Here is a 72,089-nt window from a genome sequence, read left to right as displayed (position 1 = left end):
GAAAAGAAATGGAAGTATCAATTGCTATAAATGTTCCTAATACGAAAACAGGTCTTGGAGCATTCTTTTTTTAAAAAAAAGAAACAATGATTCTCAACAATTATAGTATTGAGAATGCAATTTGTTGTTGTGACTTGTTCCATTGTTAAATGGGTAAGTTATGGCATAACTCTTTGCATATCTTTGCAAGCTTTTCCACTACTTCTCCTTACTTTGGTGTAGGGGGAAAGCATTGATAAGAAAATGGCATGAAATGTGAAAAGTCTGCATGAAAAATACCTTTAAAATGCATTAGCAGGTTTTTAAAATGTATCTTTAAAGGTACCTAGAAAATGTTACCCATTACAACAATACACTGTTATTCACACTCATTACATTCCTTTTACATTATAATGTCTTTGTGCCCTCGTTACCAAGAAGTGTAACTTACTACAGTTACATTTCTTACAACTTCTTGCCTGTCCCAGGCCGTGAAAACAATTTCCTTTGCAAAACCTTTAAACACAAGCAAGATATCACACTCACAAATGGCTGTTGAGCAATTGCCTATTTCAGATATAAAATTTGGAGCCATAAGAATAGATTACTGAAAAATAACCTCAGGATGTTCAATAGTACATCTGTGAGTGGTTATGAAGCTGCTGCAATTAGACTAGTGGCTACAGGTCACAACTGAAGTCCAATGTCTAGTTTAATATTAGGAGAATGCCTAAACCTTTTGAGATTCTTCCTGTTATTTTCACTACAAAACCTTTGATACAAAATTAATTCTATTTGGAAAAGGAACAATATCATTAGCAAAATTATCCTCAGAAGAGACACTTTTGTAAATGTGCTGTAGCTTAAAAACCATATTGCTGCTGGTTCTTGAAAAGGACCCTTATCAGATCAGAGGCCTATTAAAAGACAGAAATGTTCGACATCTGTTGTTGCATTGCATGAATGCAAGACAGAAATATATTAATACCATATGTGAAGGAATATGATTCAAAATTATAGCTTTGCTGGTATTTCCCAAAATAGGTTGCCAAGCTTCTTGCATAAACAAAATCAAAGATAAATATCTATTTTTAAAATACAGTTATTAAAATATTAAGGGTTTTTTTCCTTTTTAAAATGTGTTATAAAAATGATTGTAGCATGCACAGAAAGGAAGAGATGAAGGCAAAACATAAAAAGAGCCAAAACAGAACATGTGTTGAAGGATCAATTAGAGTGAAAATAACTCTAAATTATAGAAATAAAGGTAAGCAAATTTTAAAATAAATTGCTTTTACATTTGCAAATTCTAATTTCAGCTTTGCTTTTCCATTGAGCCCCGAATGCAAGAAACACACCCAAATTATAGACATACTTTCAGTATACCAAAGGTCACAAAGATAAAGTGAAAGCTTTTGAGTTTTCCAGATCTCTTTATGAGGCTAGCCAGTAAACTAAGGTAGGGGATCTTCCTGGCATTGAAGGCATGGAGTGTGTGTGTGTGTGTGTGTGTGTGTGTGTATTGCCGTCTAAAGACAGAAAATGGGATGAGGTTTGAAACACATAAATTTTAATCTGTATGTAATTGAATGGTTTCAAGTTACACCTAGTTCTATAGGCATGAATAAATACAGTGGCTGATCCTGCATTAAAAAAAAATTACCTGGATCTGTCTCCATGCTTATGCAATGCACAGATGTTCTTTGGTACTTGGGAAACAGAAAGTGAAAGAAACTCAGAGAGGATGTTCTAAATCGAACTGCTGAATAAATAAATACTTGCATCAATCAAGATAATAAAGTGCCATCTCCAGGCGATGTAAAACCCTATTCCTTTAGAGTAGGATTCCACAGTGTACGTGTGTCTAGCATGGCTATCCCATGCTCCTTTTGTGCTACTTTTTTATTTGCTTCTCCATGTGATAATGCTGTGATATACATGTCAGTGAGCATGGCATAGTGCTTGGAGTGTTGGACTATGACTCTGGAGACCGGGGTTCAACTCCTGCTCAGCTATGAAATCAACTGGGTGACCCTCGGCAAGTTACATGCTCTCAGACTCAGGGAAAGACAATGACAAACCTCTTCTGAACAAATCTTGCTAAGAAAACCCTATAATAGAAATGACTTGAGGGCACACAACAGCAATAACAATACAAGTGAGTTTTTTTAAAATGTTTTTTAAAAAATATTTCGCACCAGATATCTTCTTTTTTGCCACCTGAGTTTTGTTAATGGACCAGGCAGTAATTAAGCCAGGACCAAATATTTTACAATGGGTGAGTTGTGAGCTGAATTCCCTCAGAAATCATCCAGTGAATGCTAGCATTGGCAGCATCAAAGCCATCAATGGCAGGATCTGAGCCAAAGGTCAATGGGGATGCATCTTCTCACTCTCTCTTTTTGACATCTCTTCACTCTCTTTCTCCCTTTTCTGATTCTTCATCATCACCCTCCCCAATATCAAGCAGGCTAAAAGTCTGAACTAATTGCCAGCAGAGGGTTTTATGTGACATTAGGGCTACAGATTGCCCACATCTGTGATACATGCAATCACAGACCATTGCCCTCTTTAACTTGCAGAGAAAGGCTCCTTGCATTCAGTGAAATGCTTATAGAGGAAAGGCAGCAAGTACCAACTCCACCAAGGGTACATGGCAATGCACAAGGGAAACCTTCTTATGTGCAGAAGTTGTGGAAATGTGATAGAAAGTATGTATTGTTGTGCTTGTAGGGTCCACTTCTGGTAGAATGTTGTACACTACATTCTACCACAAATGGACCCTACAAGCACAATAATCTCTGAAGAGGCTTCAAGTCATGTGGTACCTGAAAGCTTTGTTGGGTTGGTCAACAAATGCATTTTGGATGAAAAAGCTGGCAACAGAGATAGCATGAAAATAGAAATGCAGTTCAGTTTTGTCCCACATTTTAGATTTCTGAAAGAAAAACAGTAGTATTCAGCCCGCCTTTTATATCTGTGGGGGGTCCATTCCAAACCACCCCCACCCTCTGAAGATTTAAAAAAAGTGGGACCTCAAGTCCCATTGTGCTTAATGGCAGGTGCAACACATGTGCACCCACTGAATTCAATGGGTTTGCCATCTGCAGAGGTTTAAATCCATGGATGGCGAGTCTATGGGTATAAAAAACCCACTGTATATTTTGAACGACTCTTTAGGAAAGTTATAGAAGAAAGTCCAAGACCAAGGTTCCAGTTGCACATTAAGGCAATAAAATAATGGCCCTCAAATTATTTACGTAACTTTAAAGTAACATTGAAATAGTGAAAGATTTCCTATAATTTGGTTTAGTCTTTAAGCAAAATGGAGAGTGTAGTCAAGAAACTGGAAGCAGGCTAAGACTAGGGGGAACAGCTATGAAACAACTAGACATATTTCTCAAGAGTAAAGGTAATCAGATAACAAAGTCAGAATGAGCTATGCCACGGGATTTCCAATTTATGGTTGTGAAAGCTGAATAGTGAACAAGGTGACAGGAAAATAACTCATCTGCAATCTAGGGCTCATAGGACTTGTAGGTCAAACACATTTGGAAGCCCCCAATTGTCAACTGTTAAGGTAGAACTGTGCATACCTCAGCCATTGACTAATCAAAGCCAGGGTGGGACTTTGTGAATCTTCCAGACTTTAACTACTACACCCAGTATCCACAACCATCATAGCCATTGCTGATGATAGCTGGAATCTGAAATGGAACAATATCAGGTGGGGGTCATAGCTAGTTCTTGGTGTGAAAGAGGCCTGTGGCTGAGATATTTACAGTGCATCTATAAAGCATTGTACAAAGCAGATTATTCCTTTTACTGAGTAAATGGTATTGCACTTAAATAAGCAGCATTAAAAAAAACTTGCAAAGAGATAGCACCTTTATGTGATGATCTGGCTCCTCATGAGAACTGTTTGAGCAGGGTATCCGGTAACTTCTGTTTTCATTCAATCAAAGGATGGGCAGTCAGAGCTGAAAATCTTTAGAAAATGTTGTTCTCAAACAAAACTCATCAAGAATTTCCTTCTGCAAATGAAAAAGATGGATTGTAATGGGGATAGTTGGCGATGGCATATGTGAAGTGGAGTAGAGAAGGAGAATGAATAGTGGCTTGCTATCAATTTCATATTGGTACATTTTAAAAATAGTCATTGACAAGCAGAAAAATAGTCCCGATAGCCCCAGCTTTTATAGAACAGTCAGCTTTAACTCTCAGGCTCTGAGTAACCAGACTGTAAATTTGTTTTCAGAAGAGAGTCGTAACTAAAGTGTTGGGTAATTAAGAGCTTAGACTAGGAAGTTTTAATTATTCTAATTGATTTTGCAATTTGATTTCTTTCTCGCAAAGGAGAATGGATTAGAAGGCTTTCTGTACCATTACTTCACTAATGCTGTTGCAATCCTTCACTAGTGCTGCAATCCTAGACTCAGATTTTTTTTTTTAAATGTAGCCCCTTTGAAAGTAAAAGGTTTCTACTCTTCACTGGGACCATGAGTGGGAAATCTTCAACCAGCTGGATGAAAACATTGGTTAGCAGCTTGAAAAACATAGTAAAAGTTAAGTAAAATATAACTTTCTGGACAACGTCCCAGAATCCCATACTACCTATATTGGCTAGGAGATTCTAGGAGATGTAATCAAAAATACCTTTTCCAGGTTCTGAGATTGTGACATCCTTACTAGATCTGTCCAAAGGAATTCCATTGACAATGCCTTAATGTAAAAAGACTGTTTCTGCTCTTACTTGCATTTAATGTTTTATTATATGCTCCTTTTTATTCTGATAATTTAAGAAATGAGCAATTTTGTTATCTGAAGATAAGAAATAGTATCATATATTCATGTGGATTTTCAACATTCCTAAATTCTAAAATAAAAATATGTTCAAAAAAGTGTGGTTTTCCATGTTGTTGACAAACATCAGAAGGACATATGTTCACCTACACTGCAGATTTTAATTGAGAAAGTTATACAAAAGCACTCTGATTTCTAGCAGAGATTTCCAGAATTCAGTAAAAAGCTATATAATGCTAGTAATATGAGTTCAGTGAATATTACTTGAAGATTAAGGATATTGTCAAGCCTCAACGCTTGTCTCTGCCATAGCTAACAAAAATGTAAAACCTAAACCCTTGAAATTTGGGGAACATACTAAAGAAATCCTGCGTTTTTGTTTTTTAAGCATGACGTAGTATAGACCGCCATTGAGTGGCATATTGATGCCAATTCTAGGATTACGGAGCTTGCAGCAACCACACGCTCCCTAACCCTAGTTTGTGTGGATGGCGCAGTCGTTATGCGGCACCGTCCATATGGGGCGTGTGACAACATCACACACGCACTGTATCCAAACTTTGAGGCACATGCATGACATCTCCACGCCTCTCCAGACCTCTTACAGCTGCCTAGCGGCAGTGTGGGAGGGAGTTCCAAAATGGAGCTCCTTTTTGCCACACGTATCATTCCTGTGGCAACCAAATGGCCATGGGAACAATGCCAAGGAGAAAGGGGCTGGGTGGCTCATTATTATTATTATTATTATTATTAATATTATTATTTTTCCCATGGCTGTGGCTGTTGGGGTGTCTGGGGGCATGAAGCTCCAAGGACACTCCATGGCCTGGAAAAACTCCAGATTGGGCGCACAGGGCTGCCAGTGAGGCTGCTCTGGCCCTAATCCAGTAAGAAAAGGGGCAGGTCCAGGCTGCCCCAAAGGGGCGGTCAGTACCATGCCTAGATTAATTTTAATTTAAAAACAATTTGTAGTTTAGAATACCAAATGGATCCACTAGATGTCATTAATTTATGTGGCCATGAGGCAGGTGACAGGCTTATCAGGAGTGAAAGGTCTACTCAAGAATAAAGGGTCTACTTCATTAGGCCTTAAGGTTTGGTTAAAATGCATACAGATGATTTGGGGTGAGATTATGAAAGTATATTATACCCAGGCAACCAGAGCCCAGAATTCTTACAAGAGATCTTCTTCCCATGAGACTTGAGGCGGATTTCATATTTGTCTGCCTGATGGATGACCAGCTAGTCTTACATTAATTTCTGTGCAGAAAATGCTGTTTTGTGGACAAAACGTGTTAATTTTGCACAGGATAAGTCCTTAACTGAAAACAGTCTTCAGAAACTGTGCAGTTTCCCCAGACTTTCTCAGAGCAGGAGGAAAATTGCTACAATTACTCAGTGCTTCCTTTGAGAACAAAATTAGAAAAGAATTGCACCCTTACTTTAGGGCATATGGGAATGCATGTATTCCTGGAAACTGTTGGAAATATTTGGAGGCTGAGTAAGAGGCATATCTCTGTACATATAGTAGCAGAGCCTTGAGGCTTCAAGACATCAGAACTTTCCCCTGCAGTGCTTGAGGAACAGGAAATGGAGGAGAATTTTATTTGGTTTACACATTCATTCCACTAATTAAATAATTTCCCTTTTCAATTTACACATTAATATGCTGGTGATTATAGCAGAATGCAGTTGTCCCATCCAAAAATGCATAAAAATGTGCACAAAAATGTGTCTCTGGAAATCATATGGGGAAATGGATTATTAAGGGAGAGGAGGTGTCTACAAAAATATATACATTAGAGAAAATCCATATATTCTTGAGAAATGCAGATTATTTTTCCTGTGGAGTTCATAATACATTTCTATGGGAAAATGAGATGAGTTTAACTTGAGGAAGGAAAGCAACATGAAATTTAATGATGCCAAAACTGAGGATTTCATCTGTCCTTTTCCTAAAGAGAACACAGTTCAAAGCTGAGCATGGATGACTTTGGTTATAAGGTGCTTTCTTTATAGAACTCACATATTTGCCTGACTTTCATTCACTTCTATGTTCATTCCCCCAGCAGAAGCCTAGTACTCATTCCATGGTGTTGGATGCTAATAATTGACTTCTGTGAATGATCTATAGATGGTTTTGAGTTCCTGCCAAAGATAATACATCTACTGAAGATGGGGTGGGGGGAGAGAATGAGCATTATGGGAAGAGTATCCTCGTTTCCCATAAATGACGAATCAATCCATTATATTTGTGATAATCAATGCCATGGATCCTCTTCACGTCAAGGTGGTGGTGGGGGAGGTGGGAAGCTTGGTGAAGAAGCAAATCATTATTAATTCATTCTTTGCAATAACATTAATCACGATGAGCTAATGTGATATTAATGTGGCTGTAATATGTTCTTCCATTGGAATTTCACTGTAATATCAGAATTAACTAATGTACCATTGTTTTAAAGAGCGACTAAATTGATAAATAACACTGAAAGCTTTTTAAATGGGGCTAGACATGAATCTACCTACTTGTAGCAGGATGGCAAGACAAAAAGAGCCCATTTGCCTCCCTCCCCTACATTTGTGGGTATGCTAAACTGCAGCTTTGCAATGTTCATGAATTATTGCCCCACTGACTCAGCCAATCAGCTCATCCTACAGCACGGTACTGTTCCAGGAAATATTGATATGGTATATTAGCACTTCTGGGAATGGCATAATAAGCCATGATGATGAGTTCTATTGTCTGCTGCAGTCTAGAGATCCTAGTGTACACACAGACCACTCAGCATCCTCAGCCTTGCTGTCCAGTGGGATAGGCCAAAAATGACTTCTAAAAGTAGAAGTGAAGCTAAAAGCACCTTCAAAAGAGGCGGTGCCTCTTTTCATGCAATGGGATCCTTCCATAATATGTCTTTTCTGGTCGTGGAATTTAAATTGTGAGGGGGCTGTGATAGAGCAGGGATACACACCTAAGTGGATAGTTTTGCATGTTATTAAGAGACAGGAAACTTTTTAAAGAACATTTCATTTTTGTAACAAAATTGCTAGCCAGATCCAAATATTTTGTATGTTATGCTTTAAGTCTTAACCTAACTGTGAAATGTATTGTTCCAGGTTATTAAGATCAAGAGGATATCCGCTTACATGTCACCACGAAGAGGAAATTCTTAAACAGTAAAGGGGACAAAAGTTTGCATAATTTAGGGCACACCCAGACTGACTGAAAAGTCCCAGATTTTGTTCCCGCTCTTTCTGGTTTTATACCAGGGTAATATAAACCAACGTGGGTATACACGTCTCTGGTCATACTAGCAGAAAATATTTTAAGATAAGCAAAATATGTATCGATCTGCAAAATAAAATTGGAAAGAACAGGAAGAAAGTTGGGATTTTCTGATCTTTTTAGTCTGGATGCATCTTTGCATAAATGAGCATTTGAAGATTTAAATGCACATTTGGGATAAATTACTATCCTTTAAATAGAAATGTGAAGTATCTCACAGTAGAGGGGAAGACTCTAAGCTCTTCCACACTGCAGAAATAAAGTAGTTTGACACTACTTTAACTATCATGGTGCCATCCAGTGGAATCCTGGGATTTGTAGTTTGATGGTCAGTTCAGCCTATTCCGTCAGAGCCTTACCAAACTACAAATTTCAGGATTCTGTAGAATATGTCATGGCAATTAAACTGGTGTCAAACTGCTTTATTTCTGCAGTCTCCATCTTATTGTACTTTTTAACACAAACACACACACACACACACACACACACACACACTAGCTGGCCTTGTACCAGATGAGTCTTCAACCAAAAAAACTGTTTTCTGATCACCATTTACATCCCAACTTGCAAGCAACTAGTTACAAGTAATTAGTTGCAATTCCTTTTTCCACCATGAAAACCCTAAGTACATTGCAATTATAATTGTGATGTGAGTGATAACTTCACCTCATTGGGTATTTAGCTGTAGCTTTATTGCTATGGATGTGTGGCCTCAGTAAATGTTAGAGGAGGAATATCACCAGGTTGCAGCTTGTGTTGCTGCTTCATATTCTGTTGAGGGTGTAATAGCAATAACAAAGTGAATGGGAACAGAGTAGTGGTTTGCAACAGTTGGATATATATATATATATATATATATATATATATATATATATATATATGTAACTATTTTAATTGTTTCTGAAAAATGAAAAAGCAAAGTTTTACTTTTAAATTTTAACTATGATGGCACCTAACCCCCCCCCCCCCCCATTGGGAAGGCTACTTTTAAAAAGTAACTTTCCAAGCTCCACTTCAGTGTCTTGTCTCTGTGAAGTATGAGACATGAGACTAATGAGCAGAAAAAAAATTACAAATCTTAACAGAGTGATCCAAAATGATTGTGTCAGAGCTTTTGATGTGATATACCAGTAGCAATTCCAATAGCACTACCATCAAATATTCCTTTGGTTGTCTTTGACAGAATTTAGGTGCAAATGTCTTGTGGTCTAAATATTATTCTTGAGGTGTGTGACATATATTTAATAATGAAGATCTGGTCAATTGCTAGATAAATACCTGGCTTTTGTATCCAGTGTTCTATGTTTTATAGCAAGTTAGAGTATTCAGTGTATTCCACATGCATTATCTTGTAATTTTTAAAGCAAGGGTAGGGAATATATGGCACTATTGTTATTCTTTTATTACAGTTTCCATCAGTCTCAGCCAACATAAGGAATGGTGAAAGATAATGGGATTTGCAATTCTATAACAACTGGAGGGTCACACACTCCCCAACCATATTGTAGAGCTACCCTATTTGGACATAGGGTTGACCAAAGTCATATAATATGATAGATGACATATTCAAATCCTGGACTTCATTATTCCCAGCTCAGTTTCTTCTTGTTGTTCAGTTTTATGAGCTCTGAATTGTTCACAAATATTAACATTACAGCAGATACAGCACTAAAACTCTGCTTCAGAGTATCATATATACTCTGATACAGACAGAAAGTTAGGTTGCATGTGTGATCCACCCCAAGCTATACTAGATATAACAACCTTGCTGAAGCAGTCTGGCAAGGTTAAGGTGCAAGATGTCTATGATTTACTTTAGCAAATTATATGCAGATTTTGACTGCAGATTATCAGGCTAACATCTAGGGGTTGTATCAAATGATTGAATAAGCAGAAAGCAGCTTGTGCAACTCATCTTTCCCTTCACCTCTTAACCCATTGTACCTCCAGGATCCTTCAGCATGGACTGTTTTACACAGAACTATAGTGGTGTGTGGTGTGTGTGTGTGTGTATAAGAGCAGTTTACACAATTGTAATTTTTTTAAGGACGCTGGAAAAATATAAAATCTACTCTTTTGGATAACTGGAGACAATTTTCGGTTTATTAGAACCATATTAAATAATATGAAAGTTTTCAGATCAACACTAAATTTTAGAAAGCAGAGTACTTTTGTCTGTTCTCAGATCCGATTATGTATGGGATATGATCTATTGGATCATCTGTTTTCATTGCATTTTAAAAGAGTTTCTGTTTATAGGAGGACAGCCTCTGTCCATTCCATTAATGTGTTCTTTCTACCACAGCAATAAGAAGTTACAGCCACACACACATACTGTAAATTATACAGCTGTTGAAACATGGAGCTGGGTCAATTTTCTCCATTTTCCACACCTGGTGTTGGCATATCAAAGACAGCTTCTGGTTTTGGAATCCTTATGGACACCTGACGCTAGTGATTTGGTGGGAGGTTGCCTGACCTTGCAATTTTAATTTGAGCTAGCTACCATGGGCTATCCTTATATAATGTATCAGGTGCACACCCCACTTCCTGTACTCAGCCCATTCAGATTGGGCTATAAGTGTGGCTAATATTGTTAAATCAACTATAATTGTGTATTTTGGGAAGTCAAGTGGGGATCAGATTTAGTCTCCCCCATGATTTTCTATCATAAGATCTCCATTTCAAAGAGCACAGAAAGAAAGTACTATAATTTTACTGATGGATCTTCTTCCCTTAGTGTAAAAGGTAGTGATTTATCACACACACACACACACAATCAAATTATGCTCTGAATGGTCGCTAAATATATGGAGCATCTTGTGACATGAAGGCTGTAGGAAAGGAAGGGGAAAAGAGAATAGAGGGGAGAAGTCCCTACACTCTAGCAGATGTCCACTAGCAAAACGTTGGATTTAAGCCATAATAGTTATCCAGATATTTGTTGCAAGTAAAAGTCTGACAAGAATGAAATACATTCCTCATTGCCTTTGCCTCCAATAAATTCAGGATTTGTTGAAAATTTCTATGTCCCAGAAAGTGGAAGAGGACACAAGGGAACCATCTGTTCTGGACTTTATCTCTACCAGCATGAGAGAACTGGTTGGAGAGAAGAAAGTGATGGGATCATTGAGTGGATGTCATCTTGTGAGTCAGTGAAGAAAGGAAATCTGAGTGGTCAGTTATACTGAAGGCACAATTGCAAACGATCTCAATGAACAAGAAACATTTGTGACAGTTAAAGAAACTGCAGTGTCGTCATAATAATCAGCCTTCTTCAGAGATATCTAGGAAATGGAGGGAGAGGCAAACCATGACGGGTGAATGCAAATAAATAAATAAATATTGTCAGAGCATCCAGGAGAGGGATGTATAGTTATACAATAATCAAATAAAGTTTTTGTCTCTCTTTCACTCTCTGTCTGTCTCTCTGTGTGCATGTGCATGCCTGACTTTTGTGGCAATTACACTCATTAGGACATCATGCTAGATACCTCAAAATTTCATGGTGTTTTAAGCTGTTATCCAAATTGCAGCACAGGAATTCCAAAATCTGAAATATTTCAAAATCCAAAATTGTCCACATGGGTAGCTGAGATATGGTATCTTTACTTTCTGATGGTTAGGTGTACACAAATTTGTTTTATGTGCAAAATTATTTAAAATATTGTGTGTAAAATTCCCTTCAGGCTATGTGCATAAATATGACACAAGTCATATTTAGACTTGTGTCTCATCTCCAAGATATCTCATTGTGTATATGCAGATATTCCAAAATCTCAAAAAACAAAACAAAACAAAACAAAAAACCTGAAATCCAAAACATTTCTTGTCCCAAGCATTTCAGATAAGGAAGACCCAACTTATATCAAATTTAATGTAAAAATTCAAAAGTAGAGAGGCTTCTGGAAGGAAAAAAGAAGGAAAAGTGAGGCCCGCAGGCTGCTTATAGTCCATGGATTCCACTCTTCTAGCCTCTGAAGCACCCTGCCAGTCCCCTAAATTCCCCACAAGAATTTTAAAAGTGGTTTGTTTTCAGGCATTATTCAGCCAAAAGCTTTGACCAAACCCCTCAAATAGTTCTATTTTCATTGGCATCCTTCTCTGAGTGATGACTAGAATTGATGCTGTTTCACCTTTGGTCCCCATCTTGGGAAGGACTCTGACAAAGACAGGTATTTAGGACACTGTTGGGAGTGTGGACCATGGGAAAGTTGGAGGACAAAAATTAGTCCTTGGCCCCACAACCCCTGCCCTAGGGAATCTATGAACTAGGTGTGTGTGTGTGTGTGTGTGTGTGTGTGTGTGTGTGTATACTTCTAATAGAAAATTGTAAGAGAAAGGGACCAAAACAGCACCCATGGAGAGTCTCAAGGGTTGTCTGCATGGGCCAAATGGCCCAGCTTCCCTCTCGCCTCACATTGACTAGTTTAGATGATGCAGGCCTAGATATCTAGGGCAGGGATGGGCACAATCATGCCTGTTTAGACATGTATTCAGAGGATCTGGCCAGTTCCTGGGGTAAATAGACTTTATCCCAGGATAAAAAAGACCTAGTTTTGGTGGAGTTTTCTTGAGTCTCCAGCAAAACCAGTCTGTGCTTGTTACCATAACAACCAGCAATCCATTTGGTGCTCCTTACCATAAAATCCAACAATCCATGTGAGAAGCCCCTCAGTTGACATGTCTAGTGGTGGCAGGTTTTGCAGCAGATTGTGATGATATGAGCATGGACAATTGTACCTTAAGTTGCCATTTTGGACCTACCCAGTCAATCAAGAAGCTGAGAGACTCAAGCTTTCTAATATGTGCTGCCATGCAACTTTCAATGACTGGCTCTCTGGCTGGCTTTAATGTATAAGAACCTGTGGTGGGGGCTGTTTGTTTGTTTGTTTGACTGATTGTTTGTTTGTTTTAGGTTCCCCTGCCCCATGTCATGTGGAATCTGGAAACTATGGGCCCAAACAGACAGGCCAAAATAAAGCTGCTTTGGGTCACTTTGGAGGTATGCTGTTTAAATGACACATACATCTTAAGAGGCCAGAAGCTGTGCCACAGTTGCGCTCCAGTCCTTAGGGCTGGAGCATGGCTTTGGCGCACCTTCCAAGTTCTTAGAATGCATGCAGCATTTAAACAGCATACCTCCAAAGTGACCTGAAGCAACTTTATTTTGGCCTGTCTGTTTGGGCCCTAGGTTTTATCAGGAAAAACCAAAGAAACTGGATATATTTAACAAGGGAAGGAGATGATTACAATGTGATATGATAAGTAGGGCTGCCAGTGCTCTTGCTTTGAAAGGTGTGTGTGTGTGTGTGTGTGTGTGTGTGTGTTTTCCTCATTTTTTAGACTTGTTTGTTAAAAATAAATAAATAGCATACTTCATGCAATGGTGGTTGATACTTAATATATCTTACTTAATGTCATCATAGAGAGCTGCCCCTTGTAATATCTCCAAGACCTCCATCTTGTGACATGACAATAGGTTGTCCATAGGTCTCAGGTTTGGCCCTAAAATCTCAGGGCCTGTCTTGGCTACCCTATAAGCGAGTCAGTTTCAACTTTCTGAAGGTGTGCCACATGGCTGATGGAGAAAATTGTTTGCTGTTGTTCTAGAAACTAGGCCTGAATCACTAGGTTCAACTAACAAGAAAATAATTTAAAATGAAATAATTACAAAGTCCCTAATAGTACAAGTTGGTTAACTTTTGTGGAAAAGACTGTGGGGAAGTGAAAGGACTTTGCTCGACTGCTTTGTTAAAGATTTTTAAGCACAGGCCTGATGGTCACTCATCCCAAATGCTAGAATAATGGATTCCTATCTGTCATGGAGTTGGACTAGAAAGTTTTAGTGCTCAGGAGAATGCACTATTACTATTCAGCCACAAATTCAGCAGTACTTCACAAAACTACAAATCCCACAATTTCCTAAGCTCAAACATGACAGTTAAAGTGTTGATATGAAATATGATTCTATGGTGCAATCTGCAACTTCCTTTGTAGGATTACTTTCATGCTGTTCCACCTGTTGTTCAGAGAGAGAGAGAGAGAGAGAGAGATTGGGGCCAAATTCTTTTCCAAGCCGCACTGATGCAGGAAATATGAGACAATGAAACAATACAAAAAGCAAATATTTGATGTCCTATGTGCTGTTAAAATTAAAAGCTTCAGTCATTTCACATTTTCATAGATAATTCCATTCTTTTCTTCTGTGGCCAGAGCATGTGAAAGATAAGAATAAATAATATACAACAATATTTATAATATAAACAATTTGTTTAACTATACAAGCAGGCTATTTACTAAAAATATATATAAAGAGATTTTGGCTTGTGGCATAGCAGTCAGGTCTACAACTGTTTTGCTGTCATAAATACAGGCATCTTGTATTTTCACCATGACTTGAATTTTCTTAGCAAATGGATTGGGAGTTTGCTCTACAGTATATGATATTTTACATTCTCTTTAAGAAATCATGCAAGGATGTAACATTCCTGAAAAGCACTTGGTAAACTTCCAGATCTCTTGGTGATACCCAGAACCATTGGAGTTTTGTTTGGCCTTGTCTTTTTTTTTTAAAGATATGGAAAAATAATTATAAAACATATTGTGCTAATAAATCAAAAAAGGCGCTTGAAATAATCTCATAAAATGTTATGGTTTAAATAATGCCCTTCATCAGTATTCTTTGTTTAACATTTTATGTTTATTGATAAATGAAGATGCATTTAAATAATTCAAACAAAACATTAGCTGCAAGCAAGGAATTAATAATTGATAGGACTGGAAGGGGTTGTTTCACTTGGGAAATAGATAATATTAGCTTAATGTGGGGTTGCAGGAACAGAGGAAATGTAATGGATCTGCCTTTTTAAAAGTGATGATGGTTACTGTGGTTTAAAAGTTGCTACAAAGGCAAAAGCGGGACAGCTCTGTAGCTACAATAGATTTCACTCATAGGAGCTGACAGTGCAAATTGTGGTTTGATGGACCAGAATTATACATGGAAGGAGATCTAATGAACTTGACATATTCTAAAGGGGAAAAATAAACACCATTAAACTGAAATCTGATTATTTTAAAGCACAAAGGCCTGCAGACAACCCCAGTAGTGTTATTAAAGTCTTCAAAACATTGCAGATTTTTTTAAAATTAAAAAAGTTTTCATTTATTTAATGCATTACATCATCTATTAAAACTTTTGAATGAAATATTTTAAAAGGAAGAAGACAGTGAGAGAGAAGCTAGATTTTTTTAACAACTTGCTTTAAAATGCATATAGTGATCCTACCTTTATGTGATACAGTCAGCTCTCTGTATCCATGGATTCAACCATCTATGCTTTCATGATGTTGGTATATAAACATTCCAAAAAGCAAATCTTTTTTGCTGTTTCTATAAAGGATCCCATTTTACCATGCCATTGTATTTGATTGAGGATCCACAGATTTTGATATCCTTGGGGGGGGGGGGGGGCTGCAATCAAACCCCTTCAGATATCAAGGGTCAAATGTACTAGCTGCCAGAATAAGATTGTTCCTAATCTAATTTTGTAGCACTTTACAAAGTCACACATTTTATCTATCTTAAGCTTTTGTGGATTAATTGGTTAATGGGGAACAAGTGGTGGGATCCTTAGGTAGACATGATTATATTCCCCTGGAGTTTCTTATACAGTGGAAAGAAGAAGCCAAGTGTAGGAGCTTATCGCTTGGGTGAATAAGTCAGTTTACCTCTTCTGGCTTCAATTCTGCCCCCGGATGTTATCATACCTAAATTGCCACTGATCTAGGTGGGATGCTGCCGCCCGGATGCCTCCTCAGCTGAAGCCTTGCTCAGCCAGACAATTTTTGAAGCCAGAAACTCCCCGACTTTGAAAGAGTGGTGGCTGAGCAAGGCTTCAACCTGGGATGCATCCAGGCAGTGGCATCCCATTTAGATCAGTGGTGATTTAGGTATAACATCCAGGGGCATCCTGGATCCAGAACTGAAGCTGGAAGAGGTAAGCCGGTTTATTTGCCCAAGCGATAAGCTCCATAGTTAGACACACATTCTAGATTTTAGGAAAGCTGATTTCAGTAAACTTAGGAAAATACTGAGTGTAATCCCATGGTCAGGAATAGTGAAACATAAGGTAGTTCAAGATGGATGGGAGTTTCTCAAAAGGGAGATATTAAAGAAACAATTTCAAACACTTCCAATGTGAAGGAAAAATGGGAAGTGTCTCAACAAGCCAGGATGAATGACTAATAAACTTTCATTGAGCTAAGTTTTAAAAGAGACATGTACAAAAGTGGAAAAGGAGGGAAATCATTGAAGAGGAATTCAAACAAATAGCTAGTATGTGTAAGGGGAAAGTCAGAAAAGCTAAAGTGCAGAATGAGATGAGGCTTGCCAGAGAAGTTAAGAATGATAAATAGAGCTTTTTTGATTATGTCCATAGCTAAAAGGAAGAGGAACGAAATGGTAGGGCCATTGAATGGAGAAGATGGAGAAATGCTAACAAGAGACAGAGAACTTTATCGCGCAGGCCCTGGAATGGGCCTGTACCATTCTGAAAGGGAACGTGATGGGGACGGTAGGCGGCAAAGAACACTGTTTACTGCATGGTGAGAACGCTGCTGTCACCGTCACTCATCCCCATCCCGTTCCGGATGTGTTCCCCAGAGGCCGATTTTCAGCAATGCTTCTCAAGCATTCCTGAAAATCACCCCCTCTGGGATGCATCCGGAACAGAAAGGGGACGATTGGTGGCGGCAGCATTCTCGTTGTGCGGTAAACAGCGTTCTCTGCCGCCTTTCGTCCTCATTATGATACCTTTCAGAATGCAACGTATTCATTCCAGGGCCTGCGCAATAAAGTTCAGAGAAAAGGCACAACTACTCAACACCTATTTTGCCTCAATCTTCTCACAAAAGGAAAAGAGTGCTCAACCTGAGGAAAATGGAGCAGAGGACACATCAGGAGAAATGCAGCTCATTAAGTAAAGAGTTAGTACTAGAATAAATATCCTGTGGGCCTCCCTCCTCTTTCGTGGCCAAGAGGTTGGGCTATGGGGCTTTTTACTGTTGGTTTGTTTTAATGGGTATTTTATTTTATGTGTACTGTTGATTGTATTTTAACTTGTTGTGAGCCGACCTGATCGAAGGAAGGGCGGCATATAAATAAAATTTTTATTATTATTATTATTTATTACTGTACCTGGTTAATCTAAATGAATTTAAATCTCCAGGACCAGATGAACTACGTCCAAGGGTATTTAAAAAAAACTGAAGAAGAAGAGAAGAAATGGGGAATCACTGCAATGAGAGGTTTCCTATTCCATATGTGTATGAACAGCTCATACAGATGAGAGGTTCTTGGCTACCTTCTCTTTGAACTGCTCTTAGATGGGCAACATCTATGAAGTGTGTGACCCTGAGCAGTTTGAAATACTCAGTATGGACAGATTGTGAGTTGGAATGAGTATTATTAGCAGGAGAAAGCAGTTTTGTTTTCCAGCCGCTGCAGCACTCGACATGACATTTAGAGAGGTTTGCCCGCCTTGACAGTAGGCACATATGCCTGCTATTTTGTTTTAAAATACTTGTAGTGCTTTTAATAACACCATTACAGCTGTTCACTAAATGACGCCTCAAGACAGAAACACTACAATGGAAAAAGAGGCTCCGTAAGGGAGAGACTCTGCCTGTAACTCTCCTAGTTGCCAAGAAGCAGAGATGGAACATATGGTCACTTTGTAAAGGTGAGTTGAGGGGGGGAAAGCAATAATTGTGGCCAATATTTGTCAGCTTGGATTCTCCTTTTTGAAGCATGATTTAGTTTAATGCGACCCTTGTTAATCTGAGTTATCGTTTTATTTAGAACACCAAACAGCCCCGCTCTGTGACGGGGGAACCAATTTCTTTTTTTAAAGAATAAATGGCTAGAATGATTGCTGCGAAGTTCCTGCTCTGCTATCATACCTCCACCCTCTGATTTGTCTGGAGTGATCATTTAAAAATTAATGTTTAATTCTGCAGCAGAAGAAGAATCGAACACTATTAACAGCTAGTTTGTGAGGACAGGAGAAGTTATAAGTTAGGCTAAAAATCCCTCTGTTGATGTGTCTATGCATGTCTTTGCTTGATTTATCTGTTTATTGATCTGTCTTAGAAGAGCCTTTCCCCCAAAGGAATACACAGGGAATCAGCAGAAGTGGGCGGTGGGCAGTAGGGAGGGGGTGCAGGAATCTCTGCTGTTAGCTTTTCTGGAACTCACCTAGGAAGCATAAGGGGTGGGTGAGAAAGGATAAGGAAGTTTGCAAGTAAGAAGAGGAAGGCTGGTTTACAATTGATTTAAAACTTAGGAAAGTTATTTCCAAATAACATTTCCCAATTATGAAAAGTATTCACCAAATTTCCCACAAGACTGGGGTTTCTATTGATACAGACAGTTTTATATCTAATATTTTTATGTAGCTGTATAGCCTAAGTTGGTCCCCTTCTTGTGCTCATTCTGCCTTTAGGCAAAATTCATCTGCTGCCATACTGCAGAATTAATGCAGTTTGAAACTGCTTTAACTGTCATGGCTCCATCCTAATGATTCCTGTAATTTGTAGCTTGTTGTGGTAGCAGAGCTCTTTGACAGAGAAAGCTAAATAGTTCACAAAACTACAAATCCCAGAACTCCCTAACATTAAGCTGCAATTGTTAAAACAGTGTGGAAACCAGGTTATTTCATTGGCATTCATGCTTCCCGCAACTGCACTCGGTGCACTTTGGGGGTGGGCTACCCAAAAACCCACTTAACTCAGTATATTTGATACTGGGTTTTTTTTCTCATGTCTTTTTGAAATATCTGCATCATCGCAAATGTGAATGCACTATCAAATCCATTTGGAGCACTCAGCAATGCTCGTTCACAAATAGGAAGGGAGGGGTCTAGTAAGCAGGGGCAGAATATACACATCCTAGTCAACTGTTGCCCTCCTACCTGGGGACCCTCTTCTCCTGGTAAGGGGTTTGCCATCCTCTGAGGCTGAGATAGTGTGACTCCACCCAAAGTGAACCTATCACAGGGTTTTCTTGGCAAGGATTCTCCAGAAGGGTTTGCCATGGCCATCCTCTGAAGCTGTTCATAGGACAGAAGATACAATAGTATCGAAAGAAGATGGGAATCAGAGTAACATCACTAACAGTGAAAGCGGAAGCAGAGTGATGAAGATGCACATCATTTGATTGATATTTTTTTAAAAAAACTCTGAGAATGGTCAAACACATTAGAAATGGAGGCTGCGTTTTAAATAGACACAAAAGCAGTGTGAATGGTAATGGGGTAAAAATGCCATGGAGAGATTTGATCAGGGTAAATGTAGTGGGAACTTTGATTCGGTTTCACATTCCAGAGGAGATCCAAATCTCCTTGGTAAAAAAACGTTAGTGTGAATAAGCCCGGTGTGCTATATTTTAAATTGTTCTAAATTAATGCTTTTATTATAACAGCTTATTTAATATTTTGTATTATTCCATGTTTTAATGATCTTCTGTTTTAACTTATATGGTAAACTGCTTTGGGTCCAGTAGTGGGAAAATTAAGATTATTAAATTTAAAAAGAAAGTGTAGAATTCTGAAATTTGTTAAGAATAATACAGCAGCATGTTTAATGCTAAAGAGAAATTTAGGGGTAAATTTATTTTGCACTACAGAAAATGACTCCATTTTGAGACTAATCCAGCGTTCTCTCCAGCTGTTGCTTTATTTTGCATATGGCTACAAAGATTTCTTCCCAGATAAAATATATTAAAGGCACTTTAGATTAATCTGTGTCAAACGTTTTACCATAGAAGGCTGGGGACAGTGTAGAAAGGCAACATTTGTCTCAGGGGAACCATGTTGTCTTTCTTACCTAGAAAAATAAGGAAGTCCTACCTCCTTCTCTACTACTTCTATAGAGAGATTGAAATGGGAGACTTGAAGCAGCCAGTCCCAATTTGAATCAGGATTTAAAAAAAAACTGCATGGAGATGTTGCTGTGTGCCTTCAAGTCATTTCTAACTTACGTTGACCCTAAGGTGAACCTTATGAGGAAGGATCAAACGGAAATTTGTCAGTTTTCAAATTTGGACTTCATGACCTCTTGAGAAACTTAGCCAGGAAGAAAAATAGCATGTCAAAAATTCTTGCAAATTTCTGGAACTTTATTTTCTGTTCTTATGACCACCTAAACTGCACATTTTCTGAGAAGTGTGCAAGAATTTGAGAAACTGTGCAGCTTTACAGTCAAAACCTACACTCATTTTTTTTTTACTATGCAGAAAAAAACTCACATCTTCCCATGGAGGTGGAGGAACCCTCACTTACTTCCACTATTTTTCACTATATTCTTGGAGAAAGTGGAGAAACTGGAAAACTAATTTATACAGTATACCCCCTAGACAAATAATGTGGTGAAGTGTCCCATGTCATGGCTGTAGCCTTGGTCCCATAGCTAGAGAGACACCTGGAACAGGGCATCAATGGGATGTGTGGGGATGCAGACAGAACCAGGTGATACCTTAAGGGTGTTTGATGACACTGCTCTCCCCAAACATCTGCCTTTTGTCTGTGGCATTCATCTGCATCCATTTAAAACAAGAGGTGGTGTGAGTGGCGTGAGATTCAGTGGGAAGAGATGGGAGAGACCGTATATTTTAAAAATTAAATTTTTATTTTTATTTTTTTAAAATATATATATAATTTTTTAAAAAATTAAACATGTTTTAAAAATTATTTTTTTTATTTTTTTCAATTCTTTAAAAATTTTCTTTGAAAGCATCATATCTTACCAAATTTTAAGTTTAACCACATGAAACTATGTGCATGTAAATAAATTTACATTGTTTGTATGATATAATTTAGAGGCATAATTTCAGTTTTGCTAGTTGTTTATGTCACAACTATTGCCATTACATTCAGTGATGTGTAGGAATTATGATTTTTGAGTAACAGAAGTACAAAAACCATTACTAAGAATTCTGTATGGTGTGCTATGGGAGGAGGTCAATGGGGATGGTGACAACGTAAGTTACCTCACTGGGTGATGCCAATTGTAATGATATCACTGACCTGGAGCAATTGCACCAGTTGAACCATTGATAATCCAACCCCTCAAGGTAACAATGGGGAAATCTGTCTCTTTCTCTTTTTCTTGGATTCAGTTTTGTTTTACAGTGAGACCATTTCAATCTTAAACATTTAGTGTTTGTGAATGTAGGTAAGCTCTTTAAAAATGAACTAAAGCAAAGTGGCTCCTATTTGCACTGGTCAAATTCAGTAGGAACACCTGTTTCCAGCATGGAAATACCTATGTTGAACTTCTTCACTCTATAGGTGTTATTGATGAACAATTTTATAGGAAAAAAATGAGAGGGCTACCATAATCCAGCACCAATGTAATTGGATGCATAGGGATCCAGACCAATGGGTAAAACCCAGGGATTGTTGTTGTGTGCCTTCAAATCGTGACACTAAGGTATCACAGAGTTTTCTGGGGTGAGAGTATGTCACTCACGCAAGACTATCCAGTTGGTTTCCATGACTGAAGGTGGAGTAAAACCCTGATCTTCAGAGTCATAGTCCAAAGCTCAAACCAATATATCATGCTGGATCTCACGGATTTGTTATTTGTTGTTAAGTGCCCTTGAGTTGACCCAGGCTCTTTGTGACCCTGTAGATGAGACACCTCCAAGACTACCTGTCCTTCACTGCTCTGCTAAAGCCCTGTAAATTCAGACCCATGAGCCCCTTAAGTGAGTCTATCCCCACCTAGTGTTCACACTTCTTTTTCTACTGCCCTCTACCTTAGCATTACTTCCTGGGAGATTTCAGGATTGATCTGTTCAAGGGCCCATTTGTTTCTCTTTTTGCCTGCCCACAGTATCCCCCTTCCTCAGAGACTAGACCTGTTCTTTGTATGATATTTTTGCACACAAATTGAACCTGACCGCTAGCTGATTGGGAAACATTCTGTTTCTCCATATTTTGTTCTAACAGTAGCCTAAGTCTTAAGTGCAGATTTCCTATCAGGATTATCAAAAGTAGTGACACTCCCATGACTTTAAAAGCCATTTATAGCTTTTCATAGTCTATTCAGGCAAATGCTTTGCTGTATTCTATAAAGCACATGCTCATCCCCCCCCCCGAATTCCTTGGTATGCTCCATTAACCATCATAGGTTGCAATATGGTTCCTCATGCCTTTTCCTTTCCAGAACCCCACTTGTAACCTCTGCATTTCTCCTCTCTCTCTCTCTCTCTATATATATATATATATATATATATGATTGGAATCTATATTGCAGAATTTTGAGCAAAATTATTCTTGCAAGAGAAAATAATGCTATGTTCCTATAGTTGCTGCAGCCTTTTGTGTCTCCTTTTTGTCAATGGGTATGCATATTGATCATTTCCAGTCTGTTGGCCATCATTTTGTTTTCCATATTTGTCGGCATATTTTAGTTATCACTAGAGTTTATTCTAATTTCCAAGAGTTAATCACTCAAAGGTCTGTATTCAAATGGGAAAATGTGTCTGTTTTTGTTCCTCCAAAATCTGAGTTTTAAAAATCTCAAATACTTTGTAATTCACACATTTGTGAATTTGGAGAAATTCCCAGCGAAATTTGTTGTGCCTATGGGATCAATGCTTGTGTCTATGAAACTGGGAGCAAGGGGTGTACTCTTCCTCAAAGCTGCATCGATTAGCTCAGTGTGATTGTGAAGAGGTCATTTCCTACCTCCTCCCACTCTACTGAAGGTTAAGAGTTTTAATAATAATAATAATAATAATAATAATAATACATTTTATTTGTGTTTCCCCGCCTCTCCCATAGGATCGAAGTGGGGTTACAGACTAATTAAAAACCATTACACAATCTCATAAAAACAGGATAAATAAACTCCAATATAAAATTCTACAAACTCTATGGACAACATACAGCAGGGTAAGGCAGGAAATCAATTGCATCGAAAATACTATTCATTCTACAGAGGAGAAGGTTTGGCAAAAGAGAAAGGTTTTAAGTCTCTTTTTAAATGATTCCAGGGGATCATAAGACAGAGCTCCTTGGGAAGACTATTCAAGATCCGCGGGGCTACTACAGTAAAAGCCCTCTGGGATGTGGAGACATATCTGGAACATGGTATTTCCAACAGGTTCTTCCCGGATGTTCTAAATTTGCGGTCCCTCAAGTAACTCGGGCCCAAGCCATGTAGGGCTTTATAGGTGATAACCAGCAACTTGTATTGCGCTCGGAATTCACTACTCTTTGTTCCAAGTTCTTCTTCTTCCTACCATCATCCAAGATGGATGGAGACATAAGGCTGTTCCTCTGAGGATGTTTTTTCCTTCTTGTCAACATATATGGGGATCAGCTCTAGGGATCCTTGTACAGTGTTCTCTACTGATTACCTTTTTCCTAGAACCTAGATGAATACTTTATAATAATAAAATAATTCTTATTTTTACCTTATTTATGTATCCTGTTTATTATTAAGCTGAGATATATACTGTTGGAGTACATTCTACTGCTGCTGCACTTAATATATAAATGCCAAATTTTCTTGTATAACCATAAAGCAAAATTAATTGAAATGAAATTCTCATCCATCTATACCTTGCAGTTACTTCACCAAAGAATAAATTTGGATATTAAACTTTGTTTTTTTATCTTGAAAAAGTAATTGTATTTTTTCATCTATTTTTTTCATGTCAGTAATACAAATATAGATAGAAAGCCAATCCAATTAAAGAACAACAAAAACCAAGTTACAATATGTCAGTTCAAAATCATGTTTCAATGGTAGTTCATAGGCAAAGTTTGTTTTTGAAGTAACCATAATAATGGTGCTTTATAACCTCTCCTCTTGCCTTCCAGGTTTTATAAACCAGTTTTACCATCTGGGCTCACGTTAAAATTCTAACTATCTAAAAAATGAAAGGCCTGGCAGATTCTTCGGTGCTTTTGCCATTTCAGTTATTGCTGCACAAAGGAATATCAAAAGTATCTTTATATGTTATGTTTTCATTTATACTTTCAAAAACTGACAGTGTCATTAAGGGTCCTTTGGGGATGCTAAACTTTTGAGGCTAGATAGCTTTTAAAACAATGTTTCCTAGTTGTGTTAAAAACCTAACGTTTTGTGCTAATTTTCACAAACTCTTAAGAGATGTAAATTTTGTCTTTGCACTTGAAGACAATTTTTTTTTTCATGCCACTGGAAAAAGAAAATGAGTATTCCTCACAGTATTCTCCCATATTCAAATATCTCAATCTAAGATGAAAAACATGTTCCCTTTTGTGAAAAACCCAATTTTCCATCCAGAAGCAGGTTATTAATTTTGTATGTATAAAATGTTGTTTTCTGATGTGAATTTTGTATGCAGTAAGTCCAAAAGTACAAAGATTCTTGTCAGCCCAGGATTTTTCTTCTCTGCGCTTGAGAAACATGTCTTTCAACCATTTTTGCAATATTTTTGAATATTCTTTCTATTTTTGCTTAAGAGTAGGTTTGAATCTACTGTTTATCGTCTTTCTGTATAGTGATTATCAGTTAGCTGTTTACTGCAATTCAAAAGCAGGTTGTAAGAGCAGGAAAAAGGCTTATCCCCATTAGCACACTTTGCTCTTACGTGGAGCCTACATTTGTCTTCTTCTTAGCTTTTTATCAATAATTCTCTCTTCGGAAAAACAACAACAAGAGAATGAGTTTTCCTGTAATGCAGAAAAAAGCATATGAATAATACTGACAAAATCTGTACAATTAATGAAAGAGCAAGAAAATATTTTCTGTAGAAAGCTTGTTGTTTTTTGCTCTATGATGATAGATTTGCTTCAGCAAATCTCATTACTGTTTGATGCATGTGTCACTTTATGAGTGAAGCTCAGAGCTTTGGGAGTACCATGTGTGTGTCATATAATGTAACCACTTTTATTGGATAGGTAAGTAGGTAATAGCTAAAAGCCTCATAAATCAGTTAAATGTTCCCTCAATTTATAGAGAATATTTGATCTAAGGACATTACTGTCTGGTGGGCAACTGAGAGAAAGAAAGGCCATGAAGAGTGACGGAGATGGATATGCCGGATAATTGTTTGTATTAAGATTGCTTGTGCCAGAATTGTCACTGACTTGAACCTTCTTTATAACCCAGTCTACAAAACAATGAAGGAAAAATTAGCTCAAGTGGAGCAAAATCAGCCTTATACTGTCTGCCATTTACTCCTATGTGAGGTGGATGTCTAATAATATTTCCATATTAATTTGCTATGTGAACTTGCTAGGGTGGGAAAAAATATAATATGTAACAGCAGATCAGATTTTAGGACTTCCACAAGCAATATCAGAGCAGCTGAGTGTGTAGTAGGCAGAACTCAAGATATGCATCTCAAGTCTCAAGTCTGTGATTTAACGACTACCAGCTCAGACCAATGTAAAAGAAAGTGTTCATATGTTCACAATGATAAAACTACTCTAGGCAATATAGCTCTCATGCTTTTGAAAGTCAGGGCATTATACAGAATGGCATTGGGAGGAAGCAGGGGTAATGGATGTACAACAAGCTTGTATGAATGGAAGTTTCTTCTGTTTGTGAAAGAACAACTAAAGAACGTAATAGCAATACCAGCTTCATTTATATACCGCTTCATACTACACTAAGCAGTCTCTAAGCCATTTACAGCTGTAAGCCATTTACAGCTTAAACAACAATTTAAGTTTGTTGTCCCCAACAAACTGGGTACTCATTTTAGCGACATCAGAAGGATGTAAGGCTGAGCTGATCCAGAACCCCTGGCTGGGATTGAATTTACAACCTTGTGGCTTGTGACTAAGTGGCTGCAGTACTGGCATTTAACCACTGAGCCACCATAAGTGAAAATAAAAGCCCTGTTGGACCAGGACCCTGTCTCATTTGTCTAGGAAAACCACAAGCAGCTTATGATAACAACAGCCTTCTTCAGTTGTTGTTCCCCAGCAATTGGTACTGAAAGATGTCCTGATTCTGATCCGAGAGAAAGCATATGAGGGATGAGAAAAAGTCCTGCCCAGAACTCTAGGGAGATTCTGGTAGCCAGTGGTGATAATGTTGGAAAATGCTCCTGGTCATCAGACCATTGATTCAGTGTAGACAATGCAATCAACATGTTGATGGTATGGGGCAGTTTCCCAAATTCAGAATGCAGGAATTAGAAGTGTAACTTTTACCTTAAAGAAAGTTTCAGCCTTTTAAAAAAATAAGTGCCAGCAGAATACCAGTCTGTAAATTAAGATAAATCTGAAAATATACTGCATTTGAACTTTTCAACCAGTTACACCATCCTTAATCCAAAGGAGTGTTGTTTTCCTGTCATTGTTATAAGTTATGTATTTTTAAAAGCCTTTACTTGCTGTGGTTAGTCAAGAAAATAAGTTGAGCATGTGTCTCATTTCCAGATTTGTAGTCACCATATCTTAAAATTTTTGATTTGTGGTTGTGGCAAAGCTCTGAGGCAATGTAAGTTGGATTGTTCACCTACTCATATTTTTAGTTTGCTGAATTCCTTCCATTTTAAATCGCACCAGAGGTCTTTAAAATCCTTTTACACCAAGTAATTTCTCACTACAGAAACTATGAAAGCAATGACAGGTTAACATTTCCCCTGTTTTTCTTTCCTTGGCCACATTAGCTGTGCCTCTACCATTCTGTACTCAGTTTGATCAGGTAGAGTTGTTTTGTTTTTTCTCACATGCAGAACATAAATGGGTCAAATCCTATCTGCGCATCAGCTTGCAGAATGACTTTTGATCCAGTGGACTCTTCCACTAATATAAGAGGAGAAAGGGAAATGTTCTCTTGTTCATCTTTCTTGTTGCAGCTCTACATGACAACTTTTATCCTGTTCTAAAGGGTCCTCTTCACTTTAGTGGAGATGAAGGTGCAGCAGGGGCTACAATGAAAATGGATAATTGTAGAAAGTCCCTTTCCTAATAGAGATAACTGCTGAGTCAAAAATCTTTCCATGCATCTGGAATGTGGCCTCCCTCTTTTCCTACTGCCTTCTACCTTACCAAGCCATACCTTCTCATGAAAAGGTCAGTTTCAGTTTAGTCATCTTGGTTTCCTGGGAGAGATCAGACTTAATTTGCTTTATTTGTGTTTTTGGCTGTTCACTGTATTCATACACCACATCTCCAGCATCACATCCCAAATGAGTTCATTTTCTTCCAATTCACTTTCTTCACTGTCCAATTTGCACAACCATATATAGAAATTTGAAATACAATGGCATGGATAATTCTAACTTTAGTAATCAATGATATATTTTGGCACTTCAAGATCTTGTCCAGTTCTTTCATAGCTTTTCTTTCAGTGCATCTATACCTGTTTCTCCTACATACTTTATCTCCTACTTCCATATTGTATTTGTGAGCTAGTGAATTGATAAACTCTACTCACTCTCGAATCAAAAAGACTGCCATTTGGGATATATTGCAGGTAGTGAAATATCATCGGACAGGACTGAACTGAGAGACCATGCAGCAGTTTCTTTTTGTCTCTCTCTCTCTCTCTCTGTGTGTGTGTGTGGGTGTGGGTGTGGGTGTGGGTATGGGTGGGTGTGGGTGTGGGTGTGTCCACTAGTCCTTTTCTTGACCTCTTGGGAAATAGCAGCCGTAGGATACAACAGGATATCAGAACTGTTTGATTACAGACAATTGGAGCTAGGAAAAATTCCAAGATTTTTGGACTTTGGCTCACAGAATTCCTCATGCTGACTGGGAGATGGTGCAAGCTATTGTCCAAAGAGGTAGCTCTCCCGAAATTTTCAGATAAATGTATTCCTCAGTTGCAAATTCTGACCTTGTCTAAGATCTTCTGTCAATCTCCTTCCCATTAATCATATTAATTATATAGATAAATAACTGACTACTTACTTGACCAATATGGGTAAAACAGGAGCTGTAATACTTCTCGTAGCCCTGGGTTGGTTCAAAAGCATTTGAAAATAACAGGCCTGCCTTAATTTACTTTGCAACACTTCCAGAAAGAGAAAATAAAATAGTTAGCAGTAAATCCATGGCAATTCAAATCAGGCTAAGTGCATGTGCAGAGGCTCACATTTTTCTAAAACAAGCAATTGATTTCTTTTAATCTTCCCATGAAAACCTTGATCATTAATGTCTTCTGGCATCCCATCTGCTTGTACAGATAAAACCATCAAACAGCTGTATTCATATTTGACAGAAGCTATATTGCTATGCTTTTAGATTATAGATCTATTGGAAATTTTTACTGTTGGTGAGGGGGGGAATTAAGCAACATTAATATGGCTGCACATCAATATTAACATGTGACAACAGCCTTGTGGCTTTATAAAATGATACCACTTGCTGAACTTTGGTGGACCTGCAGAAACTTAGACAAGTGTCACACATATGCAGAAGACATTCAGTTATAGCTCAGTAAAAAGAGAATGAGAGCCAACATGCTGTAGTGGTCTGAGTGTAGGATGGAGATTTAGCTCTGATTCCCTTCTTGGCCATGGAAACCCATTGGGTGAACCTGGACAAGTCACACACTTCCAACCCCAGAAAACCCCATGGTAGATTTGCCTTAGGGTCTCCATAAGTCAAATATGACTTGAAGGCAATCAACAACAACAATGACATCAACCACAAAAAGAGAGTACAAAATTACAGTTGAGAGACTTTTACTTCAGAATTATGTGTTGTTTTAAATTCTATCAAAACCAATGGTCAGAAACAAACTTGTATTAAAAACAGTGGCTGGCATATTGAATATATCTTAATATATTGAATATAGATGATAGAACCATGCAGGGCTGGCCCAAAACATCTGATGTCTCCCATGCAGAATAAGATGCATATAACTGGAGCATACTGACAGTCAAACGTTACCTTGGTAGTGGAACAATGAGTCAACATCTTCCACTGCACCTAGAAGTAGGAAACCGAATCAGGAGATGCAGGCCAGGCCATACAGCTTGCATAGCTTTTTCTTCCAACATCCCACTGTCACTCCTCACCCCATCATCTGCTGCCTGCGGCATCCACCTCACTCTGCCCAATACCAGGACCAGTTCCAGGACCATGTATGACTTTTCCTATTACTTCCATTTTTTGGATATGGAAACTATATTTATATCTCAGGCTCGTTGACATAAACCCTTTCTAGGAGCTCTGCATGAAGGCTGCTTAAACTCAGCTGGTGTAAAGCTGTCTGTGCTGGGTATTTAAAAGAAAAGAATGTGGTTGAGATTTATTATGGAAAATATGGAGTAAACCCAGTTGGATGCAGGATCTTACTAGTGAGCCAGTCTGTTAAAACCCAGAACAACATTTTATGGCCCGTTAACAGCAATGGAAATTTGGGGAGAACTTTGCTGCCATATTTGGATGAAAGACATGAAATATAATAAAGTTAATTTGAACATTGTTTTTATTTTCTTTAATAATTTTCATTTATTCTTTTACTGAGAAATGTGGTCTATATAATAATGGTAGATTATTGTCAGATCCCTGTCACTTGAAAGGAAAACAAAAGTAAACAAAGAACAGAGCTTGAAAAAGTTTCTTTTTGGACTTTAGGTCCCAGAATCCCTCAGCCAGCATGGCCACTACATACGAGTAGTAAATGAGGAAAAGAAATTATCATCTCAGGTAATATTTAACTGGTATGAAAACGTGTACATTTACTGATTACAAATAACAGTGTGGCACACAAGCTAGACAATAGTGCAGTCCCATGCATGTCTAGTCACTAATAGGTCCCCTTGAGTTCAGTGGGATTTACTTCCAGGTGATTATTTATAGGACTGATGTGGTCATAACTAAGAAAATTCATTTTGTCTTCAAAGAGAAGCAACTGGCTAAAATGCAAATATTTTATGCCTGCAGTATTATTAGTCCTCATGGGTCATTAAAATAAGCAATGTTTTGTATGCACTATCTTGGGGAACCAGGAGTGAGCAGAAAATGGTGATATATTAGTCTGTTTAAACAATAACATATAACATTCTTGTATGCAATATTTATTGATGTTATGTCATTGCTTATTTGCTGCTTATCCTGAAGCTGTCACTATTAATTTGGCACCCAGTCATCTTAAAAGAGGTGGATATACACTTTACATATACAATAAGAAGTGGTTTTTTTTTGTGGGGGTTTGCTGTGTGTATGTGTTTGTGTGCATTTGCTGTGTGTATGTGTTATTGTGTATGTATCAACCCACCAGAACTACTAAAATAGTAGGTGAATTTGGCCAAAAGAGAGCATTTGTCTATTTCATTTTGTTGTATTTGCATTTCAATAAAAGTCATGGCAGTCATGCATTACTCATATACTCAATACATTAAGAACCAATGAGTTCATTTTTTTTTTTTTAGAATTTTATGTCAAAGTTTTAGGAATCTTCCTTAACAGATACAGCTGAGAAACTATTGAGAACCTGTTACCCAGGAGTTATGTAAAAAGAAACAGAGCAGGGCCATGTCATTGCACATCAGAAATAAAAAAGATACAGTGTCTCTGTTAAAGAATTAGGTTGGTGTTTATGTTCCATCATCATGATTCTGTGGCTGACTGAAGTGAGATTAATCTAGTAAACAGGGATTTATAGTGCAGTCCTATACACTACTATAAGGTTAGGATTAGGCACAAACCCCTTTCACTCTTAAATATTTCTTTCTTCCAGTAGATCCCACTTCTACTGGCTGATCTCAGCAATCTACTGAAAATGATATGCACAGTCAGCCCTTCTTAGCCATGATTTTTAATCCACAGATTCAAGCATAGATGGCTTGCAAATATTCAGAAAAAGTATAAATAATAATAATAATAATAATAATAATAATAATATAAATTCCAAATAGCATACCTTGATTTTGTAATTTTTACATAAAGGATACAATTTTACCATGTCCTTGTATTTAATGGGACTTGAGCATCCACAGATTTTGGTATCCAAAGGGGAACCAAACCCCAGTGGATAACAAGTGCCCACTGTACTGACAGAACTACTCTTCTGGTGAAGATCTGCCACCATAAAAAGATAGGGTCATAAAATAACCAGGTGAAATCCGATCCAAATTTTCTCCAGCCAGGAACATAGCTACAATGCTGACATCAAGTTAAGCCAGCACAAGAGTAGTCCTAACTAATTTCCCTAAGTTGGATATATCTTCCATATGTTTTTGAGACAAATTACCAGTATTAATTGTCACACATTCCTGTTCTGAGTATCAGCTTTAGCTATTTTCTATGTTTACAGTCGTAGGAATCAGATTTTCAGAAATCTATCTTGGTCAACTGTTACATTTGCTGTATGAAGACTGCAGAGCTTCAGAAAGTTACTTTTTGGACTAACTATTATTGTTGTTGTTGTTAATATTGTTATGCTTTATTTATATAGTGCTGTAGATTTACACAGCGCTGTACATACAAACAATAAAATAGATAAAGTAAACCTGCCCATGGTGTACAATCTAAGAAATAATAGCATAATACATATAAATAATACATAACAATACAGGAAAGGGTACAATAAAGCAAAGCAGGCAACAAATTAAAAATGTCAAATAGCAAATAATACTCACGTAATGTCTGGGAACACCTCTCTGAACAGGATGCTATTCAACACGGTTTTGAAACTGGTTAAAGAAGTGATGAGCCGTGCTCATGGGGGAAGGAGATTCCAGGAGTGAGGGGCAGCAAGTAAGAAGGGACAAATCTGGCAGTGAAAATCCTAGGCTGAGACAGCAGACCTTGACTACTAGAATGGAGAGCATGAGTGGAAAGATGAGGAGAAAGAAGGTTAGATAAATAAGGAGGGGCCAGCCCATGCCAGGCTTTAAACGTCAACAGCAGAAGCTTATACTGGATACAGAAGGGGAAGGGGAACCAGTGAAGGGATGACAATAAAGGAGAGACATGGTGAGAATGGCGAACAGATGTAATAATGCATGCAGCTGAATGCTGTGCAGAAATTAAAGGACGGAAGTGAAAAAGAGGAAGCCCTGCCAGAAGGAGGTTACAATAATCAAGTCGTGAGATGACCAGAGCGTAGACCAGAATCTTGGCAGTAGAGGCCAAAAGAAATGGACGGATTTTAGCAATATTGTAGAGAAAGAATCTACAGGCCTTTGCTGTGGCCTGCATCTGGGGTATACACGACAGAGAAGAATAAAAAATGAAACCAAGACTGCGGGCTTCCTGGACCGGTTGAATAGAGATGTCGTCAACAGAAACAGAAAAGGCGTATTAGAGGGAGGGCTAAGGTGGAAAGATAAGAAGCTCCGACTTGGACATGTTGATGGCGCATCCACCGAGAGACAGCTGTAAGACAAGATGAAACTTGCTGTTCAAGCCTCGGAGAAAGGTCAGGGGTGGAAAGATGAGTGTCATCGGTGTACAGGTGATAGGAAAAGCCAAAAGAGCTGATAAGTTTTCCTAGGAGCAATGTGTAGAGAGAAAACAAAAGGGGACCCAAAACAGCCCTGAGGAACTTCAACAGATGAGGGAACAGAGGATGAGGTCTGACCACCCGTGACCACTGCAGAAGATCCATCTGACAAATAAGATCTAAACCAGTCAAGAACAGAGTCTGAGAACACAAGGTCAGAAAGTATATATTAATTAGTCAGTGTATCTTAATTGTAGATTTTTCTTATACTGTTATATAATTTTCTTGTACACCGCTATGATCTATTTGGAATAGCGGTTTATAAATAAAACATATTATTATTATTATTATTATTATTATTATTATTAAGGTCAGAAAGTATGTCAACTAGAAGACCGTGATCAACGGTGTCAAAGGCCGCCAACAAATCAAGGAGAGTGAGAACAGAGTAAAGGCCATTCGCTTTGGCTCATAAAAGATCATCTGAGATCTTAGTGAGAGCCATCTCTGTAGAATGTCGTAGGCCGAAACCGGACAGAAAGAGATCAAGAATGGAATTGGCTTCAAGAAACTCAAGACAGCAAGAATTAACAACCCATTCCAAAACCTTTGAAAGAAAAGGAAGAAGAGAAATCAGACGATAGCTAGACAACGAAGAGGGGTCAAGAGAAGGGTTTTTTTTCAGAATAGGGGAAATAAAACATGTTTAAAGACTGTAGGGAAAGAACCTGTAGAGAGAGATAGAGATTAAAGATATAGAGAAGCGAGGGTAGAAAAGAGGGAACTATAGAAATTAGAAGACTAGTAGGAATCGGATCAAGAGAACAAGTTGCGGGTTTGGAAGAGTTCAGCAGTGGAGAGAGTTCACCCAAAGAAACAGGAGGAAACACAGAAACGTTTTTGGGTGAGAGTGATAGAAGATTAGTAGTAGAAGAAAAATTGGGAGGGACTATCTCAGAGTGAATAGTGGTAATCTTTGAGATGAAATAGTTAGCAAAATCATTAGGAGAGAATGATGAACATGCATATGATAATGATAACTCTGGCAACCCTCCCCCCCCCTTCAGCAGAGTTGTACTATGGGATCCTGAGAATTGTAGAGTAACAACTAAGATCAGTTGTTAACTCCAGCTAAAGTAGAATCACTAAATCAATGTGATTCAATGATCAATATGTCTAATACACGGTATCGGTGGGCTAGCTATCCATGGAGTCAAATGCTTGTGGATTGCCACACCCCATTTCATTGAATAATGGTGGGCACATGCAGGGCACACTGGTACAGCCATGTACATATCTCCACCACTGAATAAAATCAGCCACTACCACCCATGTTTCCATCTGCAATGGCCCCAGAACTAAACCCCCACTGATGGGAAGGGGTATGTACTGTAATGTGAATCAATGAGTGTTGGTTTACTAAATTTTAATTGATTCCGTTGGTCTATACTATTTGGGACTAACTTCAGTTGGCTTATACTAGCAGGGACTAAATGGATTTACTTACACAAACACACAAAATTAACTTTTCAACATTCTGAAAGGCTACTGTTGCTTCACATGGAATTTCTTCCCACATGGTGAAGTTACTCACCTTGCAAATTCATTCATGGAGCACTTTAAAGCAGGCAGTGCCTGGCAACCATAACATGTAAACTGGGCTTTTATGGCAAGGAAGCGTAGTTTAGTCCTTTGTGACCTACAAGACCATATGTTGAATCCATCATGAGTGCATCTCTTAAATTTTAAGTGGCAACCATTGCATAATTTAAGCTGAGAAATAGGACATTTTAAAAAGTTGAATAGCGGAAGGCAGACAAAAAGGCTGTTCACTGGGACTGCATCTTTTGAAGTTTATTCAGCCTAGAGAATTCCCAGTCAGAACTGTATTTACATTTGTTGCAAGAGCAATACAACAACTGGGCCTACAAGTGTAGGAATGACAGAACATATGGGGAGGCTGGCAGCCATGGATTCCCTGGTGTGATGGCTACATTCCTCACACTGAAAAGGTGAAGCTTTAAAATTCATTGGAAAAACTATAAAATGTGCAACTAGGTTGCCAAGTAAAGCTTCATTTAAGAATTGTAATTATGGAAGGGACCCAAATAGTTTAACAGCTAATAAAGTTTAAGGCTTCATATAATTATCCTTTCACCTAAACATTAGTAGTTGAGTTTACTCCCTGATGCAGCACACATAATCAAATATAACAGGCTCTTTTGTTTATTAAATGTCTGGATTTCACTCTAACTTGAGGTACAGTTGTGGCAATTTGGAGGATCTGCTGTCCAGTCAAGTCCATCCTTCTGCATTTCAAAGGAAGACAATTGAATTTTGATGAGGTTAGTGACATTTTCCTGCAGAATTTAGCATAAATCTGTAGTTACTACCAGCTTTCACCTTAGGTGGAATTCAAGGTGAATCTGGACGAACATAACACCCAGCTGAGTGGGAACGTAGCTTGTGTCATCTAGCATTCTGTTCACACCAGTTACATACGGAAAACCTGCCAGCAGGGCATGATCATAACACAGTTTTTCTCCCTGTGTGTGATGGACATTCCATGTAATTTAGAAAGCTGCCCACATTTAGGATGGGCAACAGGTGGGCTTTCAGGTGTTGTTGTTTATTCTTTAAATAAAACTGTTGTTGGACTGCAACTACCATCATTTCTGATTATTAGCTAAAGATGCTGAAAGCTGCAATACAAAAATATCTGGTGTTTCCCCCCAACATTCTACCCACGTTGTTGTTATTGTTGTTATTATTATTATTATTATTATTATTATTATCCTTTATTTATAAAGCGCTGTAAATTTACACAGCGCTGTACATACAATCTTTTAGTCAGACGGTTCCCTGGTTCCACCTAATGTATGCCCAATCAAACACAGGGCATTCTGGATCATAATTTCTTTATCATCCATTGGTGCTTTTGTCTATACAATGGCTTCCAATGCTTGGAGGTTAGACTGACTTCTAAAATGAGGAGGGCCTTTTCAATCACAGCCCCAGAGCTGTGGAATTTCCTATGTTGGGCCATGTATTTGCCACATTTGTTCATGGAGCTCTGTAGGTACATTAAAACGCTTTTGTTTCAGCAACTTATTAGCTACTAAACCATGTTTTATTCTTGCTCCAGTTTTCTTTTGTATGATTTATAGCTGCTTTTGTGGGTTTTCAGTTGTTTCACATTGTTTTATTTTAACATTGATTTCTCTTTATGTATACTACCTTGAAAGACAATATACAAATGTATTCATTCATATTTTTTTATTTATATGCTGCTTTTCTCCCAAAATAGGATTCCTTTTATGTTATGTGAGTCAGAGAACAAGGCAATCAAGTCCAGCCTCTGGGATTCAGATAAGCTTTATTAAATGCTGAGCTTGAAAGATTATTTTTGGACTTATGTTCCCACAACCTGTCACCATCATGGCCAGTAACTATTCAGGCTGGGGAATACTGGGAGTGGTTGTCCAAAAAATAATTTAAGATAGTAAATCGGCATAGTACTGCTAAATCTGCATAGATGGGGCATTTGCTGCTAGACTTATCACTTGTTACTTCATGCTGGAATACTCATAGCTGAATATGTGAACTGATTCCAGTGAAAAAACATTGTGTTTGAGGTAATACAGTATAATGTGAAATGTAAAATTGGTCTGCTACCATTAAACATTAACAATACACATGGAAATAGATTCTAATTTTGGACATTTGTTCCATTGTGAAATTATTCTTGAAGCAAAGAACTGTTTTGGAATATTCGAACTTAAACCTACCACCTTCCCATTCAGAATGGTTCTAGAGCCCATAACTGTACTTAGTTGGCCAGAAGTGGGCAAAGGGCAACCATGTGCCCCCAAGGCATCAAACTCCTCCCAGACACCTTGAACAATCCAATTTCTGGACAAAAAATTGTGAATTTCCTCACGCAAAACCCTCCAGGAGCAGCACTTCAAAGTGCTGCCCTTCCCCTGTACTGTGTAACTATATATATATATATATATATATATACACACACACACACACACACACACACACACACACACACACACTTAAAAATAATATTCTGGATTATTTACTTTCTGCATTTTTGAGAGTTCATGCAGCCCACCCTGCTACAGTTGCCTGATCCTTCAATAAGTTGTTCTAATTGTTGCAAACTACAGTATAGTTTTTACAAACTGTACTCCAAATGTGAAGGAAGAGGAAATATGATAGGTGATCATCTTGCTATATTATTTTATAATCATGATGCTAAAATGAGCACCCAGATTGTTGGGGGCAATGGGCTTACAGTTGTAAGCTTAGACACAGTTAGTTCAGTATGAAGAGGTATATAAATAAAGCTGTTTGTTTGAAACAGATTGTTGTTATTGTCATTGGAGAGGCGAGATATAAATAAATGTTGTTGTTGTTGCCATCAAGTTGTCAAACATATGACAACCCTATGAATGAGAGATCTTCAAGAGTATAGTCATTAACAGCCCTGCTCAGGTCTTGCAAACACAAGGCCATGGCTTTCTTTATTGAATCAATTTATCTATATTATGGTCTTCCTCTTTTCCTACTGCATTCTACTTTAATCAAGCATTGTAATCTTTTGCAGTGAGTCATGTTATTTCATGATATGTCCAATGTAATATAGCCTCAATTTAATCATTCTGGCATCTAGTGAGAATTCAGGCTTGATTTCCTCTTGGATTCATTTATTTGTCTTTTTGACAGTTCATGGTACCACAAAACATTCCTCTAGTGCCTCATTTTCAGATGAGTTGGATCTCTTCCTGTCAGCTTTCTTCACTGTCCATATTTCACAAACGTACATAAAGAGCTAGCATAGTGTAGTGGTTTGAGTTTTGAACTACAATTCTGGAGACCAGGGTCCAAATCCTTCCCTCAGCTATAGAAGCCCAATGGGTGACCTTGGGCAAGTCACACTCTCTCAGCCTCAGAGGAAGACAAAGACAGGTTCCCTTTGAACACATGTAAACCATGTGATAGGTTCTCCTTAGGGTTGCTATGAGTCAGAAACAACTTGAAGGCACACACCACTACCAACAATAACAACATAGAAATAAGAAATACTGGATGATGCTGACTTTGGTATTTAATAATATATCAGATACAAATACCAAATTGTCCATACCATATCTGCAAAAATGGATAAAAAACCAAATTTTCAAATAAATTGTGAAGTACCTCACATCCATGTACTTGGACAATTATACCTTGCATTAGTATTGTTCATGGTTTTCAGTATTTCTATGACAATTTACTAGATTAGCCCACAAATTGCTCAGCAGACAGTGCTTTTTCCATTGGAATGCTGAGGCTTAGTTCCTGCAGAGAGAATCTTTCATTTATTTGGCCTGTACAATCTGTCAGCAGCCTTGGGTGGGTGTGTATTTAGGCAGGTATATATAGAGGCACAGAATTGGAAGTGAAAGCTATAGGACACCCCTGCCTGTCTTAAGCAAGTGTTATTACAGGTGACTTGCAATGAAATATTCATAATCATAATGAAGGCTGTGTTGAGATTTAGTCTGGTAGGAAAATGTAGGCCTCAAGTTCAAAAATATTGCGAGGTTCTAAAACCTTTAAGTCTTAACCTTTGGAAAATGTACATTTATTACCTGACGTTGGTATTTGTCTCAATGCCAAGGAAGCCTAAATGTGCATCTAAGGCTGTTTAGACATAATACAAGCTAAGTAATCATTATAGCCTCTGCTAAGGCAAACATTCAGGTTGAGGATGAGATGTTTGAAAAGATTAATCCCTTGCTGAGTAATACCCGTCAGAAAGGTTTTATATGCTTGGCTTATAAGAAGAAGATAGTGAGAGATAGCTTATGCCATAAACACAGCTGTTAGGTGGAAAAATCTATTTCACAGATCTGTTTCATGAGGACTTCTGACATACTAAAGATTTTTTTAAAAAAAGTTTGGATGCTGATTTGAAGGCTTCAGCTCTGGCTGACAGTGGAAAGAAAAATCCTGGACTGCTGCTTTGATGGGGCATTTCTCAGAGATGAGTGATAAAGGAATTCTGGCTAACTGTGAAGAGAACAGAGACGCTCTTTCTGTCTTTTGATGTAGGATCTGTTGCATGAGGAAGAAGGGCAGGCAGGGGGGAAGGTGGTTTCTACCTGGTCCTCTTTTCCATCCCCTGAAGCAGCTGGGGATTTTCCCCCCCCAGTTTCTGTCACCACTCTTATCAGCACACGCGTACATTTATCAACACCCTGGAAAAAGAAAATTCTAAAAAACTTCAGAGGGATGCATACTACCTGCCAATCCTGCAATCTCCTTGTCCGGTCTGATAATTATGAGGTATTCCAGAGAAATACCTGGCTTAGAGAGCTGATGTATCATACTACTTTATTATCTCTCGCTGCAGGGTGTGAGTTTACAATATAGGATTGCCATCTGTTTTGATACTTTATTACTTGCCTCTATTTTGGCCTATTTCAAATATGATATGTGTCAGGATGTTGCTTACCCTGCAGTTTTCATTCAAAGAGTAATACACAACTATTGACAGCCCTATCTGGGAGAAGGCTGCATTTGTGCTGAGTTTCCTTTCTCTCCTTTTTCTCTTTAAGGATCCCCTCCCAGCCGCCACTTGCTTTTGGTGAATTAAAGTTTCATTACAGGACAGATGGGGGCAACTTCACATGACAGAGAGATATATTCCCACTATGTAAGTACTTCGGTCACACTAAAGGCATTGATGGAGACTCTACTGTACCTTATTGCGAAGTAAAAAGAGAAATACACATTTCTGTCCAGTGATCATTCCATTCAGAGATTTATAAAACAGTGTCTTCTTATCCATTAAGGGATTTTAGGGTTGTCTGCCTGGACCTCCAATTTGTTTTCAAGCCTGCTGAATCAGTCTGGATTAAGTCAGACCCAATCTGATCCAGACCCTACATCAAGATTTGGATATCCAAATCATCTGTTCTCCCCACTGTTTTGTACTGTGAAACCAAAATGAAATATAACTTTTGTTTGTTTCTTTGACACACAACAGACATGGAATACACTGAAAAGGTAATTAATCTAACCAAATTTCAGACATCTAGCTTTAGGGTGTTTAATGCTGGACGTTTTTCTAAAAACAAACCAATTTTTACAAACTGTTTATGTATTCAGTCATTCATTCAATTGATACCCCACCTTTTTCCTGGCACAGGACTCAAGATGACTTACAAAACAGATTATAATAAAGTACTCCAAAACTCTATTCATAATTTTTTTTAAAAAAACAAGGAAACCTATTAAACCACAAATTTAAAATTCAAAATAGTTTTATACACATTTTAAACACAGTAAATGAGATACAAGTACAAAACAACCCATTCAAAAAAACCTCTTTTTTTTTGTCAGTCCACCCATCAAACTCCTCTTATACCACACCAGACAGAATCCTTAGTAATGTTTTTTGTACTAATGTTACTCATACATCATAATTCCCATATATCATGGAATGTAATGGTCATATTTGTGACATAAAGAACTAGCAAAATTAAAATTATAACTTTAAATTATAATATCATACACACAGTCTAAATGTATTTACATGTACATTGTTTGGGAAGGCTCCATTGTACCAACAACTATTTTGAAATAGCAGAGTCTGCTTCAGTTGTGGTGAAAGGGGTTAATTGTTCTACTCCTGTGACTAGCACTTTCCTGAGCATGTTTACAGCTGCAGTTTCATTTCAGTCCGTCCCAGAAACAGTAGAAGCACCCCCTGCAATTCTTCCATCTTTGCCATTTTGTTCTTTGGCATGATCATATTATTTTTTAGCAATTGTGCTGCTCTGAGAAAGTTTGGAATAAAAATATTATTGACTTCTCCCTACACACCCATTTAAAAGATATATCAATATCCAAGATTGTTGGGGTTTTTTTTAGTTTAGTATATAATAGTATAATAAGGCTACTATATAATAATTTATCTGGGACTGGCTTTTTAAAAAAAAATGTATTTGTGTCTGGAAAAAGCCAGTGAAGCAAAACTGGCAGCTTCAAAGGAACCAGCTGGGATTAACACTGTAGGAAAAACTCCATGTAACTTTAGTCTTTTTCTGGACAGAAATCTCTTGCAAACGCCACAGTTTAACCTGTAGATATAGGTTTCCTACAGAAAGCTGGTGCTTTTGGTAGTTTAGATTGTCCCATTTGATTTTTGTAATAGGTAGGAAATAACAACAGCAGCAGCAGCAACAACAACCATCATTATTTTATGTAAACCTGATGGATTCAATGAGCCTATTCTAGCTGGAACTACCTAGTCCTGAATTTTCTTGGGATTACTATCCAAATTATCATCCTGGAATTAAGAAATGATTAATTGCTTTGATAAGAATTAGTTCATCAACTGCTTCCTGTTTGGAACATGCATTGGGAGTGGTCCAAGTTCTACAAAGTCTGGCTCTGGTTTTAGAATGAAATCTTGGACTGCTCTTTCCATCAGAGGCTCAATCAAATCAAAGGCTGGAGAGGATAAATAATCAGTTAGTGACAGTTGGAAGATAGACTGGGTTTCAGTTAAGTCCAGAGAGGGTTCCAAAGAGGAACAGGTTAAAGTCCAGAAGTGAGGGACTTAAAACCCATACAGAACTCCAAATGAAGGAGTTAATGTAGAGAAATATCCTGAAGGACAGAGACAGCTGGAGAGGCAGGTTTATTAATTAGGTTCAAGGAAAGTCAGCCAGAAGAAGGACTATGTGAGGGACCTTGGTAACAGTAACTCTTATTCTCTGAGGAGAGTGGTGTAAGAGAAGCTGTCATTGTAGCAAAGTTGAAACTAAGAAAGTAAAACTCACAAGTGAAACAAGTAGCACAAATACATGAAGTAACAAATGTCTTATAACTATGTATTTATTGTTTGAAACATCTGCTAAATAAATTTTTCTTGTTATTTTAATGAAAGCTTGTCTACAATTTGAGTATATATCTACACTACTAATATAAAGCATTTTAAAACAAAGCCTAGAGAGATTTTAAATAAGGTCTGTGACAAATTGGTGGCAGCGGTGGGATGAAAAGGCCCAGGGTGCTGTCACAGAAGAAACTTAGTGGTGGAGAATAAAGCAGTCCTAGATATTTGGTGGCAGTGATGGGATGACAAAACCCATGGGGCTGCCAAAATAGTTGGGTGAGTGGGATTCACCTTCACAGACACCATTTTGCTATGCCTATGTATTTAATGGGACTTGAGCATCCACAGATTTTGTTATCCATGGGAAGTCCTGGAACCAAACCCCAGCAGATAACAAGGGTCCACTGTACATATATTTTGAGGAAATGTGCACAGATTCCTTTAAGCTGCATTATTTGAAATACTGCATAAGAACATATCATAAATAGTGGTAATGGGATTCTGAGAAACAAAAGGAAAATGAAATGCATATATAATTAGCTTACACTTTGTAAACCGCTTGGGGAGAGCTTAAGTGGTATAGAAATGTACTTGCTATTACATTTTTGCACCCCTGTCCACAGGGTTACATTCAGTGAACATGCCTTGCTCAGTAAGTTAATACCTTCGGTTACATTTAAGCTAGTCAAAATATACAACACTGCTGGAAAATGCCATATCATCAACCGCAGTCATCAATATAGACAGTTCAAACTATAAAATATATAATTAGATTATCAAAGTGTGTAGTTCAGCTCCTACACTTTGAAATACTAAACCTACAGGGCCCTGGCTGTAATATAAATGCTGTTGATCAATACATGTGATTGAGTAAGTAAAAATTAAGTGACTAGATGTGATAAAAAAAGATACGGAATTTAATGACTGCAGCAGGTAGGTCCTTTATGAGTGATTGAAATGTGGATTTTGATGAGTTGGAGACAGAGGGAGACAGAAAAGTGAGTAATATTTCACAATTTCATGTAAATTAGGAATGGGAGGCTGGTGGGTGAGAAGATAAGTGGAAAGGCAGATAGACAGACTGCTGTTAAATATCTCTGTATTTTCAGACTACTGTGTCTGAAAGACCTGGCATTAAAAGAGATAAATATAATTCCCAATCAGTATGAACTGGTTTCAGTTTCATGTTGAAATAACTTATAAAGTAAGATCCAATTCCTAGCAGCCTTTTAAATGCATTGATTCAGATCCAATACACCCCATCATCTGTAACATAATAATCATGAAAATACAAATAGTACTTTAAGGCAGAAATATGGAATGTGTATCCCTTTAGATACTGATGAATTGCCTTCTCATCAGCTCTAGCCATCATAATCAGTCACAAAGGTTCATAAGAGTTGTAGTACATCAATATCTGAAAGGATGTGTATTTGCCATTCTTGCTTTGAATGAAGATGATGATAATGATGATGATTATATTTATTTATATCCCACCCTTTCCCCAAAACTTCAACTCAGAGTGGCTCACAACATTTAAAAAAGCATTACAATTAAAAGTACACAAAATAGTACATTAAAATAGAATCATAGAATCATAGAACTGTAGAATTGGAAGAAACCACAAGGGCCAGCCTTTGTTTAAAGACCTCCAAGGAGGGAGACTCCACTACACTCCAAGGGAGTTTTTTCCACTGTTGAACAGCCCTTACTGTCAGGAAGTTCCTCCTAATGTTTAGGTGGAATCTCTTTTCCTGTAGCTCTGGGGCCTGTTCTCTGGAGCAGCAGAAAACAACTTGCTCTCTCCTGACTGTGACATTCCTTCAAATATTTAAACAGGGCTACCATATCATATAGAATAACCTAGTTGCTACCAAACCATAGAATCATAGAATCATAGAGTTGGAAGAGACCACTAGGGCCATCCAGTCCAACCCCCTGCCATGCAGGAAATCCAAATCAAAGCATCCCTGACAGATGGCCATCCAGCCTCTGTTTAAAGACCTCCAAGGAAGGAGACTCTATCACCCTCTGAGGGAGTGCATCCCATTGTCGAACAGCCCTAACTGTCAGGAAGTTCCTCCTAATGTTCAGGTGGAATCTCTTTTCCTGCAGCTTGCATCCATTGTTCCGGGTCCTGTTCTCTGGAGCAGCAGAAAACAAGCTTGTTCCCTCTTCAATATGACATCCCTTCAAATATTTAAACAGGGCGATCATATCACCTCTTAACGTTCTTTTCTTCAGGCTAAACATCCCCAGCTCCCTAAGTCGTTCCTCATAGGGCATGGTTTCCAGACCTTTCACCATTTTTGTCGCCCTCCTTTGGACACGCTCCAGTTTCTCAATGTCCTTTCTGAATTGTGGCGCCCAGAACTGGACACAATATTCTAGGTGGGGCCTGACCAGAGCAGAATACAGTGGACACTAGACACTATACTTCTATTGATGCAGCCTAAAATAGCATTGGCCTTTTTAGCTGCCGCATCACACTGTTCACACATGTTCAACTTGTGGTCTACTTGGACTCCTAGATCCCTTTCCATGGAAACATAGAAGAGGGATAGGATAGCAGTGAGATGCTGCCCTATATTTAAGATCTTTGTTGGAGGGCCTTCTATCTGCTCCCACCATTGTAACAGGTACAATTGGTGAAGATATGAGAGAGAGAGAGACTTGTCAGTGGCTTTTCCCAGGCTGTAGAATTCCCTATCACTGGCAGACCAGTTAGCCCCTTCTCTGCTCTCTTTATACCCACACCCAAAAATCTTTATATTTTAGACAGGCCTCTGGCTGTTAACTGGCTGTGGCAGAAGGATCTTTTAATAGGCTGTGCTGTGCTTTTATGTTTTAAATGTGTATTGAACTGTTTTATATTAGTATATTAATAGTACTGCTTATTAGTTTTGCTTGTCTGTGTGCTTTCTTTTTTTAAAAAAAAACAAAAACCCTTTCACACTTTTAGCTGTACTTTGTTTTATGTCTCTGTCATAAACTGCTTTAGGTCATGAGCCAGGAGAAAGGTGGGCTATAATATATATATATATATATATATATATATATATATATATATATATATAATCCACAAGGTATATGTGGATATGTGTACTCACAGAATATGTGAAAATACTTTGGCATTACATGTCAAGGACCCTATTAATATGATTTCACTTAAAGAGGAAATAATAATGTCAAAGAACTACCTGGTCCCCCTAGATCCACCTTTCTATATTGGCCTGAGGATTGAGATATGCTGGATATGCAAGTAAGGAGGAAGGAAATAGATTAAAGAAAGATACAGAGAAGGGAAAAACAAAGGGCGGGCATTATCTAGACCCCACTCTCACTAATCACTTTACAGATGGCACATGTGCCTAACCAAGTTACTGTTGACCATCTTTAACCATGGATTCTTTATCCATACAGTCAAGAATCCACAGCTTTAAAATGTTTTTTAAAATATAGAAATTCCAAATAGCAAACCTTGATTTTGCCATTTTATTTAAGGGACACTATTTTATTATCCATTGTTTTCAATGAGACTTAAACATCCATGGATTTTGGCATCCACGGGGGGGGAGGGGTCTTTGACACAAACTCCAACAGATGCCAAGGGCCCACTGTTCATAGGATTAGCCAAGATACCTCCAATGTTTGTTAGCCGGAATGTGGAGAAATAGATTCATTAGAACATATTTCATTACATTGTCTAAAAGCACAGACCTCTGGGTTGAAATAATAGGTAGGATAGCCTGAATGGATAACTAGGTAATGCAGCTTAGAAATTTATTGTCATTGTTGTGTGCCTTCAGCTCATTTCTGTTGTATGGCAACCCTAAGCCTATCACAGGCATGGTTTGTTCAGATAGGATTTGCTGTTATCTTCCTCTGAGGCATCTTACAAGCCAGTGGGTTTCCATGGCTGAATTTGAACACTAGTTTTCTAGAATCCTAGTCCAACACTCAAAGCATTATACCACACCGGATCATATTAGAGGTACATTATTATTATCATCATCAATATAATCAGTATTTGGTGCAGAAGATAATTTATTACATATACAGTCGGCCCTTCTTATACACTGATTTTTTATACATGGATTCAAGCATCCACAATTTGAAAATATTCAAAAAAAGTATACATTTCAAATATCAAATCTTGATTTTCCATTTTTTATAAGGGACATCATTTTGTTGTGTCATTATATTTAATGAGACTTGCGCATCCACGGATTCTGTTATACACGGGGGATCTTGGAACCAAACCCCAGCGTATAACAAGGGTCCACTATAGTGACATTATTTGTCACTATAATTTTCTTTTCAAATAAAGCAATGACTAACTTTAGCAATTTTCTGCTACTGAAAAAAAAATACTTCAAAACCCACAGTTTTCACACCCTATTCACCATTTAGGATTTATTCTGCGCAGAATTTTCACATGGCTGTTTTGCAGAGAAAACAGCATTTTATGCACAGGGAATTGATTTTACTGTGCAGGAAATAATATTAATGCATGGAAATCTTTTTTGTGGAAAAAGACTTTTTCTGCACATAAAATGCTGTTTTGTACTTGAAAAACATTTTTAAAATCCTTTCTCAAATATTTTCTAATATTCTTGCCTTAGATCCGATACATACCTTCTTGAAGGTCCGGGCTGGCGGCAGTGGTATACAGAGCGCCACCATTGTTACATCACCAGAGTTAGGGAGCGTGTACATGGTGCAGCTCCCTAACCCTAATGCCGGTGCTGGTATGCTACTTGTTGGTGGTTTGTACCACGCCTTAATTATACAAGGGCTATCTCAGTAATCTTAGGAGCAGTTGGGATGGAGATTCAAAAACCCTACATGGCAACCTGTGAAGAAGGTGCCTTGTTGTAGCATTTTATGGAAGAGATGGAAGACTACTTTTCCTGACAAACTGATTCATCATGTTCCATTTGTTAAATAAACTATAAAAGAGGAAAAATTCAAGGGGGTATGAGCAGCTTCCATATTCTCTGTTGCAAATTCAATATTAGTCCCCTGTAGCAACATTTGGAGTTTTGGAATAACATTATTGTCTTTATTTTATTTTTTTTGCCAAATTGTTAGGATGGACTATATTGTTGCTGGTAATAAACTAGGTTCAGGACACATTCTTTTGGCTGGAGTATTGAACTGTGACTACAGTTATAATTCTTGGTCATTAATAAATTGTAGGTGATGCAGTGTAGAGAAAGAGGGAGGAAACTTTATTAAATCTTATTTATTCATTTATTTTATAAATATGAAAATAAAGAATTTCAAAAACCTAATACTCTTTCTGCAAAGATGGTAAATCTGCTTTTTAGAGTTAAATATCTGTAGGATTTGTGAATATAGGTCGGGCTACATATTTGGACTCTCAGAGACAGGATGACACATGTCATCAAGTTCTGCAATCCAGTGAAATGCAAGATCTGAAAACTGCTGTACTGAAAACCATGGAAGGGAAACTAGAAAGAAGTTTGAGATTCATTAGCTCCAAGACTGGAGTGTATCTCTCCTCCTTGACCACCACCATCAGAGCGCATCTGGGTACTGAAAGGGCTTTGACGCGTGTAAATCCAAACTCTTCCATGATCCACCCATGATGCACCTCCTTGTTCAGTTCCTCTTTGCCTTCACTGGCAAGAGCCATAGCCACCCTATGGGGAAACATCTCTGCTCAGCCTTAGAGAGGGAGACACACTCTGTGCTATGACCTTTGAGGCATGACCCAGGGACCACAACATGACATCCTTAGAGAAGAGTTTAACTTATAATAATGTTTCAAAAACTTTAAAAGCAAGCTGTGAATACATATATTCAGTGTTTTCAGTGTTCATAGTAAATGTTTGTTATTCTACACCCTCTTTCACACTCTTTCACAAATATAACCATTTGATAGCACTTTAACTGCCCCAAGCCATGGTATGGTATACTGGAGTCTGTAGCGTTGTGATGGCTTTTAGAAATGCCTGGTAACTCAACAAACTACAAATCCCAGTATTTCATAGGATGTCACCAAAGCAATTAAAGGGCTATTAAACTGCTATAGTTATGCAGTGTGAAAGGAGCCTAAGATATGGTTAATAACTGCATGAACATTGAGCCTTTAATATTTAAAATAAAATCAAGCATGGAGGGGAGAAATAAAATTGATATACACTTTCATTTCACATAAACAAACTTTGCAAGAGTTAGGATATGATTTCTCCTTAAAGATGAAGGTGGGGAAAGAATTATGGGTTAAGATTTCATCCCAACTGCCAAACAGGGAATAAAATATTTTTGAAAAAATATCTGTTTTCCCTTCTTAATTTTGTACCTAAGTACTGACATAATTTATTGTGTTACATAAACAGAGTCTAAATTACCTCTGAACAAGTTAAGGCATGGGCATAAGACCACTCCAGTGGTCATAAAGCATTCTCTTCTTCCCTTCGTCAAGATTTTTTCTTAAACCAGATTTCAATATTCTCTTTTTTCAGTTTTCAGGGTTGTTTGTTTCTTCTTTGCCTTCAAAGAACCACAGCCATCTTTAGTATATTTTCATCTGGTATTCTGATAAAAGATGAGTAGTTTTTAAGAAAGGTATAATACATGAATAATAATACATTTTATTTATAGACCGCTATTCCGCAATGATCATAGCGGTGTACAGTAAAATTTGAATACAAAACAAATATAAGGTGACAGTTAAAGGAGGGAGAAGTCTCGTCCTTTAGGCAGTCCCTGATGTTGCTGGATCTGCCTGATCGCTCCCTCTGAGGCCAAGATGACAGTTAAAGAGGGAGGGGCCTCTTCCTTCAGGCAGTCCCTGATGTTGCTGGGTCTGCCTGATCCCTCCCTCCCACAGTATCAACTGTGACATCGTCCATAGCTCTGATCATACACTAAACTTAAACATAAACAAGTTACTATAGTGGAATTATGGTGGTAAGGTTATATAAGCAAAGTACTGTTCAGCAAATTGGCTTTCCCTAGGTTCATATGACCAAATGACTAAATATTAAAAAGAAGAAAGATAGTAGCAATGGGAGACTTCAACCACCCTGATATTTGTTGAAAGTCACATTCTGCCAAGAATGTAAGGCCCAACAAACCCCCTCACTAGCCTTGCAGACATTTTCCTTGTACAAAGTAGGGGATTAGACTGGATGACCTTTGTGGCCCTGTCCAGCTATATGACAGAATAATTCTATGAGTCTATTTTATCCTATCTAATTTTGTGGGATATTTATCCTTCTCTGTCAGACAGCCTTGGTGCCACAACAAATTACAAATCCCATCATTCCATAGCATTGAGCCATGGTAGTTAAGAAGATGGTATCAAAGTGCAGTGCAAGGAAAATGAGATTCTGTGGTTAAGCCTTGAGTGTATTTATTTCAGCTCTTGGTATCTATAGAGCAGGGATGGTGAAATGCAGAGCACAGGCCATATAAAGGATTTCTGGGGAAACACCCATGGCTCAAAAGTACTTCCAGATACTCTCTAGGGACATGGGCAGGGATTTCCCCCACATTCTCCCCTCCAGCCATGTTCGGTCAATTAGGGGCCTTTTAAAAAACAGGAAGTGGCTTTTGGGTCATTTCCTGTTGTAAAAAGGGGCCTTTCATAGGCCTAAAATTGCTTAGGGGGAGAAAGAAGGCAAAAAAGCCCTGGCGTCCCCTAGAAGGCATTTGGTGACAATAAAATTGATTTATTTGTGTGAGTGTGTAGAGAAGAAAATAATGCTTAGAAAAGTTTAAGGCAATAGGCAAACAGGAAGGGTGTTTTACAGGTGGGTAGACTCAAAGGAAGGAAACAAGGAAGCCACAACTATGTTTTCAAAATCTTATCAGGACTGCAAATAATAGGGTATCTTATCAAATATTGTTATTAAACAAGTATCTTGATGACTGTAGTGATTAGCAGGAATTAGCATGGGTTTGTCAAGAACAAATCCTGCCAAACTAACCTTATATTTTGTTTTGATCAAATGCTTCATTTAGTAAATGGTAGGAATGCTATAGATGACATTTATCTGGATTTCAGCAAGGCATTTAATAGGAACCATTCCCATGATACTTTGATTACCAAACTGACGAAATATGGAATAGATGGAAACACCATCAGATAGATCGATAATTGGTTGGAAAACTGTGTTCAAAGAGTTGTCAACAGTGACTGTGCTTCAAACTGGAAGGAGCCTCAAGTGGAATGCCACAGGCTTCTGTACTTGGGCTGGCAAGGAAAATGAGAATGATAAGCGGTATGGAGAACAAAACATGTGAGAAGGGGCTGAAGGAGCTGGACACATTCAGGTTGATGAAGAGAAGACTGATAACAGACTGTTGTTAACCGCCCGGATTGGTTTGCCAGAGGGCGGTATACAAATAAATATTATTATTATTATTATTATTATTATTATTATTATTATTATTAACACTCTTTTAATACCTCAACGGCTGTCACAAAGAAGAGGGTGCAGGTTTGTCCTCTGCTGCCTCAGATGGTAGAACAAGCTCAAATAGTTTTAAGTTACTGTTACCTCCCATAACTCAGTGCCTCCTGTTTAATATCAAGAAATTGGATGGGATTCACCCCTGCATGACCCTAAATGTATCCACCATGGATTTCAAACAAGGAGGTCACATCATCTAGTTTAGGAATTGCCAGGGGGCTGTGCCTCACCTATACACCTCAGGGAAGGCAAGGAGAATCCCATCAAGGAACAATACACCAATTTGTGTGCAATTCCTGTCTATCAGGTCCTACGGGCTATCTAAAGTGGGAATCTATCCATTTGCACCCCAATTCTCACCTCAGGAGTCCCCACCCTGGAGGGTTCCCTCATACAATTCAGTCAACTGGCCGTGGGATCCCTGGACTTTGCCCCAGGTGGAAGTTCCCTAATAATTTCCCTGTTCCATGCTGGATTGTAGGCATCCACTCTGTTGCTCGCCTCTCTGTTAGACCTGGCTCATCATTACCACTCTGAGCTATCTGGAACTACTGAGTCCCACAACCCATCTATCCAACCAACCACAACTACAGGAGCAACCTTGCTGCTAGTAAATATCTCTGTTAGTGAAGCCTCAATTCTGTTCCAACCTAATCCCTTTGATTCTTAGCTTCTTGTGTGTTTGTGTGCATGCACACACATGCACACAAACACACAAGAAGCTAAGAATCAATTCAGTGTGTGGTTTGTTGCCATTGTCAACCAACTCCAGGCAGTCTTGGATGACACTGATTATCTTGATCCATTCCAAACCAGTTTCAGATCAGGATACGGAGTGGAGACCGCCATGGTCGCCTTGGTCAATGATCTCCATCTATGCATCAACAGGAGAAGTGTGGCCCTGTTTGTGCTCTTGGACTTCTCAGCGGCCTTCGATACCATCAACCACACTATCCTTCTGGAAGGCCTGAGGGAATTGGGAATCAGGGGCACTGCTCTGCAATGGTTCCGGTCCTATCTCTCGGGCAGATTCCAGATGGTGTTGCTTGGCAACAGTTGTTAGGCCAAGAGGGAGCTCACATCGGGCGTCCCTCAGGGCGCAAGACTGTCACCAATGATTTTCAACATTTACATAAAGCCGCTGGGTGAGATCATCCGGAAACATGGGGCACAGTGTTACCAGTATGCTGATGACACCCAAATCTGCTTCTCAATGTCTCGGACTGCTTCAGTGACCAAGGATGGCATCTCCCCTCTGAATGAATGTCTGAGGTCGGTAATGGATTGGATGAGGGAAAATAGACTTGAATTGAATCCAAATAAAATGGAGGTAGTCGCTATAGGCAATCCCAATCCAGGTATGGTGATCTGTTCTCCAGTTCCGGACGGGGTCACACTTCCTCTAAAGGACTGTGTTCATAACTTGGGGGTACTCCTGGATTTGTCACTTCAGCTATCATCTCAGGTGGATGCGACGGCCAGGAGTGCCTGTTATCAGCTTTGGCTGATTTGCCAGCTGCGATCCTTCCTGGAATGGGAAAACCTAGAAACGGTTGTATACTCACTGGTAACCTTTCGTCTCGATTTCTGCAATGCGCTTTACTTGGGGCAACCCTCATGCCATGCTTGGAAGCTGCAGTTGGTACAAATATGGCAGCCAGATTGGTAACAGGGAGTTCAAAATTTGAATCCATTAGACCTATTTTAAAATCCCTACACTGGCTCCCCATTTGCTTCTGGGCACAGTATACGGTGTTGGTTATTACCTATAAAGCCCTAAATGGCTTGGGTCCAACATACCTGAAGGAACGCCTCCTCCCATATAATCCTTCCCGCACTCTCAGGTCCTCTGGGATGAATCTATTGCAGTCAGAGAGACTATTAACCACTTCCCAGAGGACATTTTCCATTGCCGCTCCAAAACTCTGGAACAATTTACCGTACGAGATCCACCAAATAACATCTTTAGGTGCCATCAAGAAGGCAATAAAAATGATCTTTTCCAGCGAGCCTTCCCGAATTGACTTCCAATTTTTCCATGTACATAATTATTCCCATTGGATTGAATGATCTTGATTCATTTTATTAGCCATCGGTTGGGAATTGTTTTATTGTTTTATAGGGTGGGAGGGAGTTTGGGAACTTGAAATGTAATATGTCTTTTAACTATTGTTTCCATGTTTGGTTTTTTGTTTTTGTTTTTGCTTTCTTTTCTTTCTTTTTTTTTTAACTTGATTTTATTGTTTTTGATATCTTGTTACCCACCTCGATCCAATACAGGGAGAGGTGGGATATAATAATAATAATAATAATAATAATAATAATAATAATAATAATTTCCTTTAATAAAATATAGTTCCTAGAGAATCTCACCTCTGCAGTTCTTTGCCTCTGACCTCCGTAAACAGAGGCAGACCCCAAGGCCAAGTAACCCAGCCACAACTGAGCTAATTTAATACAGTGCACCCACCATACACGGTTGAACCATACATGGGTTTCAACTTATACTGAAGCTGTGAAATAAAATGGCATGTGCACCTATGGCGCACGCACTGCACCACATGCATGCACCCCATTGTTTTCAATGGGGCTTGAGCATATGATGTTTTTGCCTTACATGAGGTGGGGGTGTCATCTGGAACAGATCCCCCGTGCAAGGGAAGGACCCATTGTATTCCCCAAGTTCTAGGTTATATTACAAGATGGAAGTTTTTGACTGAACATTAGAAGGAACATCTTGATAGTGAGCGTGTCTGGCAATGTTCCAGATGGTCTTCCAGTAGAAATGGTCTTCCAGTAGAATTTTGCAACTGGACACCTTTGCAATTGCAACTCCTTAAGGCTATATACGTATATGGACTCAGCTGGAGTCTTACCTACAACTTGTTGATGGTCCTCAACTACATTTACCATATGAGAAACAATTTTTATGGTGGCTATAATTGCTGATAACCTAGCATGTGTGCATGATGTTAATTCTCTGTGAGACCCAGGCGCATTGCATTCATCTTCCCAGACATTTTTTCATCTGCTTCTATTGATACCATTGTCAGTTCTTCATACTAAGGTAGAAGAAGCAGTGTAAGCTTCTCTGGATATTACACAGACATACACACATGTGCGTGCACACACACACACACACACACACGCACCCTACATACACACAGAGAAAGGCATGACAGGATATTAGACTCTTGGAAGAGCAGCAACCTGCCAACAGTAATTGCAGTTTGCATGGCAGGGGGAGGGACCATATTCACTTCAACAGAAGCTTCCCCCCCACACACAAACTGTGGAAGGTGCTGATCCAGACAAGGGCCACAAGGGAGAAAGCATGAAAGACTCCATAGTCTTTGGGTCTTAAATCTTAAATACAGTGTCAAATTGCCTGCACCTCAAGGCATATTACAACAATAAGCCTGGAAGCACCTCCCACTCCTGTACAGAAAATTATGTCTACTCTGTAACAAAGCATTATCATAGCAATGTGGAAAGCGACGCTACAAATGCTGCATCCACAGCATCAGCCTTTACATGGACAGACAAAGTGGTGAAATCTAGAGATCTCATACAGTGCATTCCATACATTGTTCAAACCAACAGCAATACATGCAAAAAATTAAATCCACAGGTTTTAAGAACATTTAAGTCTAACTGAAATCAAATTAGGCTCACTCATTTTGCTTGCTTCCATTAGTTACTTTATAGGTAGATGGGGGTTTCTTTCTATTCTACACACACATATGCACACACACAGCAGTCACAAAAAAGAAAGAGCATTTACTTTTGCAAGAGCACAGAAATATTCAGAGCCTTTTTCTTGAAAGTGAATCCTGACTTACAGACATATGCACTAATTTAGAGCTTGACCCATTCATATTTCCATTTCATAACATAATAAATGTCTGGGCACAAGATATATAGTTCTTAATGGGATTCATGCTTGATAATCTCTGCTCACACTGCAGTTTGTCTAAGGTGGTTAAGAAAAATGACTATGTTTGAATACATGTAAACAAATTTGCTGGGACGTAGGGTTTAAAAACAGACAGAAAGGCAAACAGTGCTCAGTATATATTCATCAAATACACCTTACATTTCTGAGTTTTTTTTTTTCAATTACAATTGATAAAATTCATACATTAGATCTGATAATAGTTTTTTTTTTTAAAAGCATATAATTTCCAATGGCTAAACACTATGAAAGACAAGATGAAAGACAAATTCAAGTCTAATGAAAGACAAATTCAAACTCAAGAGTGGTTTGTATTTAGAAGAAATATAATATAATTATCAGGAAGGGAAAAAAATATAACAACTTTTTTGTGATGCAGTAGTTAGGATCAAATGAAGTGGTATTTTTAGCATGATAATTTTAGACAGAAATGAAGTATATTGGATGAAAAACTCAGACCTCCAGATCTATATAGCATATACCTACTTAACTGGCTTAAATCCAAGGGGTTCATCCTAATAATTAGTTTGTGAATCATACTCTTGAGAGCTGCCAAGTTGAATTCCAAGCTAAAATAGTCTGAAAGAAAATCAGTCAAAATAAGCCATGTTTAGAACAGACAAAAAGTCATTGCATGGCAATGGTCCAACATGCAATAGCTGGGAGTGTGCACCATGTCATCATTCCTGAGTACCTGTTCAACAAGAAGAGGAATAGATAGGCTGAAGGCACTGAATATAACTCTCCTATTCTCCCAAACATATGATTGGTACTAAATTCAAGGGTGAGGAAATGTAGCCATCTAAATCTGTTGCAGAAAAAGTAAGGAGAATTGTGGCAGTTATATTTGGCGCAAGCTTTCGGATGAAGTGGGCTGGAATCCAAATAAAACTTGTCTCAAAGGGACCACAAGATTCCTTATTATGACTTATACTTTCACTGTGGATCTAACCAAAGCTACCATCCTGTTTATGATTTATGCATATGTAACTTCGTTATGCATCTGGGTTTTTTATTTTTTACTGAAGTGGAGTATTTTCCAACTGTTCCCACAACCCTAGCTGTTTACCATTGTGTAAGCAGAGATCCATAACTGTTGCATGTGAAAGTGTTCAGTTGTAGATGGTGCATAACAGTGCCTCCAATTTCCCAACTGATTCCCTGGCATTTTAGAAAGAGCATGTGGTGTAGTACAATGAATCTTGACTATACACGTATCAATTTACACTACATAAGCTTAGGATCTTAGCATCCATTTGTGCATCCATAGTCTCATCTGTAGAATGAGGTCTAGAATGTTGTATTTGTTTGGACCTATGGTTCCATCCCCAGCTGGTGATAAGAAAATATAGGTGGATTTTAGGTCGCCACCTGCATAATTTCTGAAGAAGGCCAAGGGTGCTTCCTTCACTTCACTGCTTCCTCCTGCAACACAACAACAACACTGCAGCTGGGTGCAGCTCTATCACTATGGTCATTGATTGGTTATGGAATTGCCTCTAGCGTAAAACCAGCTGCTCTTGAATACAGGAGCAGGATCTAATCTGCTCTGAAGTTTGACACCACTTTAACTTCCATGGCTCAATGCAATGGAATTTTGGGATTCGTTGTTTTGTGAGACCTCTGTGAGCTCTGGTGCCACAACAAACTACAAATCCCAGGATGCCACAGCACTGAGCCAAGGTAGTTAAAGCAGTGTCGCACTTTATTATTTCTGCAGTGCAGATTACACCAAAGAAGGAGAAGCCCCCACCTACGCAGTGTAAAACTGTTCTTTCCTCTCAAGAGTAGCCAAAGTGAGTCCACATGCAATGTCATAGCTATCAGTGGCCAGGGAAGCAGAGCTGCACTTGGGGGCATTGCTACATGATGGGGTGACAGTCTTATAAATAGAGGTACTAGATATGTCCTTCTGCAATGCTTCAAAAAGTAAATGCAGATGTATAACCACCCGTTTTGCCTATGCATGTCACCAACAGGATGCTGGCCAGAAGCTGCTGCTCAACACATTCCTGATAGTTTCTGCAACTAAAGTGAGATCTCACAGTGAATGAAAGTGTCCATACAATGATCTGCAGCCATACACTGGACATAAGCAACTATGCAGCTGCAGGTACAAAGAAGTTGGTTTTCACTGCACTTGGAGGACCTCTTTTTCTATCACATCACTGTGGTACAGTATTGGGGATTTTTCTCAGGTGAAACATTTGGAAAGACACTATACAACTTCGTTCCCATGTCAGTGGTGCCCAACTTTTGATGAGAGTAAGACCGTGGCATGAAGAGAAGCAGAAATTTAGAAAGTTACTTTCAAAAAGGAATAACTGATTTATATTTCTCAACCATTAAGCGCACTTTTTACAATTATCCCCAACATTTTTTAAAGTACCTTTCATCCCCATTTTTTTAAAAAAATAAATAGACTAAATAAAAAAAAATAGACTAAATAAATTGAATGTTACACTTTGGTGACCTGTGACAAAACACACAGATTGCATCTTTACACCATTTTGTCATAACAAAGCACAATAGTAGCATGAGGCACCATATGAGGCAGCATATGAACTTTATGATATTCCCCCTCAGTCATCCGATGAGGACACACACTTGCAGTAACTATAAAAGTAACTGAAAATTACTACTGAAAGACAGAAGTGGTGAATTATTCCTCACTGTAATGTTTTATTGTTCACTCTTGTATGTTTTTATTCGATTCTTTTAAATTGCAAGCCACTTTCAGTTCCAACTTGTGCCTGGGGGGGGGATATAAATTATTTATTGTTGTTGTTGTTGTTGTTGTTGGGGAAAGGAATTAATTACAAGTAACTCATTATTTGTAGCTGGTTACTGGGAAATCTTATAAAAGAAGCCCCTTCCCCAGGGCACAAGACTGTTCACATTACCACAGTGACACAGAAAGGATCCGTACTGCAGTAGCTCCCATTCTCTCATCCCCACAATAAAGAAAAGATCCTGTGCATGTGTGTATGTGTGTATAATGTGTAGATCAACCCCTCATTCTAGAAAATGATGCATGCTCTTCCCAAACAGCATTTCTTTTTCCTATGTCTTTTAAAATGTTTTTTATTTCTTATTTTTAGGAGAAAATGTTGATGGCTTCATCTAAGGAGTGGAGAATTCAATGATAATAAAATATTTTAAATATTGGGAGGTATAATCCTTATAAATGCCATATGTCTTTTACACATTTTGACAAGCCACTGACATTCTCAAGCTGATATTAATAAGAGGAGAACTGAGGCATTCAGTAAACAGACCATAATAGGATCAAGTGGTGGAGTTACTGAGAACTGACGGAGCTTGTGGTTCATGATTTACAGGTTTTGGTGCAAGTCTATAAATTTCAGTTAATAATAAGTTCCCATTCCCAGGCAAGAGCTAAAATTGTTGATAAAATTGAAGTTCATACGCAGTTTGGATTTCACAAACTGCAGGAATCCTGCCAGGTTCTGAAATCTAGCCAATTGTCTGCTTTGGCCTTTGTTGAATTTCCCACACATGCGGCTTCAAGGGAACAACGAGTTTCTATTTCATATTTGTGTTATGTGGATCTAGCCTGCTCCAGCCTAGATGTGGAATTTGACTTGGAGGGCATGAAGCAAATGCTGCATGGTGCATGGTTGTACTTTTCAGATCTCTTTGGTCAGTTTTTTCCCCTGTAGTATTAAACCAGAAGTGGATTAAGGACTTCAAATTATATTGGTTCCAAGTGCTGAGATTAGCCTTATCCCCTTGTGTGGTATGAATGAAAAGAATCAAGGATGTCTTTTTGTTTAAAAGAAGAATTCACACATGTCCCCTCTCCATTCCCTTCAGGACTGTGATGAAGGGGAGGAAGTTTAACACTTTCCCATTAAAAGCATCTCTCAAAAGCTTCTTCACCCTATCCCAGTTCTGGCACAACTGAAAACCTCCTCAAGGTCATTTGCAAACCACAAGCACGTGTGTGTGTGTGTGTGTGTGTGTGTGCTTATAGTCATTCTCTTTAATGCATTTATTTTATTTCACCCTTAATGTTACACAATTTACAATATTTGTTGAGCATTGCTCGAGTGTAGCCACACTACAGAATTAAAGCAGTTTGACACTACTTTAACTGCACGGTGAAGTATTCAGCCTAGTCAGAGAGCTCTGGGGCCCCAAACTACAAATCCCAGGATTTTGTAGGATAGAGTCATGGCAATTAAAGTGTGTCAAACTGCTTTAATTTTGGAGTGTGGTTATATCCCTAGTTTCTGCTTTTCCATTAACTCCCACTCTTACAGTAGCAAAGGATTGAATAAAAGAAATTTTTCTCCCATATAGGATCTGCTCCTACAGATCACCTCCTTCCTCTGGCACTTTTCATCTAGTCCCAAACATAAAGTCCAAAACTACCAAGATAAATAACAAATTATTATTCTTGTTGTGTTCCGTCAAGTAGTTTCCAACTTATGGCAATGGCAAACCTGTCATGGGGCTTTCTTGGCAAGATTTGTTCAGAGGAGGTTTCCTGAGGTTGAGACAGTGTGATTTGCCCAAGGTCACCCAGTGGGTTTCCATGGCTAAATGGGGATTCTCTAGAGTCATAAACCAACACTCAAACCACTTCTCCATATTGATTCTCAACAACCTAGAAACTATAATCTTTCTAATTATGTTATGACTCACAAAGTAGTGAATATTTTAATAAACTGATCATAGAAGATTATGCAAAGAGTCTTAACAGCTGTATTTTTCATCTGGTTTGAAATCTGTGGCTGCTGGTTAGTTTTAAAATGTTTTACACAAGTTGCTCCTTTTCTTATTGAAATTGCATTTCCTTTTTTAACCACATAACAGACATATGAGACTTTGCCATTATCTAAGAATAGCTGAATGAACAGATAAGTCATTTTCCCTTTGAGAAGAAAAAAAATAAAGCTGTGAATTTGCTTCCTAATTTTTCCCCTCTTTCCCAAATTTAGAAATTCTCACATCCATCTGTATTTTTGCATAGTATGGTATTATTTACTGTCTCATCCATCCAGTATTTTTATGTGTTCAGAAGTTTCCCTTAAATGAGGAAGATCAAAACATGACCAATTACTTTAAATAAAAGAAAATGTTGCTGTGCCAGTTTTTTCAGTGAACTGATTCATAGTGATTGTAACAAGCTGAACAATTTGTTTTGGCTGGAGCTACTTTTTCTCCATATGGAAGTGCTTCTATTAGTTTTCTTGTTGATGAAGTGGAGGGCACTGCAAAGAAAAGTTCCAAGTTTCTTTTTGTGGCATAAGTTCACTGGGAGGTGGATGCATGTCCCTTAAATTGTTTCCTGTGGGCATGATTAAAACTATTTCTGTCAATCACTGGTTGAGATCTTGGGGAGTATAAAGATTTGTCAAGTCTGTGGCCCCCTTTCTGTAGGCATGCAATATACCTCTTTGCTACTGGATTGCCCCTTACAGTGATTTAGTGGCCAGAGAAAGGCAGGAGTAGCCAGATAGCATCCATCTCTGCAACTAGATATATGAAGAAAAAAAAGCCAGGATCTTCCCATTCCACCTGGACTCTGTGAGGTGTCCTCTGTAGGACAATTTACCCTTTTGCTACTAGAGTGCCCTGCCTCACCCGCATGGTCATCTAGTAGCTGAGGAAGAAAGATCCAGATCAGGCAGTGCATGGCTGCATTTTGCAATCAGATTCATGAAGAGAAGGGGCATTGTCTTCATGACTCTGGTTGCAAAATGGAGCAATACAATGCCAGGCTTGGCCCTTTCTTCCTCAGCCACTAGATGATCACGGAGGGGCACTCTAGTAGCATAAGGGTAGGGCACTCTAGTAGCATAAGGGTAGGTTACATGTCTGCAGGGTCATTGCTGGCTGCCCCCCTTCCACAACCAACCTAAAAGAATATGTGTAGACAAAATGACTGTGTATGTCACCAACAGCTTTCTAAAATGTCGGTGCATTTCACCACTGCCTTAGATTGGTGGACTCCAATGCCCCTAGAAAATGTTTGATTAATGTTCACACCACCTATAAAAGTAATATTACAGTTGAAGATGAAGTCTAATTTCTAATTTTTGAACCACAAATTGAACTGTTAAACTTTTTTTAAAAAGAGCTTTTAACTCAGTGCATGAAATGCAAAATCTTACTTGAGCAATTAATAATAAACAAATAAATTAAAGCTTTATCCCCCACCCCCCGCTTCTCTGTCACAAGGACAATCTAAGCGGCTTACAGTTAAAATTCCATATAATACCCTTCCCCCTAAAAGAACAATTAAACACATTCCTAATTAAAATAATAAATTAAATTATTCAGAAAAAAATGAGGGATGTCTCATGACCCAAGACACAAGCCACATTTTGTTGCACTCTCTGAAGTTATAGGAGTTGCACTCGCTATAGAAAACCCGAATCCAGGAATGGAGTTGTGTCAGCCAGTTCTGGATGGGGTCACACTTCCCCTGAAGGATTCTGTTCACAGGTTGGGGGTCCTCCTTGACTCGTCGCTCCAACTGACAGCTCAGGTGGATGCGACAGTCAAGAGCGCCTGCTATCAGCTCCATCTGATATGCCAACTGCGCCCATTCCTGGAGCCGAGGGACCTGGAAACAGTAGTACATGCACTGGTAACCTCTCAATTGGACTTCTGTAATGCTCTCTACTTGGGGCTACCCTTGTGCCAAGTTCGGAAACTTCCATTGGTACAAAATATGGCAGCCAGATTGATCATGGGAGCTTCTAGGAATGACCATATAACATCAGTCTTGAAGTCCCTGCACTGGCTGCCTATTAGTTTCCGGGCAAAGTACAAGGTGTTGGTGATCACCTTTAAAGCCCTACATGGCTTGGGCCCAGAGTACTTGAGGGAACGCCTTCTTCCCTATTGTCCGCCCCGCACACTAAGGTCCTCTGAAAGAAATCTACTACAGCCAAAAAAAATCTAGATTAACATCAGTTTCCCAGAGGCCCTTCTCTACTACTGCTCCTAAACTATGGAACGACCTGCCGGAGGAGATCCGTCACATTTCCACTCTGACAGCTTTTAAGAAAGCACTCAAGACAGATCTCTTCCGGCAGGCCTTTCCAACTTAGTTACCCTCCCCAGATATAGAGATATTGTCCCCTCATTTGGCTATTCTTCCCCGCCTATGTTTCTGCCTTTTTAAATGCTTTTAATGTTTTTAATGTTTTTATACTATTATTGTTTAATTCTGTTTTAGTACTGGGTATGGAGGGGGGCGGTAGGTCTAGGGTTTGATTTTTAACTTCATTGTTATTGATGTATTTTATTGTTGTAACCCGCCCGGATTCTTCGTGATTGGGCGGGCTATAAATAAATCTTTATTATTTATTATTATATAAGTTCCATCTCACAACCCCTGGAACCCACGCCTTAAATGATAACAAAGGGGCTTGACAGCCTGCCCCAAAAGGGCAGGCTGGAGCCACCCATTTTTGCTCCCAAGGGAGCCTGCAGCAGCCAAACCATGTGGGCTTCTTCTGTGTGCAGGTGCCGCCATCAGTGCACCATTAGCACACTGTGGCATATCAATGATGCAAACACGGCACCCTGACATATAGACATGGCATCGTGCTTGCATCATCATGGCGGAACCCATGTAGATGAATGGCCGCCATGATGGCGCTGCCGCCGTGCACTAGGGCTCAGGAGTGTGCAGTTGCTGCGCATTCCCAAGCCCTAATTTTGGCCCAAGAACGGCACTTCCTGCCTGTCCCTCTTGGACCAAAGTCACTAGCAGATGTCTCAAAACATTAAGCACCCCCAAAAACAGGAAAAATGAAAGAAAACATTTAAGGTGGTTATTTAATCATGAATAATCATGAATCATGAATAAAGATCAATTCAACTGTTATTTATTTTAGGACAGGAAAAAACAATAAAGTATGCTAAATTGCTATTGAAATTTAAGATAAATGTCTGCATCAAAAGTCTTACTGGAACAAAGCTGAAAAATACTATCTATGATTTAGTACACATACACACTGCTTGAACTCTGGAGAGAAGAAAAGAGCTGCCTAGGTTTTTGGAAGCCCTATTTCTCATCTATCCAACCACATTTTCCCTTCTCCCTCCCTTATAATTTTATCTCCTTACCCATGCTCTTCCTCTAATTTAATGAGTCCCACATGGGTGAGCAAAATTCCCAGAGCTAAAAACTTCAAAATTCAGTTTGCTTGGACAGATGAGGAGCTTCTATGCATTTGAATACAAAAATGAACACCCTCTTCTAAGCTACCTTTACTATTTGTTGATTTAAAACTTCTAACAATGTCATTTAAAAAACATATAATACACTAATCATGAACTAAAATAACTGTTATGGGTCTTCTGTCACAAACATTGTAACTCCCTAGCCTTGAACAGTTAACAAAAACCAAAAAGTAATCTTGGAAAAATCAAAGAAAACTTGGCTTTCAGCAATGAACCAGGCAGGAAATGGAAAATTCATTTGTTCTCTAGCACTGTCCATCATTAAATAATTTAATAATTTAATTAATAATTCTGAAATTAAATTAACAAGGAAAATTCCAATTTAAACTAATCTGTTAATTTTAAAAATACTGTAAAGTTAATCAAGTTGCCTTTGTTATTAGAAAATTTCCAACTGAAATGACAACTTAATTGATTTTAGTCTAGAGTTTATCTTTGGGCATCCCATGCTGCTGCCTTTCATCATCTTCACAAATCTCGGACAATTCTGTAAGAACTTTGAACTTAGTTCCTTATTTATTACTTGCAACCTTTACTCCAAAACTTCAAGGTAAATAATAATACAAATTTATGAAAACCAGTTGTCTCCTCCTGAATGGAGGAAATGTGTTAAAGACTGAAGCACCCTCATCAGGAAGAGTAGTGACAAGGCTAACATGCCATACTTCTCTCTGCAAGCATTTATTTTGAATTTGGGAAGGGGAGGGAGAAAGGTTTCTGGAATAGACTTAGGACCATTCTATATAAGAGGTGTAGCAAGCTTGTGAACATGAGTTGCTGGGGAGCCACAATGGGACAGAGATATTACAATCATGCTTGGCTTGAGGCTTCCTGGATCATTATGGAGAAAGCAGGACTAGATACAGTATAGAGCTTTGGTGTGATGCCCTTCTCCATAGTTGCCTTTCCAGTTCTCTTCTGCCATGAAACTCAGCAAACCCAGAAAATGTCTGTCTCTGTTTTATTGTGAAGTTGATGTCAAATATGGATATATTACAACCTCCTCCAAGCTAGTGCCCTCTAATTGTGATGGACTACAAGTCCCATAATGAGGATGGAGATAATGAAGTTTGTACTACAACACAGATGGAGCATGCAACATGGGGGACTATATGTATTGCGACCTGCCCTGAGCCATTGAGATAAGTTGGGAAATACAAATAATAAAAGCATAATGAAAGAGTCCAGTGCTCTTTTATTTAACTGAGTTTAACTCAGTTTAACTGAGAAAAATCTACATCAAAATTCTGCTGAAGGTTTCTAAAGATTTGTAAATCCCACACATCCCCAAGCTAATCATATGCCTGAATGTCATCTTTCTTTTATTTATAAAGGTTTCAGGAAAGGAAATCAAATATGAACAGACTCATTTGCCACTTTGGGAGAGAACCATTTATAATACTCATTTGTTAATATTCTTTTTTAAAGGGAAAAATATTAAAATCCAAAAGAACTAACTGTTCATTTTACATTTGATATTTCTTACAATTGTCATATTGGTTCCAGAGTCTGATAACTGCAAACAAAGAGTTAAAAGTGTATGAGGGTAAAATGTGAGTGAGTGTGGTTTTCAGATTTCACATTGTGTTGTTGTTTTTTTTCTTTAGGGTGGAAAGGCAAAAAGAGAATAGAAGAATTTAAGATTAGGACAATGTTTGACTGAGACTTTAAAGGTGATTTGAAGTGCCCCAGCATCAGTCCTATCTGGCACTGTGGTGCAAATTAGTTAATAACAGGCCGGAACAGACAGGCCAAAATAAAGCTGCTTCAGGTCACTTTGGAGGTATGCTATTTAAAAGATGCATGAGTCTTAAGAGGCCAGAAGCCATGCCAAAGCCACGATCCAGTCCTAAGGACTGGAGCCCAGCTTTGGTACAGCTTCTGGGCTCTTCAGACGGGGTAGGCAACCTTTTTGATCCAGGGCCGAGTTGCTGTCCTTCAGACAACTGGGGGTCCAAAGCCAATAAATAAATAAATAAACAAACAAACAAACAAACATTTTTTTTTAAAAAAATTAAATAAATAAATAAACCAGGACAAATGTGGGACAACATTTTCAAATGGAGGACACTTTCTTTAAAAAAATGGAGGACACGCAAAAAAATTGCTGATTTTTTAACAAATGTTAATATAAATGCATGTTTCTGAGGCTTCTATAGACAATATCCCCCTTGCCCCCCTTGCCCCCGCTTGCTCCCCCCTTGCCCCCCTGCCCCCTCTTGCTCCCCCTTGCCCTTGCTTGCCCCCCTTGCCCCCCCCGCGTGTCTCACCCTGCCCCTGCTTGCCCCCCTTGCCCGCCGCTTGCCCCCCAAAGGCCCCGCGCCCTCGCCATGGGCCTCTCACGCGAGAGGTCAAAGGTCCTGCGCCCTCGCCATGGGCCTCTCACGCGAGGGCGCAGGGCCAAAGGCAAGAGGTCCTGCCGCCGATTGCCCCACGCCGGCGGCAATCGGCGGCAGGACCAGGCTGGGGCCGGTCCCACGGCCTCGCCGGACCGGATCCGGCCTGTGGGCCGGGGGTTGCCAACCCGTCTTAAGACGTGCGTATCATTTAAACAGCATACCTCCAAAGTGACCCAAAGCAGCTTTATTTTGGCCTGTCTGTTCAGGCCCAATGCCAATTTGGATACTTGACTGCTTCCTCTCATCACTACACCTCCAGTAGTTTGTTTGATTCAGATGTGCCTTTTAAATAATAGGGAATGGTGGGAAAGCTTTGGGGTTCTGGGACAGAATTTCCAGCCCCCAAACCCACCATGGGCCACACCAGCTCCTTGAAACAATAAAAAAAGTACATTTCCTGAAAAATTCCAAGCAGGAAACATTATATCAGAATATTATTGCCATATATAGAGCAAGGTACCAAACGAACAACTCAGCCTTATGCTTCTTCTGTCAGATGTAGGTTTAGGGAGTTCAGAAGATATTACTTCCATGTATAAATGTGCATACAAATACAACCTTAGGCCTTAAAATTAACTGTGACTATCAAGTCTCACTTCTGTATAATAAAAGCTCATAGAACGTTAAACAATGTTTGATTTTTGTCAGAATTAACATTCTTATCCACAATCACAAGAAGAGGAATTGATTTGTTCAGGATCAGCTGCAATGTGCTGGACAATTTATTATTAATTTCATGAAGATTGATGTTAGATGTTTGTAACTAAGCATATTTTGTTTGATATGATTTCTGTGAGTTTCTTAATTAATTTTAGGGTCTCAAATATTGCTGAATATTTTACATGGTCTGCTTGTGGTAGAGGGGAAGCTGTGCTTTTCTTCTACCACATGCTATATATGCAAGTTCAAACTACTAATTTACAATACCCTGCAACCAGGATTTTGAAGCTTTGCTCTTCTCTAAGCTACTTCTGATTCAAGCCTTCTGCTGCACTCCATTGTAGTCCCTTATCCTCAGCCCTTTGCAAAATTCATCTTGGCATTATATGCTAAATCCCTGCCTCTCAAGCATCGTCTTCTGCAGAGGTACTCCTATGATAGCTCATCAAAAGCAACAGAGAAAACAACTAAACGTAGATGTGTGTTATGGCTTGTCTACATGATTCCCACTGAAATAAAATGTCATTGTAAATTGTACAAATCACTGTGAACAAATAGCAGTCTTCATGCCTGGTATAAAACATCCACAGATAAGACGCTAAGAGCATCAAATAGAGCTCTGGGACATGGTTTTGTCCCCTTCATCTTTAAGCTCATAGCTCAATCCAATTACACAAAATTTAGCTTCTGCCAATGATTTGTGTTTCAGAGGAGGATTTGTTTGAACAAACTTGAGCCTACAAACTGGAAAACACTCAAAAGGAAATCCACGAGAAAGCACATGCCATTCTACCACAGAACAGGCTAAAGATGTTGGGAGAGGGGAGGAGGTCCTCCAGGCCTGCACCTTCCTCATCATCCAGTTCACTACAGCCCCTGTTCTGTCATACTCTCCCCAATATCTAAAAAACACCATTCATGTGTCAGTTTAGAAGTCTTTTTGGCAATGTCTCCCATCTGTAAAGCCCAACGTCTTTCCATCTGAGGTAGATGTTAGGAGGTGGGTGGGATAATTTTTTAAAAATAAATAAATAAAGATCTTGGGTGGTTTCAGTGTCTGCTATGTTTTAAGCAGGGCTTGGGGAAGTTCCATTTTTGGAACTACAGTTCCGAAACAGTACTAGCATTATGCAGTTATAAAAGTTTAGAATAGTTATAAAAGTGCAATAGTATAATACCACTTTAATTGCTATGTGTCCATCCTCTGGCATCCTGGGATCTGTAGTTTAGAGCTCTAGTGCTGTAGTTCAGGCAACTGCATTAGAGCTCCTTAGCAGAGAATTCTAAGGGCTCAAGCAGACAGGCAGCTTGGAGTGGCCTCTGGCAGCTCCAGCTGCCAGCAAGCCCCAATTGGCACAGGACCATGGCAACTGGATGCCACAGTCCCAAGGCTGGCCACTGCTGCAGTCTGGAATGTCTGCCAGAAAAGAGCAGGGGGGTGTTTCACTCCTTTTGAGGCTGGGTTTGGGCTGCCTTAGCCAGCCTCTGTGTGATTTCCAGCCAACCCAGGGGTGTGCATCATCTGCACACCACACTCCTGAAGCAGCCTGAATCCAGTATTTATTGCTCATTTGTTAGGGCATAAGTTCCTCATCAAACCCTATCTTTATATAGAATGGAGCATGGCATTTAAAGTGATATCAAATCATTAACCAGTGTGTACTGTAAATACATTTCCACAATCCCACAGTCCTCCAGCCATGAAATGGAAAAACAAGTGATATTAACTTGCTGTAACTGTATAGTGTAAATACATTCCCAAAATCCCAAATGCAGCATGGCCTGGTGACTGAAGGATTCTGGAAGTTGTTGTCCAAAAGGTAACTTTCACAAGCTCTAGTTCCAAGTAGGACTGCATTGAAAGCTCACAGATGAATCTTTATAGAATGGGGGAAAAGCTTACATAAGGCATAAGAATACTCCCTGAAATTTTACTGAAATTTTACTGAAGCCCCAAGGACACCCCTTTTCAGGCTGCGGGGAAGCGGCGTTTTGCTGCTTCCCCGCAGCCTGAAAAGCGGTGGATCGGGGCCTCAGCAGCTGCCGTTCTGGCAGCTCAGGCCCCGATCCGGCGGGGAAAGGGGCGGGTGCAGCCCGCCTCAAAGAGGCGGTCTGTAACCCGCCAAAGTTTGGCTAAATCAGCAAAATCAAGACTCAGCAAATGCAAATGGAAAAGCACCCAGGGTCAGGGGTTTTCCCAGCAGACAATGATCACTAATGAAACAGACACTAAGCTTCTTTGTATATCCTTCCACTCTGAGGCCTTGCCATCAACAACAGAACAATACACAAATTAACATGAAAATCACTCCTCCCTACCCAGGGTCACACAGTTTGTATACCCTACTCTTTTTCATGCCAGCATTCTCTGAAGATGCCAGCCACAGATGCTGGCAAAATGTCAGGAATAAACTCTTCTAGAACATGGCCACATTGCCTGAAAAATCCACAAAAAGCTATGGATGCTGGCCATGAAAGCCTTCAGCTTCACATTGGAACTTGAATGAGTCTGAGTTTTGCCAATGTCTCCTTTACATAGAAATGTATGCTGTTGGGAAGAAATTTAGAAATCACTCACATGTAGAAACAAGTTGTTCCCATGAAGATATATATTTTGCTAGTTATTCATGCATGACTATTTGCCTTCATGTCCATAGCTTTGCTTGCCAAAAATAAGGCTGTTTCTGAGTCTTAAGCAATGTTTTGCTGTTGCACAGAAACTATAGAACATATTTTTATATTTGTACAACCAACTATAAAAACTTTACACTATAACAAAATATTAGACTGTTTCCCTGATTCATATTGATTTCAGTATAAAATGCATCTAAACTCCTGTGTTCAGTCACACCCAACCATTGCTGTCTGACTCTAAACAAAATTATTCCTCTAGGGGAGATTTATTCACACCTTTTCAGAAGATAAAAGGAAATGACCATTTAAACTGGTGATACATTATAGCTTGAAATTAAATGAGTCACACATCATTTTCTCTGGAAGGTTTCCATGACAGCAATGCAACTTGAGGACTCAATCTCACAAACATTCCAAGCCACAAAACTACCGAAATAACTAAGAGTCACATTAAATACAATGGTGTAGTTGATAGGTGGATTACTGTACCGTGGCCTTACAGTTGTTGTGAAGATAAAGCACAAGGCATCTACAAACACTGTATGCACTTGTAGTTAGTAAATGGTAAAAGGAGGGTGCTTGGAACCTCTGACTGTAGTAGGAGGAGAGCTATTGCCTTATAAAATGTTAAAATATGAATATACATGAATGTGTGGACTAAAATATGCACGCAAAACAAACAAAATTTTATTCATATACTATGTTGAGCAGTAGTGTGACATCCACATGTAGATGTAAAGGGGTCACAAGGGTACAAGGTTTGAGAACCACTAATGTAACCCATCCTGCTTATACTGTGTCTCAGTGGAGCTAAGGGAACAAAAAAACAGCCTGGTAGAACAACATGGGGGCTCATTGCTACACATTGCCCATTCCTATTCTATGAGAAACACTGTTTTTCCTTAAAATGACAGCATTTTGTCAAAGTTCACTTTCTGGCAACCAAATAGGGAGAGGGTTGAAAGTGATAAAAGTGGAAAGAAGGGGGTGTTTGTTGTAATTCAGTTCCACCCACAGCAACCAGATATGATGTGCCAATATGAAGTGTAAGAATTACCAACAATTTGTGAACAGTAACAAAAGTTTTAAAATGCAATCATTAAAAATACCAACAGCTATAAAAGAATTTAAATGGTTATGGCAGACTGTCATTTTATTTGGGGCTAGCATTCCTAAGATTCAATATCTTTTATATAAAAAATGGTTTATGAAATTAAATTATTCAGTGAGAGATTTCTGAATGCCATAAGCATTAATCTATTTTACATCTGGATTGTTGAAAAGGAATATCATTGTCAATATTCCTCTCAAATATATGTTGTTTATGGAGATAAATATGGTCTTTCTTGTGTCATGAGCCTGGTTCTCAAGAGACACCAGGGTGACAGTGGGTATGGCAGATATCAAAATCCTGAAAATTCTTCAGGTCAGGGCCAAAGCAGCCATTACTTTAAAGATGTAGCTAGCAGATAGTCATGCCTTTTTCTGTTGTTGCCGTTATACTCTAGCGTGTATACAGGGCCATTGATCCAGATCAGGCTTTTGTGGGAGAAGAGAGTATGGATGCACACATACACACACACACACACACTATGGTCTCTGGTCTGAGGCCAGGTAGGACTGGGCAGCTAAAAATGGAGCAAAGATCACCATTATACAGGTAAGTATGGCTCCTTACCTTTCCGAAAATAAAGCATCTTGATTTGGGATGGGGTTTGAAATTTGTTGCTTTCCCTTAGGCGGCATCATGTATTGAACTGGCTCTTGATGTTATCCATGGAATCTTCACTGGAGTAATTGGAACTTAAGCTGATCATCCCCATCCCTGATAGTAAAAAAATAAAATAGTAAGGAATTAAATAACAATTTACTGATCTTTCCCAGTACACAAGACTGAGGCCTTGTCACACACTGCCTATTGTTAGAGCTGGGCCTAATTGCAATGTGCAAAACTAGACAGCCTAATGGTCTACTTTTATCTATTTAAAGCATACTGAAAAGTGGGAAGAACAGATTGGATTAACTGTTAAGAGCTTCCAAACAGAACTTTTCAAAGTTAATTTTCTGGACTATAATTCCGAGAATGTCCTCACTTGAATGGCCAGTGATCATGCTGGCTGGCAGACTCTGGGTGTATGTATACCCCCAAATTTTAAGCTCTGAACCCAAATATATATCCTTGCTTGGAAAACTAAAGCTCTGGACCCTAACACATACTGTTGCCTGGAAAACCAAAAACACATGATTAGACCACATGAAATTCATTAGAGCTAAACTGAAGCTAGACCAACCTCCTCCACCTGAAGAACTTCAAGAAGAAGCAGCAATGTGTGACTTCTACATTTGAATCAGTGGACTTGCTACTGTAGCATTCTGGCTGGCAGAAAATGCTCTCTATATAGCATTCCTTTGAATCTGTAAACTTTCTTTCTTTTTAAAGAGTTTTACCTATACTTGAAGGGGAAAAAATCCCATCTGATTTATTCTGATTTTGGTATAGCTAGAATTAGGGATCTGGCATTTGAGTTTGTGACCCTTCAGTACTGAACACAGGAAGTCCTGAGGTTGGACCGTGTTTTATTTTATCCTGTGTGCAAGTTTAAATACTTTAAGAAGTGCAAACAAAGTCTGTTTTATCAGATGTCAAACTGAATTAAATATAGTAACCTCTCTCTGTGTGTGTGTGTGTGAGAGAGAGAGAGAGAGAGAGAGAGAGAGAGAGAGAGAGAGATGGGCGGGATACAAACCCGCGCGGATCCATTTCGGAGCTTCTTTCTGCGGCGCCTCTATGACGTCGTGAGGCGCCGCAGGTGCATTCGCAACGTTATATGCGCCCCGACACGTCTGGACGCTATGCGTCCAGTACGTAAAGATGGTGCCGGCCATGTAGAATCTTGTATGGGCACAGTCCGTACTAGACTCAGGGGTCTCTAGAAGAGATGCCCCTTTTTTAAAATGGGACGTCCTCCGGACGTCCCAACTGCCGGTTTGTAACCGGCCTTAGGGTCTTTTATACAACTGAGATATTCTGACATCACATTCACATCCCCCAACTGGACAGGTACTCTACAAAAGGGTGAGGACTTAAATCATCAGTTAACTGAGCCCAAATCTTGGCCTTAACAAGAGTGGCAATCTGTACCATTTCCTAGAGTGTAACCTTATCTTTTCTGAACCATGTGTCCCAGACAAATCAGTAGGAAATACTGCTTGGAGAGGTCCTGACCTTGTTGTATCTGAGGACTGTGGCCAAAATAGCTTTGGTCATTTATGCTAACACAAACAGGGATCACACCAGTGTAAACACTTCCACAGATGTTGCATAGTGCAACATTTTGCCCCCTAGTTGCATAATGGCAGCCTAACGTTGACTGGCCTTGGGAGTATGACCATCTGACTGCCATTACAAGGCTGGGGAAAAAACTCCAGCATAGGGTTGCCAGATTCAAGGACCTGGCTGTAAGTGTCCTGTGTTTATGAATAATCTGCAGGCAAGAGGACAAAGGTGCAATTTCTCCAATTTTAGTGCCTTTGGCTCCAGCAAGAGAAAAGAAATGTGTTCAGTTATTAGAGTAGCTGCTTGCTACAGTCTGTAAGGCTTAACTGAGTTGCTGCTGCAACTTGCAAAAACTCTCCTGGGGTTCTATGTATTTACTTAGTGCGCTTCCTCCTTTACTCCCAGTCATTGTGACACCAGGGCCCACTCTCTGTTCTGCTCTGTTCTCCATCCATTTTCTGGCTAGAAGCAAGTAGGCCAGATTAAATGGCTGTTCTTTTATTTGTTTTATTTTTAAATACATCTCCCTAAGTTAGAGAGAATCATCTTATTTCATCCTGAGAATAGTCCCTTGAACTGAGATTTTTGTTTTAATTTCTAAACATAAAAATACATTCTCTGTGTCTGAATGACAAGCTGTAAGCAACTGTGGTTGGTGCTTAATGTTTAATACAGCGCATGCTTTTTTTAATGTGGGGGATCCGTTCCGGACCCCCCGCGTAAAAAAAAGTATATGCTTGAGTCCCATTGAAAATAATGGGGCTTGTGCATGTGGCAGCAGCGCGGTGGCACACGCACGCCATGGGTGCACAGCCCATTAAACTAAATGGGACATGCCGCCCCTTGCGACCTTCCCGCTCCCGCACAGCTTTCAATATATGCTGAAAGCCATGTATAGTGCGTCCGCGTATGACGTGGGCACACTGTACTGCATTATTTCACTAGGGCTATCCCTAGGTCTCAGATTTTAGGCTGGACATCTGAGGGACTGGGATGACTGTGAACTGGCAATCCTACTTTAGCATAAGTACAATGGTAGACCTTTACATTCCTCCAGTATCAAATGAAAGTTTGGTCAATGTTGTATATTTATTTATTTATTTAT

At 38.9% G+C, this 72,089-nt stretch overlaps 1 long non-coding RNA gene across 2 annotated transcripts; it reads right to left on the bottom strand.

Annotated features, from left to right (window-relative positions):
• Positions 1–23,347: 23,347 nt before the first annotated feature.
• LOC121919642 lies at positions 23,348–70,339 on the bottom strand. Of its 2 annotated transcripts, none has more exons than XR_006101538.1 (4): positions 69,386–70,339; positions 47,761–47,947; positions 27,993–28,095; positions 23,348–24,794 (listed from the first exon to the last, which is right to left on the bottom strand). It is a non-coding gene; the product is annotated as an uncharacterized LOC121919642 (long non-coding RNA). The 2 variants fall into 2 exon arrangements; XR_006101541.1 differs by lacking the exon at positions 69,386–70,339 and adding an exon at positions 49,345–49,589.
• Between the last annotated feature and the right edge of the window lie 1,750 nt (positions 70,340–72,089).

Source organism: Sceloporus undulatus, chromosome 1 (assembly GCF_019175285.1).
Source record: "Sceloporus undulatus isolate JIND9_A2432 ecotype Alabama chromosome 1, SceUnd_v1.1, whole genome shotgun sequence".
NCBI classification, from domain to species: Eukaryota; Metazoa; Chordata; class Lepidosauria; order Squamata; family Phrynosomatidae; genus Sceloporus; species Sceloporus undulatus.
Note: the sequence above shows the minus strand (reverse complement) of the source record. Positions and strands in the feature narration are given on the sequence as shown.